General features: G+C 47.2%; 1 pseudogene; it reads right to left on the bottom strand.

Moving 5' to 3' along the window:
- Positions 1–56968: 56968 nt before the first annotated feature.
- LOC148508706 (5S ribosomal RNA) lies at positions 56969–57087 on the bottom strand (annotated as a pseudogene).
- Between the last annotated feature and the right edge of the window lie 15002 nt (positions 57088–72089).

Raw genomic sequence — 72089 nt, 5'->3', positions numbered from 1 at the left:
TCTGTTCTGTAAGTCACTCTGCTCCTGATAAGCCCCATTCCAAACAGCATGATAATACGCTGCCTGCACTGTCATCCATCTACTCCTAATGTGTATAGTTATCCAGGTTATAGGTGAGGACAATGTAGTCAGTCTGCTCCTGATATTCCCCATTATACACAGTATGAGACTATGCTGCCTGCACTGTCACTTACTCCTAATGTACATAGTTATCCAGGTTATAGGTGAGTACAATGTAGTCATTCTGCTCCTGATATTCCCCATTATACACTGTATGAGACTACGCTGCCTGCACTGTCACTTACTCCTAATGTACATAGATATCCAGGTTATAGGTGAGGACAATGTAATCAGTCTGCTCCTGATATTCCCCATTATACACGGTATGAGACTACGCTGCCTGCACTGTCACTTACTCCTAATGTGCATAGTTATCCAGGTTATAGGTGAGGACAATGTAATCAGTCTGCTCCTGATATTCCCCATTATACACTGTATGAGACTACGCTGCCTGCACTGTCACTTACTCCTAATGTACATAGTTATCCAGGTTATAGGTGAGGACAATGTAATCACTGCTCCTGATATTCCCCATTATACACTGTATGAGACTACGCTGCCTGCACTGTCACTTACTCCTAATGTACATAGTTATCCAGGTTATAGCTGAGGACAATGTACACAAATGAAGGCTGCAGGTGTATTTCAGGGTCCAGTCTTCAACCCGAGCAATGCTGTGTATCCCAGCTAGTTAATAATAATAATGGATCCTCTTTAATGTGGAAATGTTCAGTTCTGCGCACATTGAGCCCAGTGTTCCAGCAACAGGGGATGAAAGGGCTGAATAAATCAGGCTGGACCTATGCACTGTCACCCATGCAATTGGCAATATGGGGAATCTCGTCCTACACACGGTCACATCTGTCTTCAAAGGAAGACGGGAATTTCTTTGTAGCTAGGAAACACTTCATGTTTATGGTAACAGCTCTGTCCCCGTGGCCCCATATAATTGGGATTATCCAGTGACTTTGATTGTTACTAATGGGAGAACCAGAGAAGACATTACAGAAACACACAAACAAACTGGAGAAGCCTCATAATAACCCAATCAGTGTAAACGTCTGCAGACATGCGATGGATCTACAGACTGCCAGACATATTACCCATGATAGATGATGATGATAATGCGGATGATCATTCATTAAAATGCGTCTTCACGCTGCGTTCGATTAGGATCTGGGCGTAATATTATATTCTGTCTACTAAGCTCGTTCTGTCACTACCAGCCTAGGCTGCTGGTGGAGAAGTCAGGGGGTGCAAAGACTGTGGGGTTCCCATAGAGCCGGATTAAAGGTGCGTACACGGTACACGTTAACAACTTTTTTCCGACGGATCGGAACGACAAATCCTCAAAATCGTCTAGTGCTCCCGTGCTCCCGTGGAGTCGTCTCCCCCGCATCGCCAGGCCGGGCCCGACATGCAGGCCAACCTGACGATGCGGCTGACGACCCGAGGCAGCGAGATGCGGCAGGGGCCGACGTATCGGACGGTCGTTTAGTGTGTAGCCCATGGAGCCCTAAGCAAGGTATTGCCTCGGGCCCCCTCCCCTGTGTGTGTATATATAATGGAGAAGAAGCCATGGCACCCCAGAATATCAACCACAATGTCAGCAACATTTTGTGCGTTAAGCAAACCCTTATCAAGCATGTTGCTGATATATTGGCTGATATTCTGTATGCTTAATACACACTTTGGTGTTCAAATATATATACACAATACCCTTATCCTGCGCTCTTAACTATACAAATATCTAGGGCGGGATGTACTAAACGTAAAATCTGGTAAAAACCCCGCTTCCGGGGTTTTACTTCATTTTTCGTATGTATCATCAGCTGGCCACCGGGTCTCCGATGCGGAGTGTAACGCCAGTTTTTGTTGGCGTTACCCTATAGAAGCCTATGGGCCTCTACCGCATCGCGCTTCTATGAGGGATCCGATCGGATCCCCCCCAGCGTGCCCCACGGCCGCCGCGTCACTCTGCACATGCGCAGATGGACTCCCGGGGCATAAACCCCGAAGTCCACGGTGCAGGGCAGATCGCAAAGGACAGCTCTTATTGGAAGAACTGTCCTTTGCGCTATGGATCGCATATATTAGTACATATGCGATCAGTAGGAATGCGAGGCATGGCGGGATGTACTTCGCAAGGTTAGTACATCCCGCCCCTAATGTCTTAATTCGCAATACACATATAAAGGTCCCTTTCAGAGAACTTCTGCTCCAGATGATACAAACACCAAGATTCGTCAAATTGGACAACGTAAGTATGTATGTATTACGTTAGAAGTTCTTGGAATAGTGCTTGTCTAGATGATCTTAGAGCTTCCTCTGCTTCGGCCTTTCTTTGAAGACTGCCCAAATTCCAGACTTGAATTGTGTACACTTAGGGGGAGATTTATCAAAAGTGGAGAAGTTGCTCATAGCAACCAGTCAGCTCTAACTGTCATTTCTCTAGCACAGCCTGTACAATTACAGAAGCTCATTGGGGCCTTGGGGAAACTTCTCCACTTTATCTCTCTCCAAGAATTGATAAATCTCCACCAGTCTCCTCCAGTCGCCACTGTCTGACTGCTTGTTTAAAGTAAGTTACTGCCCCAGCAGTACAGACCTGTCCACACACATATATAATATATATATATATATATACATATGTATATATATATATGCATACATATATATATATATATATATATATATATATATATATACATATATTGTACACGCGTACTCCTATATGCACCTTTGCAGACCAAACTTGTGGGAAACATGCCATATACACAGTTAAAACCTGATAATCTGATAATCCATATGCATACTTGCCTACTCTTCAGGGACTGTCGTGAGTCTCCCGAAAACCCTGCAAGAGTAGGCAAGTTCCCCGGATTGTCCGCTGCCCCCCCACTACCCTCTCCGCCCGCACGTGCTTATTCTTGCGCTCCCGGCACCCCGCAAGTCCCCCGGATTGTCTGCCGCTCCTCCCCCCCCCGCCGCGGGACCCACCGCGCCTGCAATTTCATGTGCGTTTATATCGGCATTATAAAGCTGGAGGCGGGGCTGTGATTACGAGATAACGCTGGCACGCCCCCACTCCGCCCACTTAAGCCGCCCCCACCCTCCCTGCTGCACCGACCTGGCGGCCCCCTCCAGAATGTTGGTAAGTACGTCCATATGTAACTGTAATTATTAATCTAGGAGACACACAGGCCTGTCTGGGGCCTATCATAGAGGTGTTTATACAGCACTGTATATAAGATGTAAAAGTGATCAAATGGGAGAGATCTGGATGCAGGAAGGAGTAACCTCCCTCTAAAAGAGGCACAACTGGGAGGTACAGTATGTATGATGCTTAGCGTGTGCTGGCTGACACAGAATCATGGACGATATAACCCAGCAACAGCTGCCAAAGTTCTTCCTAACAATGGGCCTGATTCAGAGCCGGTCGCTATTTGCGCTCGCTCGTCAAGAAAATAGGGGTGGCTATTCAAATGAACCGTTCGCTGTTTGCGGTCTGTTCACGCCTCTAGGTCTGAACGAGTGAACAAAACTTGCGGTCGTTTTTTGGGAAACTACGCCCCGTGGCCGCTCGCATCCTACGTCATGTCCGCTATTTATTAGATTAATCGAGTACATCGACCAGGGTATGAACTGCTCGCTATTCTTGTGGTTGGTTTTTGCTACCACAATTTTGCAAGCAGTTCTGGCTTAAAAAAAACCCAGTGACGTTGTCAATGACGCTGCTGTATTAATTATGCACACCCATAAAACGCCCGTTTTGACCTTTAAGCACGCCTGCGATCGGATCTCCACTCCCCGTTTTCAAGCACCTTCCCCTGTTACCACCCACATACGCCTCATTCTGTCACTCAAAATAGCAGGCATTCGCTATTTTGCGAGCACACGATTTTCGGCCGCACTGACTGGTTCGCGCATGCGTATTACGATCCGTGCGCATGCGCAGTTGGGCAAACATCGCTCGGAGCGAACGAGCAGCCACTTGCGTCCGGCTCGGAATCAGGCCCAATGTGTGCAACTAAATGTATTTAAGCATTGTCATCTGTCACCCGTGATAAATCTTCCAGGAAAGCCGGAGGACAGACAGCGAGCTTCCAGATAATTGTTTGCTACCTTGTTGCTCCTCTGATCTTTTAATCACCATTATTATGTTGTCTCATTTCTTCCTATTTATCATAAAGAAATACTTCCAGTGATCATTTGTGCCGAGGATAAGTTGTGGGCAAGGCCAAGTAACTAAAAAACTGTGTATTATTTTCATATATATTGATACTATATTTGTAGTTTCCTTGTTGCTTTTATACACTTGCCCGGAGTTGTATTATTATAATTATTGTTATCCTTTATTTATATGGTGCCACAAGGGGTCCGCAGCGCCTGACAGAGTACATAAACAGGAACAGTATTAACAATACAAGAAAATTGTGACTTACAGTACAGAACAGTGCAGGACATGGGTAAGGTTTATAAGCAGCGGGGCGGCAGAACCCAAAGGTTTGGTGCCTTTGTAGTCAATGTGGTGATGGTGGTATAGGTGAGGGAAGGTAAAGCACATGAGGGAAGAGGGTCCTGCTCATAGGAGCTTACAGTCTAAAGGCTGACAGACGGGGGTGACACAGTGGGGAGTGACAGTGAGTAAGGAGCATGGGACAGTGGGTCATGGTTGCCGACACTCTGGCTGCCCCAGATCGGCATGGCAGGGGGCGTGGCCGGCATAAGCGAGCGGGGCCGGACAGCTTACGGTTATTTGTGGGGGGTGGGGCCATGCGAATGCATAGTTTTGGCCCCACCCCCGATATTACAGGCATTGTGAAGCAGGGGGCGGGGCCAAAATGATGCGATTCAGCATGAGGAGGGGGCAGAGGGGTCGGTAGCTGCCGGGAGGCTTGCCTGCCTACCCGGGGGACTGAGAGCGGTTTCTCAGGTTATCGGCGGGGGAGGAAGAGGGGGCGGCGGCTGCCGGGAGGCTTGCCTGCCATTCCGGGGGGCTTGAAGCCCCGATTTTCTTGAGTCTTCTGGCCGAATCAGGAGGTTAGATAAGTATGCGGTGGGTTAGGATGAGAGCTGGGAGACTTTGATAAGGAAATGAGTCTTGAGAGACTGTTAAAACTTTTGTAGAGAGGTGGAGAGTCTGATAGGGAGAGAGTTCCAGGGGAAAGGAGCAGCACAGGCAAAATTTTGGAGGCGGGAGTGGGAGGAAGTAATCAGTTGGGAGAAGAGGCGACATGCATTTGTGGAGCGAGGTGGGAGGGTGGGAGTGTGATGGAAGATGAGGTCAGAGATGTAAATACTAAAGAGAGGATTGGGTGAGGGCTTAGTAAGCGAGTGTGAGAAGCTTGAATTGGGTTGTGGAGGGGACGGGGAGCCAGTGTATGGCTTGTTGGCACGGTCATCTCCCGGCCTCTATGACGTCAGTGTGTGCGGTAATCCCTCTCAAGTAGTTTGCATTGGGATAAATAGACCCCATCAGACGGCCACATACAGGCTCAGGAGCTGATTCTAAAGAACCAATAAATTGCTCTTAGTATAGTTTCCATAGAAACAAACCCAGCAGCCAAGTTCATCCATGATCCTGCTCCACCAAGTTTCTAACCCTTAGAGGAGAGGCTGGGGCCATCCGGGCCGGCTGTACAGCCCACCATGTATTTCCCCTGTACACATGTGGGCCAGGCCAACCCTGCTCATAACCAATGTTATATCACTATCTTATTCTGCCATGTGAAACGTTCTGGATCTGAACCCACAAGCACCCTGGCACCTTACTCAGCTACTTCTTCCTCCTACTAGGTAAAAGTACATGAATTGCTTTAATACAGTATGTAACCATAGACTGTGCCAGTTATAAAACATATTGCGGGCGGTAACCATAGACTGTGACAGTTATAAAACCTATTGTGGGCGGTAACCACAGACTGTGCCAGTTATAAAATATATTGTGGGCGGTAACCATAGACTGTGCCAGTTATATAACATATTGTGGGTGGTAACCATAGACTGTGCCAGTTATAAAACATATTGTGGGCGGTAACCATAGACTGTGCCAGTTATAAAACATATCGTGGGCGGTAACCATAGACTGTGCCAGTTATAAAACCTATTGTGGGTGGTAACCATAGACTGTGACAGTTATAAAACATATTGTGGGTGGTAACCATAGACTGCCAGTTATAAAACGTATTGTGGGTGGTAACCATAGACTGTGCCAGTTATAAAATATATTGTGGGCGGTAACCATAGACTGTGCCAGTTATAAAACCTATTGTGGGTGGTAACCATAGACTGTGCCAGTTATAAAATATATTGTGGGCGGTAACCATAGACTGTGACAGTTATAAAACATATTGCGGGCGGTAACCATAGACTGTGCCAGTTGTAAAACATATCGTGGGCGGTAATCATAGACTGTGCCAGTTATAAAACCTATTGTGGGCGGTAACCATAGACTGTGACAGTTATAAAATATATTGTGAGCGGTAACCATAGACTGTGCCAGTTATAAAACCGATTGTGGGCGGTAACCATAGACTGTGCCAGTTATAAAATATATTGTGGGCGGTAACCATAGACTGTGCCAGTTATAAAACCTATTGTGGGCGGTAACCATAGACTGTGCCAGTTATAAAACATATCGTGGGCGGTAACCATAGACTGTGCCAGTTATAAAACATATCGTGGGCGGTAACCATAGACTGTGCCAGTTATAAAACATATCGTGGGCGGTAACCATAGACTGTGCCAGTTATAAAACCTATTGTGGGTGGTAACCACAGACTGTGCCAGTTAAATCACACATATTGTGGACGGTGACCGCAGAGGGTGCCAGTTAAATCACACATGTAGTGGGCAGAGGACGGGGATTCTCGACGAGTATAATAATCATCACAGACATTTGTAAAGTTATATTGCTTCGTGTTTACAGTCTGTCGTTTGATCTGTACTGGATACAAGTTCAAAGGAGGTCAGGGGCTTGAGGCCTGAGCCATTGTTCGGACACAACCCCTTCCCACTCCTCATCTTTCATCTCTCCGGCACCCTATAACTCAGGCCACAATACACCTTCTACAGAGAAACTACTTGCTGCTAACACAACACTCCCCCCCCCCCTCTCCGCAGCCTATGGAAAATAATTATACCGGCCAAAGTGAAACTCTACAAGACGCCTGATGCGGAGCTGATTCTAATGTACATTTTTGGCTGAGCCATAGAGACCACATTCTGGGATAAAATAGGTTAAGTTACTAAACATGGAATGTGTTCCATCTGTGCAAACTGTTGTTCTTGTTTCTAGGCCGGGAATTCAATCTTCTGCAGAAATGAGGTAATGGGCAGGAAACATAGATGACAAAATTATTTTATTTTTTTGTGTGAAAACTTAACGTTGGTTTTAAAGGGCAGAGCCCCTCTCTCTCTGCCTGTATAACCCTTTTACAGTAGAAATAGCGCTTTTCTATTATAAGATTAAAGACATAGGAATGTTTAGGAAAGAAATCACCTCTCAGAGATGCTGTGAAGAGAAGGGTCTTTAAGGCCTATTTATCAAAGGATGCCAAGCAGTTTTGCCATAAAAAAAGACATTTTCTCTTCTACGTATACGGTATAGGACAGGGGTGGGGAACCTTTTTCCTGCCGAGGGCCATTTTGATATATATAACATTATTCACAGGCCAGCTGCAGGTCACGCCCCCTCCGAGTGTCATCACACGGGGGCGGGGCCACAATCACTGGTGATTACAGCAATGCCCGGAGCATCCTGAGGATGCTCCGTGGAGATGTAAGGGCAGCGGTGTGACCATCTGAAGCGTCCTAAGGACCCTCCAGGTGGTGCTGCTGCATAGATTCTGGCTGCACGGTGCCAATCTAAGCAACCTGCTGGCCAGCTGAGACTAGCAGAAAAAATCTCCGAGGGCCACACCAAATGATTCCGCGGGCCTTATACGGCCCCCGGGCCTGAGGTTCCCCATCCCTAGTATAGGAGCTGCTGATGATAACCCCACTGACGCTAAATTCTCTTTATGCTTAAGCATGACATTACACACAAACATTTATCTATTGTTGTAATGTAAAACCGTTGACCTTATATGATTTTTTTTATCGAAATGAATACAAATGGGGGCAGTATATAATGTGGACATTGCAAATATAGACAATCATAATATAGGCTCCAGAATGTCAAAAGGTACATTGCGTAGACAACGAAAATGTTGAAATGGACTATATGTCGACAATCAATATGAAGACAGTCAAAATGTCGACAGGGACATAATGTAGACAATTAATATACTGTAGACAATTAATATATAGACAGGTTAAAATGTAGCCTGAATGTCAAAATGTTGACATATAAAAATATAGACATCTATGTGCAATATGTCGACATGCTTCTTAGTGGCACCTTCTAATTCCAATATAACTTGATATGCCCTCTCACACCGCTATTATAATAGCAGAGCGGTGGATGAATAGGTGCCGTGCACCTGGGGGTAGCCCAGCATATCTGAGAGTGCTGGCATCCTGGGCACGCCCCCAAAGTGTTGGAGATGGGGGTGGAGGGGTGCTGAGGCCACGCCCCTTCACATGAACCCACACTCCATTTGTAGATACATGGGGGCGTAGCATGTTGTGTGATTGGATGGTGATGTCATAGAGTGAGCGCAGTGCAATCACTTTGAGGGGGGGATATATCAAGAAGTTGCCCAAAGCAACCAATCAGCTTCTATCTATCATTCCATAGACTGCTAGATAAACGACAGTTATAAGCTGATTGGTTGCTATGGGCAACTTTGCCACCTTATCTCTCTCCGAGCTTGATACAACTCCCTCTGGGTTTTAAATGAGCTTTTAGCCCAGTTAATTTGCAAATCGGCTGTAATTATTTATTCATGCATGCTTTTGTTCTTTTTACATGTTAGAACTATGTTATATTATGTTGTTATTCTGTGTAAGTGAAGTAAGTGCCTGGGGGCTTGATGATGCAATTTGCATTGAACTGCATCATTGCGGGGCAATGTACGGCGGGATGCAGGGCAGTGATGTCACATGGTGACAAGTCCACCGCACACCACCCACCTGGGTCTCCCAAAGAGAGACATTTAAAAACTAGGTATGAGTTAAATAGCGCAAAATCAGCAACATAGTTTATTGAACGATTTATTAACTAAAACAATAATCTCAATTAGTCGACATGCCATCCATGTCAGTATTCCGAATGTCTTCATTTAACCATACTTGCCTACTCTCCTGGAAGTTGCAGGAGTCTCCCGATATTTTGGGTAGTTCCCCACACTGTCAGAAGCGTAGGAGGATCTCTCACATCCCGCCCCCCTAAGCCGTCAGCTGCATTTCCATTACAGGTTTCTCCCAGAAAGGAGACAATTAAAGTAGGAAAGTACAATTATAACTTGTTGACATTCTAATGCTGACATTCTGAATGACGACTTTCTGTACCACTCCCCTCCTCCCTCATAAACACTGGCGTAAGAAGACCCAGAGGACAGAAGTAAAGTAAAACATTCACAGCAATGTTATTGTTATTATTATCGTTTATTTATATGGCGAGACAAGTGTTCCGCAGCGCCTTACATAGTACATAACCAAAAAAGTGACTTTTACAGAACAATACAATACAATACAATGCAGGACAAGGACATGGATAATATACATTGATACATTGGTGGCCATAACACCCAAATAAGCAACAGAGCATAAGCAACCAGGTGTCGTAGTGGTGAGTAAGAAGTAGATTAAACTAAAGTAAGGAGAAGCACATGAGGGTAGAGGGCCCTGCTCACAAGAGCTTACATTCTCAAGGGGAGGGGCAGACAGACGGGCATGATACAGATGGGGAAGACAGGGAGGAGGGAGCATGTAGTAGCAAGTTAGGGTGAGAGCTGGAAGGCTATGATGAAGTAGTGAGTCTTGAGAGCCCGTTTGAAGGATTGTAGAGAGGTGGAGAGTCTGATGGGGAGAGGGAGAGAGTTCCAGAGGTGGGGAGCAGCAAGGTTATTGCATCTGAATGGTTGGTTGCCGCATAATGCCAACCATCTGAGGGTATTTAAGCAACTGTATAGTTCATCTTTCTACCACCTATGTTGCCATGTCTAGGGAGTAGAGCCATATCTGGATGGAGCTCTCCTGTAATGGTTCTCCTATTGCTCAAATACTTAAAAGAATAATTGTTTTATTTTTACTTCTAACATGGAAAATGAGGCGTCTGCAGCACCCGGGAACACAATCATCTGCAGCAGGAGATAAGTTCTGGAAAAGTGGACACGTGAAGCCGGGAGAGCTGTATCCTCGCATTCTTGTCTCTCAGCCAGATGTGCATGTAGCAGAATGTGGCTCTGGTTAGGAAAGTAAGAGCCTGTGAGAGGTCTCTGCTGGCTGGGTGGATCTCGCAGCTCTGCCGTACACATTGGCAGCCGATTGTGCTATTTACATCGCTGGCAGTAGCAGCCATCTGCTCGTCTGTTTTCAAGTTATTTGTTTGGCTACCGATTGCAATTTATAAAACATCTACCACGTTTACGGTGTTTACATTTTGCTAAACTTTTATTGCATTTTTGGGAAGTGCGCGATTTAATAGGAATTTAATTCTGAACAGCATTTAGTTTCCCCCTCCAAGTTCAACAGTTGTTACAGCCTAATAAAATATTCCCCTTTTGAATAAGTGATACTGACACGTCTCTATGTAAAGGAACAGCTTCCAAATTCTCCCTTTCCTTTCATATTGTCTCATTCCTTCTTACACATAACACTTTATTTTCTTTAACACTTTTTGAAAGGTCCCTGTGTTGCAATAACCATGGGATAAATGCTGGTATGCAGATGTTATTACTGTAGCTTTTCTCCCATGTCTTTCCACATGGCACAGGAATAAAGTAGGTAACTGTCTTGTTATTGAGGAACTGGTTTTGTGTCTAAAGCACACATGCTCTGAGGGGCTTATTCAGCTGTGCACGCCAGTGATCGGGAATCTGCGCAGGCGCCTGACCCGTTCTGTGCATGTGCAGAACAGGTCTGCGATTCCGCACGCAGACAGGCCCGCTGAGAGCCGCGGCGGGCCCGGGTAATAGGAGCCTGGCCTAATTGCGGGACGCGTGACCACGCCCCCTTCCCCAAGAAAAAAAGATTTGCAGTGCCGCGAGTACATCATATCTATAGCCTGCTTGCATACATCTTATCTGTAGCCTGCGTGCATACATATCTATAGCCTGTGTGCATACATCATATCTATAGCCTACGCGCATACATCATATCTATAGCCTGTGTGCATACATCATATATCTATAGCCTGCATGCATACATCATATCTATAGCCTGCGTGCATACATCATATCTATAGCCTGTGTGCTTACATCACATCTATAGCCTGCTTGCATACATCTTATCTGTAGCCTGCGTGCATACATATCTATAGCCTGTGTGCATACATCATATCTATAGCCTACGCGCATACATCATATCTATAGCCTGTGTGCATACATCATATATCTATAGCCTGCATGCATACATCATATCTATAGCCTGCGTGCATACATCATATCTATAGCCTGTGTGCTTACATCACATCTATAGCCTGCGTGCATACATCATATCTATAGCCTGCGTGTATACATCATATCTATAGCCTGCGTGCATACATCATATATCTATAGCCTGCGTGTATACATCATATCTACAGCCTGCGTGCATACATCATATCTATAGTCTGCATGTATACATCATATCTATAGCCTGTGTGCTTACATCCTTTCTATTGCCTGTGTGTATACATCATATCTACAGCCTGCGTGCATACATCATATCTATAGCCTGCGTGCAGCTTAGCAATTGCAGTCCTTGCAGAATCAGGCCCTGAGTGTAGAACAAGAGACATTGGGGCAGATGTATGAAGCTGTGGAAAGTGATAAAGTGCAGAGTGATAAATGACCAACCAATCCGCTCCCACCTCTCATTTTTCAAACACAGCCTGTAACATGACAGTTGTTAGCTGATTGGTTGGTTGTTTATCACTTTGCACTTTATCACTTTTCAGAGCTTCATACATCTGCCCCATTGCCAGGTAAGAACTGACTGCTGTGTTAAGCACTTGTGGAGAGGAGCGGTCCTGCACATTATAATCGTACAGAGAGGGTCTATTTGATCACTAGAACATCCCCCTCCCAAGCTATTAGTTGTACATAGTGCTGCAACACCTGCAAAAAAATGCAGCACCTACATCAGACCATACATCAACTGTGCATGTTCAGGTTCAACACTGAAGCAGGGGCGTAAGTCCCAGAGACAATGGAGGCGCCTGCCTCCGGGCGTCAAGCCCTGAAGGGGGGCCTCCATCTATAGTATGTACAGCAGCACTTGTGTGATTCAGAGAGGAAAACGAGTGTGCCGCTCTGCAGTGGTGCACTCGCTGCTGCTGCAGCACTGATCAGCTCTGCACTGGAAGCCACAATAACACCTGCAAAAGGAGTCAGGAAGGCTCCCACCTAATACCTCTCAGCCTGCGCTGCAGCCAGCGATGGTGCATCCGCCACTGCTGCTGGACAGTGAGCTGGGACCCGAGACACCTGCCCGATCTCCTATCCCAGGGACCACTGGTACAGAGAGCCACCCGTCGGTAACCGTTAATCCTCTATCACAACAAACGGAGGCTCAGGCTCACCAGCATATGCTACTGTAGAGTCTGCTGAAACTCTGAGTCTGTATGACTCTGACCCACCAGTATAACTGGGGCCCTGGAACAAAACGTACATATCACACACACATATATATATATATATGTAGTAGAGATGGGACTTCCAATGGATTAAATCAAGAGATGCTAAGACCTTTTATCTTTATATATATATATTCTCACGCAACAAAATTTTTTCCCTTTTTTTTTGGTTTGCACCGAACTGTAACTTGCCTCCGGCTGAAATAGCTGAAAATCTATGACAGTGGTGGACATTTCTCACCTGTCTCACCAGTGACTGCTTCTGTAGGACTGCACTCACTATTACATCCATTCACACACTAACCTGCTACATAGACCGTGTGACTGCACTAACTCTGTGACATCACCATCCAATCACACACTAACCTGCTACATAGACTGTGTGACTGCACCGCACTCACTCTATGACATCACCATCCAATAACACACTAACCTGCACAGAGGCGTTTTAAGAGAAGAGGGGGCCCGCTTGCAGACTCAGTGCGGGCCCCCTCATCTCTCCGGCGGTGCACTGTAGATTCTGTCTTAGTGCCAAAATCTACTGCGCATGTGTGGGTCTCCGGGAAAATGGCACCTGCTACGTTTTCCGGGGACAGTCTAGAGGGGATTGCGTTAGGTTTGGGGGGTGGAGATTAGGGTTAGGCACCCCTAGGGGGAAGGTTAGGCGCCACCGGGGGGAGGTTAGGTTTAGGCACCCCCCCTGGGAGGGTTAGGTTTAGGGTACGGGGAGGGGGTGTTTAGGTTTAGACTGTGTGACTGCACTGCACTCACTCTATGACATCACCATCCAATCTCACTAACCTGCTACATAGACTGTGTGACTGCACCACACTCACTCTATGACATCACCATCCAATCACACACTAACCTGCTACATAGACTGTGTGACTGCACCACACTCACTCTATGACATCACCATCCAATCACACACTAACCTGCTACATAGACTGTGTGACTGCACCGCACTCACTCTATGACATCACCATCCAATCACACACTAAACTCCTACATAGACTGTGTGACTGCACCACACTCACTCTATGACATCACCACATACCTACCTTTATAAACCTCTTCCCGGGAGAAGCCCGGGTAAGAGAAGCAGCAGGGGGCCGATGGGGGCGGGGCCTAACGATTCACGTAATTAAGCCCCGTCCCTCGCGGCAAAACTGCCACGATTGGGTCAAATTTACATAGGGGGCGGGGCCAAATGCTGTGATTCATGCAGAATCACATCTTAAGCCCCACCCCCTTCACGGAGACCCGCGATCGCCGTGGGTATTCTCATTCTGCCCACTTCACTAGGAAGTGGGCAGAATGCGGGAGAAATGCCTATCCTTCCAGGGGTGCGGGGGGTTACCCGAAAAATCGGGAGCCTCCCGCGAAAACCGGGAGGGTAGGCATGTATGCATCACCATCCAATCACACACTAACCTGCACAGAGGTGTTTTAAGAGAAGAGGGGGCCCGCTTGCAGACTCAGTGCGGGCCCCCTCATCTCTACGGCGGTGCACTGTAGATTCTGTCTTAGTGCCAAAATCTACTGCGCATGTGTGGGTCTCCAGGAAAATGGCGCCTGCTACGTTTTCCGTGGGCAGTCTAGCGGGGATTGCGTTAGGTTTGGGGGGTGGAGATTAGGGTTAGGCACCCCTAGGGGGAAGGTTAGGCGCCACCGGGGGGAGGTTAGGTTTAGGCACCACCCTGGGAGGGTTAGGTTTAGGGTGCGGTGAGGGGGTGTTAGGTTTAGGCACCCCTGAGGGGAAGGTTAGGGTTAGGCACTAAGGGGGGAGGTTAGGGTTAGGCACCACTAAGGGAGGGTTGGGGGGGGACAGAGGAGGGATAGTATACTTACCTACGCCAGTCGGGATCTCCACATGTCGGGCATCCGCTGTCGGGATTTCAATCCCATTCTGATATCACCATCAAATCACATCCTAAAAGCTCATTTAAAACCCTTTGATGACTATTATTGTTTAATATTTGACATTAAAAACAATTGTTTGTGTTCAACTTTTGACACTATATGCCCCACCTTCTATAATGCATTAATCTTCTCCTGTCATTCCAAGCTGGGCCCGTGGAAGGGTTAAAGATGAGTAAATAGGTCCCACGCCTACAGAATGCAGAAGAAATGCTCCTGGTAGCAAAAGGTAATCAATTAAATTTGCATTTAGGAAACTTGTGCTTTGGGTGTAGTTATTACTTTGTTATTTAGTGCAGCACTATGTGGGTGTTAAGTCATTGCATAGACTTGTGCTATCACGTATATACACACAAGCCTGAATGGAGCTGTCACTACAGCACAAGCACAAAGGCTTCATTCAAACCTACTATACTTGTCCGTCCTGACTCCTGGTGATTTCACCTACATCACAGTTTTCATTTACCAGTCAGATTGTATCATACATCTCATTAGACAACACGGACAGCAAAGCCTGTTTTCCTGCACAAATCATTAATGCAATTGCCAAGTTACTTTTTATAATCAATTATGCACTATTTTTATTGTTAAATTACCATATAGGGCTCTATTTATTAACATTATTTTGACTAAAATAAAGTGAAAAAGGCTGCTTTGTGTTTTCACACCCTTTTCACATTATTTTAGTATCACCTATAGTTATTACAGGGCAATTGGAGTAGAATTCGTAAAATTCTACTCCAACCCCTAATTATCACTTATTTTTAGTAATCAGATCGCATTTCCCATAATTGTAATGGGAAATGTGATCCGACCAAAGTTACTAAAAATAAATTGTGAAAAAAATACCTAGGGAGGCCCTGTCATAATAACGCCACCTGGAGGTGGCGTTATCTAGGGTCTCCCCCGCTTACCGGACTCCTGCTCCGCTATAACTGGCAGAGCAGAGCCCGGAGCCGGTCCCAGTGATCAGCTGTGTGGTCTAAACAGACCTCAAGCTGATCTCTGCTAAAACAAACAAAGAAAAAAAATAGTAAAAAAAAAAATTTACTTACCTGACTCCAGGGACCGGTGATCGGGCCTCCGGTGATGTCTCCCCTCCGGTCAGCTGGTCTCCCATAGTACACTGCTGCCCGGTCATCAGGTGATGGGGTCCCAGTGCACTATGGGAGATCACCTGACCGGAGGCATGGAGGACATCACCGGAGGCCCGGATCATGCAGGTAAGTGTAATTAAGGGAGGGGGGGGTCGCGGGAGTCCGAGATCGCGGGGGGCTGGGCTTAGCGCTGGGGGGGTAGCAGCTGCGGCCGGTCGGCGCATGCGCGGGCAATTTGTCACCGTATTTTTTGCGAAAATACCGTGACTAGCGTGCGGATGGGATTCGCAGGGACAGAGCTTTCTCGCAAGCTCTGTCCCTGCAAGGGATTTGTAGTAAATCCCTGGATATTGCCTAAATTCGCAATTCGAATTCAGTTGTTAATATCACACTACAATCTGCATTCAATATACGGATTGTAGTAAATAGAGCCCATAGTGTTTTACTTAATCTGTTTTCTTTTTAATTTTAATATGAAAGTAATTTTCATGTATCACAGATGATATTCTTTAGAATGTCAATAAGAAAACAGAACATTAGGCTTCATTAAGTTTCCCAAATGTAATAAACTGCAGTGTTATCTATAAGACACAGCAACCTAAAGCAATTGTATTTGCGTGCCAGTTGTCATCGTCACTGTACCCTCTAAGCTGGCACTTGTCAAACGATAGTGCTGATAAAGCTGAACTTACTATAAAGCTGGGTACACATGAGACGACTCCGACACATCGGAACGACAAATTGTTCATATCGTACAGTGGGCCTGATTCAGAGCCGCTCGTAAGCGGCCGCTCGTTCGCTCCGAGCGATGTTTGCCCAACTGCGCATGCTTACGGATTGTTATACGCATGCGCGAACCTGTCAGTGTGGTCGAAATTCATGTGCTCGCAAAATAGCGAATGCCTGATAATTTGAGTGACAGAAAGAGGCGTATGTGGGTGGTAACAGGGGAAGGTGCTTGAAAACGGGGAGTGGAGATCCGATCGCAGGCGTGCTTAAAGGTCAAAACGGGCGTTTTATGGGTGTGCATAATTAAAACAGCAGCATCATTGACCACGTCACTGGGTTATTTTATAGCCAGAACTGCTCGCAAAATTGTGGTAGGAAAAACCAATCCCAAGAATAGCGAGCAGCTCATACCCTGATCGATGTACTCGATTAATCTAATAAATAGCGGACATGACGTAGGATGCGAGCGGCCAGGGGGCGTAGTTTCCCAAAAAACGACCGCAAGTTTTGTTCGCTCGTTCAGACCTAGAGGCGTGAACAGACCGCAAAGAGCGAACGGTTCATTTGAATAGCCACCCCTATTTTCTGGACGAGCGAGCGCTAATTGCGTCCGGCTCTGAATCAGGCCCAGTGTGTGCCCGCTATGTCACTGACGATGTACGCTCCCGCCTGTCATCAGCGACATCGTCCGTCAGACCAGCATGCAGGTCTGATGGGGATATCATTAGCAGCGGCTATGCTGCCGAATGCAGCATGTCGCCCGCAGTTGTTCCTTTGCCGCCGATATCGGCAAGTGTGTATGCACTTGCCGATGCCGGCACTCCCGCCCGCTCCCGTCGCTAGCGATATCACGCTGGGTACATATCGTTTAGTGTGCACCCAGCATTATAGAGTATACTGCTAAAGCATTACAGGAAAGATAAACAAAATGAGTGTATAGGAATGGATTGGGTTAAACCTGGCAGGCTGGGGGCGAGCCTGTGCGGAGCTTCAGGTGGTTAGTTGGTCCTATGAGTTTTAGGGGGTGTTAAAAGTTATATTATGATTTGTTGGAGGCTGGGTCAGCCTCTTTTGTCCCGTCTTCCCACCCTCCCTTATTTTGTGTGTGTTTTTGGTGTTTTTTTCTTCATTAGCTATTATAGGCGGGAAAGAACAGCAGATTACCAGTTATTGTTTTTGATCTTGGTTTGCATTTGATTGGTTATATTAGTTTCTAGGTGCGCTCACTTTCGATGACTGTTTATGTCTGCTGGACCACGCTTTCGGGGGCAGCATCAAAATTCTGCTAGGTGGGTAGTCAGAGGGATTGAGTGGGTACATTTTGCGGTTTAGTCTTGTAGGATTGTTGGTTAATTAGATTGGTTGCAGTGTTTCGGGGTTTGGGCTGCTTTAGCCGTTCTTTCTTTGCCATCATACTTTATTTAATTTATTACAATAATTTAATGGTTAATATATCATTTAATGCCATTTAATTAAAATAGCTAACATTTTCTGCCAAATACATGTCTGTGTTTTTATTTCATTAAAGTATATGTTTATTATCACTGAGGCGGGCACAGGGCAATCCTCAGCCGTTAGGAGGTTTATGAGCATGCAAATTAAACAACAAGACTGGTCGACATCCTTGAAATAATGAATTTTAAAAGAACAAAAATTATGAGCGTACACTACTTTCAAGGTATGCTTGAACGTATGTAGCGGATATGCACCCCCCCCCAAACCATTCCGGTTTTGACGGGCAGTGCCGCTTTTCAAACATTGTCCCGCCCGTCGGCCGCATGTCCCGGGGAAGGGGGGGGCGGATGGGTGAGCACTTTCTCACTGTACTTTGCACAGTAGAGCAATGGGGAAATAGATGCACGGGAACTAACAGAGTGAGGGGTGAGCCTGGGGGCAACCCAGCGGCTCATGGGTGGGGTGTTCTCCCAAAGTGACGGAAACGTCTTTCAGTGTCACGCCCCTTTTATGGATGCGCACGTGCATGAAGTCCCGACTCACATATGTTGGGAGGTATGACATCGTCAACGTTAAGAATGTCGACACTGTAATGTTGCCAGGTTGAGATTTATGGGCGTCTTTATGGGAGCAAGGTGTGCCTGGGTCCAGGGGGGGCCCACACTGCACACCCTGCACCCATAATGAATAATACTCACCTTTCCACTGGTCCCGGGGTGCTGCTCCGCAGCGCCGAACGGGCAAAAAAATCACTGGGAAAATGGTGGCGGCCATTTTCCTGGGGACCTGTGCATGCGCAGAAAAGATGTCCCTAGAAAAAAGGTGTGGGTGACATTTTCCCGGAGACCCGCGTATGTGCAGTAGATTCTGGCATGAAGCCTGAATCTACTGCGCTTAGGGCCTGATTCAGACCCGGTCGCTATGAGCGTATGCTCGCTCGATGCGTATGCAAATATTTGAAAGTGACGCGGCGGGGAGCGATCGCCTGCCAAGGCATAAGCACGCCCATCTTACCTGTACGAGCGTTCGCTTTGTGTATGCAGACTCCCCTTAGCTATGCAGAGATGTCCATTGCCCCACGTCATCTCCTGGAAGTTTGTGAAAACATTGGTACATCGACCACTATCGGATGTGAACGCAGTGCTTGTGGTAGCTTTTTTCTACCGCAAGCATTGCGAGGAAAATAGAGTAAAAATATGGCTGGTGACGTGTACTATGACGCTGCCTGTTAATGATGCATGCCTCTAAGACGGCGTTGAAACACTCGGGCACGCCTGTGTTCGCATCTCCAACCCCCCGTTTTTACTGGACTGCCCCTGTTACCACCCACAAACGGCCTCTCCTGTCACTCTGCTGGGCTGGCTTTGCTGGGCGAGCGAGGGATCTGCGAACGCACTGTGTAGTATGCGCATGCGCAGTTTAGCAACCATCGGCAATTGCGAACGGACTGCGGATAGCGTCCGGGTCTGAATCAGGCCTTTAGTGCACTGACAGAGAGGAGGGGACCCAAACGGAGGCTGCACACAGGCTCCCTCCTCTCTTAAAACGCCCCTGTTCAGAATGTCAACATATTCATTCAGAATGTCGACATGTAACAACAAAATGACGGCACGTTCGAAATGTCGACATCATGCATGGCTACACTATGAACATATGAGGGTTAGTGTTAGACTGCGGCTGGGGATAGGGTTAGACTGCAGTTAGGGTTACGGAATATAGTACTGCCGACATTGTCAATATTGACATGTGTAATGTCAAATGCCGAAATTCAGAACATGTTGACATTCTACAGCAGTTTTGACATTCTCAGTGGCGACACAGTATACCACACCCATGCATGACTATTCCCCCTTGTTTTTATTTGATAATGTCCCTTGTATGGTTCCATTTCAATAAAGTTATACCATTCATTTGAATAGGCGCGGCGGCCACGGACGGTCAGGGGTTGCACTCTATAGCAATAGGCTGCACACCCCCTGCACCACACGGAGGAGGAGGTGTAAGGTGCAGTCTTTAAGTTAAAACACAGCACATTGGAGCAGGGCTGTGTTGCTTATTGCTATAAAGCGCAACCCCTGACCGTCCGCGGCCGCTACTACAGCCCCTTTGCGGTGTGCACGCCAAGCTAAGAGGGAGGAGGGGAGTGGAAAATGAGGGATGGGGGGGGCGGATTGATAATTTGTTGCCCCCCCCAAAAAAATATACTGAAAGATGGGTCAGCGTCAGGCCTCTCTCTCTTAGCAGGGCTGACTGGGGACTTATAATGGCCTTGGAAAAAAATTCTGACGTGGCCTCATGTAGGCGGGACTAAAAAACAAGTGGACGGGACTTAACTCAGTTAAGTGGGTTTAGCTTACATGATAGGTGCAGCACTGCTAGAACCTTCGGGAACCTAGACACAACGCTCTAACACAAGCCCTCAAATCAACCATTTTTAAAATAAGATTCACAATATAATTATCCTATTCAGAATACTTATGTGACACCAGGTCCAATTCAGAGGTACAGGCTGATCATGCTGCTGCGATTTCTCACAAATTCGCTAATGTGAAAATATACAATGGGAGTTTAAGCTTCCCCCATGTGCACTACCGGGAGATGGACTTGGCAACCCTTGCGACGCCCACTCTGCATATCTGAGCAACGCTCAAGTGCGCTGGCGGATCCAACCTCTCCACCATTGATGCACCATCAGTCTCATCAACCACTCCTTAATCAGCCCCTCCTGTAACTTACTCAAAATATGGCCTCTGGGGGTCATTCAGACCCGCTCGCGAGCAAAGGACGCTCGCAAGCGGGTCGATGTTGCCCCACTGCTCATGCGCACGACGGAGGGAGCTCTGTCGTGCGCATGCGGGAGACCCGGATAGCGACGGGCTCTCCGTCGCTCCGGGTCTCGCACCAAAGGGGGCGTGCTGTCGTTGTTGATTGACAGCACGCCCCCTTTGGTGGGCGTGCCGGGGGTGTGGCTGCCAGACGAAGGCGTTCCCATGGGAACGCCTACCGTCTGGGTCCGGCCCCACTGACATCACTAGTGATGTCAGTGGGAGTGATTTTGGCTCTGATAGAGCTCTGATAGAGCCAAAATCACTCCAGGGCTTGCGGCAGCGAGACCCTACCGCAGGGTCTCCGTCACAAGCCCGATGGTCGCAATGGTCTTGACCATCGTGACCATCATCATGGATGCTCGTATAAGCTGTGGGTGGTAACCCACAGCTATGCGAGCGTCCATGAGGACGCTCCAAAACCAGGTAGGAGGGCCCTGATTCAGAGCGAGCGCTCTGGTCAGAGCGTTCGGCTCTGAATCAGGCCCTCTGAGGCTGCAGTGCATGCCAAAAACACACCCATGACACTGCAGTCAATACGCCCGTGACGCCTCCTTTTTTTGCGAAGTCTTTAGGGCACCTCCCAGTCTCCACCCTGACCCTCCCATGGATCGCAGACAGTCTCAAGTGGAAGCGATGTCGGTCACAAATGCCTACGCCATCGCACACTTTGGTACGCGCGTGCGCAGTCAGGGTATCCTACACTTTTTGCGCAGTAGCAGAAAATCACTCCACTGCACAAACATTGGTACCTGCTGCGTACATCTCTCTGAACCAGTCCCACTATGATCCCGCCAGGCAGCTTCATCTCAGGGCATCTAAGCTTAGCTTTGTGTTACTGTCCTGATCTGTAAATGTTTGTGCTGCAGCAGCCTCAGATCTGGCTGGAAATAACGGAATTTCTTTTTGTCCGGCCTTTACTGTGAGACTTCAAAGAGCATCGCTGTCATCAGATGGCTGCATGTTATTATTACACACAGAGCCCAAACACGGTGCTCAGCTCCCCCGGCTAGTTCAGATGTGGGGCGCGCTGTCCTGATACATGTTGACTATAAAGCTATCAGGAAGGCTATGACACACATTCTTGCTAGAAGAATAGTCAGCTCTCCCTCGAAAGAGCTCATTAAGCGGCAGACATTAAAAACCTGGAAGATAAATAAAGTGGAGAGAGATAAAGTAAGAACCAATCAGCTCCTAAATGTCATTTTCTAGCACAGCCTATGGAGACCAAAATTCTTTTTTTTCTGAATTATTGTTTGTCTGTCTGTCTGTTCATTCCGGCATCACACAAAAACTATTGTAAAATGAAATTTTTGTATATATAAGGGTCATAGGGGGAGATGTATTAACGGCGACATCGCCGTTGCGGTACATCCCCCCCGACTTCGAGTACATACCGCGGTTCATTACCGCGGTATGTACCAAGGATTTCGCAAAGGACAGCCCTCTCGATGAGAGCTGTCCTTTGCGATGCGGCCGGGCAGAGGGACTTCCGGGTTGAACACCCAGAAGTCCTTCTGCGCATGCGCAGAAGGCCGCGGGCCGCGGGGGCTCATGGGAGGGATCCGATCGGATTCCTCCCGGCCCCGAGCGTCGCGCTAAGAAGCCCATAGGCTTCTATTGGGTAACGCCTCCTGAAGGTGGCGTTACCTAGTGACGCGAAGCTGCTGCTTAATACATACGGGGAATGCGGTAAAACCCCCGAAAACTGCATTTTCGGGGGTTTTACCGCATTTTGCCGTTAATACATCTCCCCCATACTATTTTATGTAAGGGTCATAATGGGCAGCACAAATTTTGATTTGATTTAGAGTTCTCGTCTGTTCATTCACTTTGCATTTTGTCAACTGGTAAAAATAAAAATAAACTATTAACACTTCTATTTTTTGAAGCATTCTTACTTTGCAACATTTTTTTCCACACCTGCCTAAAACTTTTGCACAGTACTGTATGTATATATATATTGTGGCAGTATCATCAGAGATGGCGCTGGTGAGCAGCAGATTCTGTGTGGGGCAGGAGAGATCCACCCACACAGAGAAGAAAAGGATTCTGGGAAGAAGTGTAAGGGCTGCCGAGTGAACTCAGTCCAGGGAGGACTGAGGCAGACCCGTCAGACAGAGCTCACTGTGCTAGCAAGCCAGTGAGGGCCAGGAGGCCTGAGCCTAGACCTGTGAGATACAGGGAAGGCTATCCAACTCTGGGACTGAGCTATGGTACCTGCAAGGAAGCAGGCCAGACTGTGAGAGGCGGCAGCCAACAAGCTAAGGAAGCTATACCAGGCCAGGAGGCCAGTGTCCAGTCCTGCATGTGGCAGGAAGGACCACTAATCTCAAGTATCACTATATATATATATATATATATATATATGCTATGTGTATATATATATATATATATATATATACTAGGGGTGTGCACCGGACACTTTTCGTGTTTTGTGTTTTGGTTTTGGATCTGGATCTTTCGTGTTTTGGATCTGGATTGGTTTTGCCAAAACCACCCTTCCCTGTTTTGGGTTCTGGGTTTTGTGTTTTGGATCTGTATTTTTTTGAAAAAAAGCATAAAAACAGCTAAAATCACAGAATTTGTAGGTTTTTCTGCTCCTATGCTATTATTAACCTCAATAACCTTAATTTCCATTCATTTCCAGTCTATTCTGAACACCTCACACCTCACAATAGTGTTTGTATGTCCAAAAGGTTGCACCGAGGTAGCTGGATGACTATGCTAAGCGACACGAGTGGGCGGCACAAACACGTGACCCATCTAGGCGTGATACTGCAGTGGCAGACAGGATGGCAGTTTGAAAAACTAGGCCCCAAACTGTACATAATGCAAAGAAAAAAAAGAGGTGCAAGATGGAATTGTCCTTGGGCCCTCCCACCCTCCCTTATGTTGTATAAACAGGACATGCACACTTTAACAAACCAATCATTTCAGCGCCAGGGTCTGCCACACAACTGTGGCTGAAATGATTGGTTCGTTTGGGCCCCCACAAAACAAGCTGGCAATTAATCTGTCCCTGCACAAACTGGCTCTACGGAGGCAAGATGTCATCCTCATCCTCCTTATCCACCGATTCCTCACCCTCTTCAGTGTGTACATCCTCATCCTCACAGAGTATTAATTCGTCCCTGCTGGAACCACAGGTCCCTCTGTATGTTCTGGAGGCTGGTCTCCCTGGAAGAGTTGATAATTCATTTTATGAACATCATCTCCACATTTTGTGGAAGCAACCTCCTACGCCTTTCGCTGACAAGGTTCCCGGCTGCACTAAACACTCTTTCGGAGTACACACTGGAGGGGGGTCAAGTCAGGTTAAATAGAGCCAGTTTGTACAGGGACCTCCAAATTGCTTCTTTTTCCTGCCAGTACAGGTACGGACTGTCTGACATGCCTACTTGGATGCTGTCACCGATGTAGTCCTTTAACAGACAGACGCACGCTTGTCGCTGCTGCTTTAAGGATGCAGGTGCGGCTACAGCCCACACAATTCACAAAGACAGAAAAAAGAAGAATATTTTTATTGTTTGTGTAGCACACTTTGAGGGTGTCACCACCCTTTAACAGACAGACGCACGCTTGTCGCTGCTGCTTTGAGGATGCAAGTGCGGCTACATCGCACACAAGTCGCAAACACATTAAAAAAAATTTTTTATTTTTTGGAGCACTTTGAGAGTTACAACACCCTTTAACAGACAGACGCACGCTTGTCGCTGCTGCTTTGAGGATGCAAGTGCGGCTACATCGCACACAAGTCACAAACACATTAAAAATTTTTTTTTATTTTTTGGAGCACTTTGAGAGTTACACCACCCTTTAACAGACAGACGCACGCTTGTCGCTGCTGCTTTAAGGATGCAGGTGCGGCTACAGCCCACACAATTCACAAAGACAGAAAAAAGAAGAATATTTTTATTGTTTGTGTAGCACACTTTGAGGGTGTCACCACCCTTTAACAGACAGACGCACGCTTGTCGCTGCTGCTTTGAGGATGCAAGTGCGGCTACATCGCACACAAGTCGCAAACACATACAAATTTTTTTTTTATTTTTTGGAGCACTTTGAGAGTTACAACAGCCTTTAACAGACAGACGCACGCTTGTCGCTGCTGCTTTGAGGATGCAAGTGCGGCTACATCGCACACAAGTCACAAACACATTAAAAAAATTTTTTTCTTTTTTGGAGCACTTTGAGAGTTACAACACCCTTTAACAGACAGACGCACGCTTGTCGCTGCTGCTTTGAGGATGCAAGTGCGGCTACAGCCCACACAATTCACAAAGACAGAAAAAAAATGAACAATATTTTAATTGTTTGTGTAGCACACTTTGAGGGTGTCACCACCCTTTAACAGACAGACGCACGCTTGTCGCTGCTGCTTTAAGGATGCAGGTGCGGCTACAGCCCACACAATTCACAAAGACAGAAAAAAGAAGAATATTTTTATTGTTTGTGTAGCACACTTTGAGGGTGTCACCACCCTTTAACAGACAGATGCACGCTTGTCGCTGCTGCTTTAAGGATGCAGGTGCGGCTACAGCCCACACATTTCACAAAGACAGAAAAAAAAAGAACAATATTTTAATTGTTTGTGTAGCACACTTTGAGGGTGTCACCACCCTTTAACAGACAGACGCACGCTTGTCGCTGCTGCTTTGAGGATGCTGGTGGAATCTAGACGGGATTTGGAACCGAGGACACACTACCTCCATCAATTGTCTAAATCCCACTGCACTAATGGCGGATACCGGACGCACGTCTAACACCAACATAGCAGTCAAGGCCTCAGTTATACGTTTTGCTTCAGGATGACTGCTGTCGTACTTCATCCTCATCGCTAGGGACTGTTGGAGGGTCAATTGTTTAGTAAAAGTAGTGATGTTCCTACTTCCTCTCTGGGATGTTGAACAACTCCCAGCAGCAGCAACAGCACTAGGAGGAAGTGGTTCTTGATCTTTCCCTATTTTATTTTTATCGGAGAAAGTTTGGTCCTCCATTTATGTTATATTGATATATACGTGCGGCTAAAGCGCACACAAACACAGAAAATATTTTTTTATTTTTGCTGGAGAGTAGTGCACTTTGTGGGTTACACCACCCTTTAAGAAATGAGCCAGCCGGCTCTTTACTTATGGGACACAGGCGCACGCTTGGCGCTGCTCCTTTGTTGATGCACGTGCAGCCACAGTGCACACAAGTCACAAACACAGAAAATATATATTTTTTTGTTTTGGAGTGTACTTTGGGGGGTTACAGAACCCTTTAACGGTCAAGCCAGCCGGCCCTTTACTTATGACACAGGCGCACGCTTGGCACTACTTTGTTGATGCACGTGCGGCTACTGCGCACACAATTCACAAACACAGAAAATAATTTTTTTTTTGGTTTGGACTGGAGTGTACTTTGGGGGTTACAGCACCCTTTAACGGTCAAGCCAACCGGCCCTTTACTTATGACACAGGCGCACGCTTGGCACTACTTTGTTGATGCACGTGCGGCTACTGCGCACACAATTCACAAACACAGTGTGGAGTTTGTATATTTTCCCTGTACTTGCATGGGTTTCCTCCGGGTGCTCCGGTTTCCTACCACACTCCAAAAATAGACCGGTGGGTTGATTGACTCCCAACAAAAAAATAACCCTAGTGTGTAATGTGTATGTGTGTGTGCACATGTGGTAGGAACATTGGGCCTGATTCAGACCCGGTCGCTCTGACATAGCGCTCGCTCTGAATCAGGGCCGGGTTTTTTTTTTTTTAGAACGGCCTCCTGGCTGAGCGGCCATGATGATGGTCGCGATGGTCAAGACCATCGCGACCATCGGGCTTGCGACAAGACCCTTGTGGTAGGGTCTCGGGGGCCGCAAGCCCCAGAGAGATTTCGGCTCTAACAAGTGATGTCAGTGGGGCCGGCCCCAAACGGTAGGCGTTCTCATGGGAACGCCTCTGTTTGGGCAGCCACCCCCCTGGCCCGCCCACCAAAGGGGGCGAGCTGTCACTCAACATCGACAGCACGCCTCCTTTGGTGCGAGACCCGGAGCGACGGATTGCCCGTCGCTATCCGGGTCTCGCGCATGCGCACGACGGAGCCGGCTCCGTCGTGCGCATGCGCTCTGGGCCACCATCGACCCGGTTGCGAGCGCACATCTCTTGCGACCGGGTCTGAGTCAGGCCCATAGATTGTAAGCTCCACTGGGGCAGGGACTGATGTGAATGGCCCAATATTCTCTTTACAGCGCTGCGGAATATGTGTGCGCTATATAAATAACTGATCATAAATAAATAATAACATAAATAAACAACCTCATCTGTTGCAGCTGCCATTCAGAATCTTCCAAGGCTGTTCATTATTATACTGGTGGATCCAGTGGACTTGGGTTTTTTTTGTTTCTGCAGAATTACAGAGCCCGTGCTGAATCCCCCACATCTACATCATCATTCCCATAATCACTAAACCGCTCACAGTGTAACTGCCACATAGACAACATGAAATTATCGCGAGCCCACTGCTGAATTCATCCTCCCTGTGGGTCCTAAGGGACATATTTTGGTCTGAAGTTTGAGTATTTTCATGAAGTTGCCAGGAGGAGCGAGAACATTTAGCTGTTTCATAATGAGAAATTGTCCCTTTTGTACAGAAACTGCCCAAGAATTTAAACAAGACATACAGCCAGGAAAAGCATCTGAAAAGCAATGATATGTACTAGCCGAGGCTCTCTGAATGTTAGGGAGTGGTGGTGTTCTCCCTGACTCCCTGGGGAGTCTAACAACTAGGGATTGTCGCCGACCATTGGCGGTTAACATCCATCGATGATTAATCACTGATCTCTGATGCTTTTCCCATCGATGGCGGAGATCCAATGGTTCTGTGCTATTGATGGCACAGAGCCCCGCAATGTATTTGTTTGTTTCTTTTTCACTGGCCTTTACGACATGCGAAGTCCCATTCCCACCTCTGATTGCCCAGCAGCCCGGTGAGTAATAGAACAGGGCTGACCATCAGTGGGTGAAACCATCAATGGTTCCCTGTAGATGGTTTTGTACCATTGATGGTGACCATTGATGTTTAACCCACCCATGGCCATCACTACTTACAACCTCTCTGAGACTGGAATGGGTGTACACACACAGTGATGACATCATCACTTTCCACCCATCACGGAAGAAACACTGGGGAGAAGAATAAGAATAATGTGTGCTACAAGAAAATGGCTGCAGGCTGCAGCTTTCCAGCACACTGATGACTAATATGAGCGGCTGTGTGGCCAATGAAGTGTGATGAATGACAGGGGCTGTGTACTCCATTGCACGGCATATATGCTTCATTATAGTAGGTGTGTGCTACATTGCAGGGGATGTGTGACAGATTGTATGAACCTGGTGGAGACAGTTAGAGGGGGACATTTAAGATGCTAGAAAATAGTAGAGTGCAGTATATTGTTAATGCACAGTCATGCCTATGTTAAAGCATCTAGGGCCCTATTTATTAACATTATTTTTCCTAAAATCATGCCCTTTTCACATTATTTTAGTTTCACATAAATTTACTAAAGGGCAATTGGAGGATAATTAGTAACATTCTACTCCAAGCCCTGATTATCACACATTTTTAGTAAGCAGATCACATTTCCCATAATTATAATGGGAAATGGATCTGGCCAAAGTTACTAAAAATAAAATGTGAACGAATATATAGGGAAGCCCAGCAATAATAACGCCACCTGGAGGTGGCGTTATCCAGGGTCTTCCTAACAGGCAGAGCAGAGCCAGGAGCCGGCCCCAGTGATCAGCTGTGTGGTCTAAACAGACTACAAGCTGAACTCTGCAAATATAATTTAAATTAAAAAAAAAAATCACTTACCTAAAGCCAGGGACCGGTGTTCGGTGTTCCGGTGATGTCCTCTGGGAGACCAGCTGACCAGAGCCCCAGAGGACAGCACCAGAGCACCGATCAGCGGAGGTAAGTGAAAATGAGGGGGAGGGAGCGGTGTCTTGGGGGGGTCACGGTCGCACAGGTCCCTTCTCACTGTATTTTAATGCGATAAATACAGTGAGAAGCCTGCAGAGGGGATTCGCAGGGACAGAGCTTTATCGCAAGCTCTGTCCCTATTAGGGATTTTTGATAAATCCCTGTGATATTTCCTTAATTCGCAATGTGATTTTGGTTGGAAATATCACACTACAACTGCATTTTAAATGCGGATTGTAGTAAATCGAGCCCCTTGTGTTAATGGGTTCATGGGCTAGAGAGCAGATTTATTGGCTATCTTTGCAGGCTTTTTCTGTGACCATGGCAGAATTTTTTTCACTATGACAACTGTGCATAGTTTACTTTGGGGCTCATATACAGTTGGACATAAGTACATTTAGGACACACCTCTCATAGGGCTCTATTTACTACAATCCGCATTTGTAATGCAGATTGTAGTGTGATATTACCGACTGAATTCGCATTGCGAATTCAGGCAATATCACAGGGATTTACTACAAATCCCTTGCAGGGACAGAGCTTGCGAGAAAGCTCTCTCCCTGCGAATCCCCTCCGCAGCCTTATCACGGTATTTTCGCCAAAAATACCGTGACAAGTGCTGACGCATGTGCCGACCAACCATCGCTAAGCCCCGCCCCCCACGATCCCAGCATAAGTATGGAGTTATTATACTAAATATATGTGTTTTTCTTTCCATGCAGTGAAATTCTTGCCTAGGAACCTTACAGCTTGGCGCAACAACTGAAATAACTAACACTATAACATTTATATTATTAGGGGGTAGACAATAAGAGAAACCGAAAGATTGCATAAGAAAAGAGGTGTTTTAAACCTCTAGGATGGGGGCAGGCATGTATGCAAATTACTTGTGGGAGTTAGCCTATGGCAAGTAGGGGCGGGTTTGTAACAGGAACATTATATAGTGGGATAAAAGTGTGGGCCAAAGCCTCTTTGTTCCAGATTCCTCCAGGACAGGGAAGTGCATTTTGTCAGTTGTCATTTTCCTTAATAAAACTCTCTTAGTGCTTCTCCTTCTTCTCTTCTTCTCTCCTCCTTTTCCTTATTGTATTTAGTCTCTTTTCATTTACTTCATATATCATTGCTTTTACTTTTCCTTTCTGTCCTCAATCAGTGTCTTTTCTGATTTCTTGTTCTGCTGGGGGTGGGTGTAGCTATGTCCTGCCTAGTAATGAGCCTCCCCAGACCCTGGTCCCTGGCTCCACAGTGTCCCCTTGTTATTAGGAGCTGCAGGTGTGGTTCCCCTATTGATAGTTCTATCCCCCCTCAGGCTGCAGCAGCTTTGTGGAAGGTGTGCCAGTGTGGGGGAGGGGTGCTTCCCTTTAGTCCTTAATGCCCCTGGTCAATATTATCTTTGTGGCTGCAATGGCCAGCACCATAGGCAAATGCAGGAGGGGTTTATGAGTGCCTTGCCTGAACCCCCCCTCAGCCCACACCATGATGACTACAATAGAAATAGCATATAATACTAAAGTTGCATGTTTTTTAGGATCCCCTCAGTGTCACAAATGAAATAACTAGCACTACAGTCCCTGTTGATCTTTTAAATGTGTCAGCCAGTAGAAAAAGTTAAAAAGCCAGTAATGAATATTGTTGTGCACCAACTAGATCTGGAAAACATGCACTGTACGGGGTGCACTGATATGGATCACCTATTGGATCAATTATTAATACTGGATAATACACCATCCAGTACATAAGGGGACCAATCTGTGCATCTGTTTCCAGGACAGTGCATGGTTTCTTTTTCTGCCCTCTCCCAGATTCCCCAACTTGCTCATATGATCTGTAAAGGAGCCGGCACATGAAATAAAAAGATTCAGCTCAGACAGGATGGCCCTACTTCTACATATAATTACTTACTGTGTTTGCTGGTCCTGTATATGCCAGAATTATATCATTCAGTACATTCGTATGATGTATTTTATAGATGGTCTAAGTGCTGATTATGCCCTCTTAATGGTAGAAAACAGTTGCAGCAAACAGTGTCAGTATTATGCTGGGCATTGAGGTATCATTGGGGGAATAGAATGCTTTAGTGATGCGTTATATGACAGTAAGGGGTAATGGCTTTGACACTGCTTTATTTATCTATAGCACCTAAGATCTAGCTTTTATCTCCTTTGAATCATTATTATCAGCCAATAGAGGAGATTGTATTATATACTGTATTCTGAGCATTTAACTTACAAAATAGACAGAATACATGTGCTACAGTGAATTTCTACAGGGTGCACAGCTTATTATTGCAATCACTGCCCCAAGTAGCTATCACCGGGAAGCTCCATTCTCAGCTATGCTCCTACTTCGACAAATATACATTGCTGGAGGTCACGCAGCCTTCGCGTCCTGCCTATGAGGGGTACAACGCGTGCAAAGCAGCTAGTTCAGTTCGTCAGGGCTAACAGCAGGCGTCTGGGGAAAATGCTTCGCCTTTAATAATTCCACATTAAAATGTCGTTTTCGTCACCTCTGCTTGCGATGTGGTGGCAATCACCCAGTTGCCAAGTGTTTCAAGGGGGGTGCCCAGCAGCAGCCTGCACAGCCAGCAAAAGGCACAAGTGCTAAGTAAAGTTCCATCCCCTGTCCGTGTCACAGCGATAGCAAAATGGTTGAGTTGGTACCCGGTTCTGCAGGACGCAGAATTTTCGTTAAAAGGCTTCAGTTTTGGTTTTCGTTTACCTATTTGCAGGGATGTCGACACATATTCGCCTAGAAATTTGAAGTCTGCCTTTGAATTGCCTCACATTCTTAGGGAAAAAGTGGCTGGCGAGGTTAGCGCAGGCGCATTGCTGGGCCTTTTGCAGAACCCCCATTAGGGATCTTGTGAATTCCCCGGTGGGAGTGGTTCCCAAGAAAATTCCAGGAAAATAAGGGCTCATGCAACATCTGTCTTATCCGCCAGGCTCGTCAGTAAATTATGCCATACCAGTTGAGGTTTCCTCGGTGGTGTACCAGTCTTTTGACGATGCTTTGGACGTCATTAGGTGTTATGGTCCGGGCGCACTGATGGCTAAGATAGATGTTGAGTCAGCTTTTCGTCTACTTCCTTTGCACCCAGAGTCATTCCAGTTTATGGGTTTTTAGCTTGGACAACGGATATTGCATAGACAAATGCTTGCCTATGGGGTGTTCTGTGTCCTGTGCGTTTTTCGAGCATTTTAGCACCTTCCTACACTGGTGCGTGGAATTTATTTATTTAATTTTTGCGGTAGTCATGGAATAGCCCACTATCTCGATGACTTTCTGTGTGTCGGCCCTTCCGGTTCAGGCAGATGCAGTTATCTTTTGTTTTCTTTACGAGCGCTGTTTTTTCATTTGGAGTTCCCGTTGCTGTGGACAAAACGGAGGGCCCTTCCCCTTGTCATTCCTGGGTATCGAGATCTGTACCTCGGTGGGTTCTTGTCGCATTCCTCTCGATAAGCCTGTCAAGTAATGCCATAGCGGAATGCACGGCTTCCAGTAGAATTACCCTGCGGCAGGCGCAATCCCTCCTGGGCCTGTAAAGTAATTCCAATGGGCAGAGCTTTTTCACGTAAATTGGAAAGGGCCACGGCTGGTGTCACTAACCGAGACATTTGCTACGTTTATCCTCAGAGATTAAGCAGGACCTCTCTGTCTGGGTCTCGTTTCTTCGGGATTTTAATGGCGTTCGGTTGTGGATGTCTCCAGCCGCTGACAATTTGCAGCTGCAGCTGTTCACCGACGCAGCAGGCACCACGGGGTTCGGATGTTACCTTGATGGCTCCTGGTGCGTTGGCCGTTGGCTGGAAGAATGGGTGGGAAAGGGTTTGACTAAGGACTTACTCCTTCTCAAACTCTTTCCCATAATGGTTTCCTTGGAAATCTGGGGGGAATGGTTACGCAATCGCAGCATCATTATCAGGTGTGACAACCTGGGCATGGTCCATGCGATACAATCAGCAAAATGCGGCTTCCCTGCTGGTTTTGCGCTTGCTAGCGCAGCTGTGCTCACATGTTTGCGCTGTAACATCATGTTTAAGGCAAGACACGTTCCTGGGGTGGAGAATGAGATAGACGATGCGTTATCACGTTTCCAGTGGGCTAGGTCCCGATCTGTGGCCCTGGTGCTGACGTTGTGCTTTGCCCCTCTTATGTTTGGCAGGTGATCGAGCCGGCATGGAGGGCTAAGCAGAACAGTCTTTAGCCCCCTCCACGTTGCGAGCATATCGGCAGGCATGGAATGAATGGGAAGATTATTCCCGTAGCAGCAAACAGGCAGGTAAGAGTCAGCATCGTTCGATGCTTTCTTTTATTTGGAGTCTCCGTTTGGCTGGCAGATCCAGGGCTTCTGTTGCGCGCTCTTTGGGGGGCATTGCATTTTATTGTAAATTGAAGGGCCAACCTGACTTTACTAAAAGTTTTCTGATAGTGAAGGCTTTAAAGGGTTGGGCACGGGTCTCCCGGCCAGTAGCTGACCGTAGGAGACCTGTGGACGCTCATCTGCTTCCGGCAGTATTAGGGGCGGTTCTCGGAGTGGCTCTTACTGCGTATGAGGCGGCCCTGATTCAAGTGGTGTTTTCGGAGGCTTTTCACGGCACCTTGAGGGTATCGGAGCTGGTGGCATCATCCAAATGGGTTGATGCCGCCATGCTCCTCTCGGATATCCTGGTCAGTGAGAGGTCTGTTCTCTGTAGGATTCGGCAGTCGAAGACCGACCAGACTGGTAGGGGTAGGTGGATCTCGTTGGGTCCATCTAGGGACGAACAGATCTGCCCCGTGGCACTAGCTATGCGGTATGAGTTATTGCGGCCGGATGTTCCTGGTTCATGACTCATGCATATGGACAGGACTCCGCTTACCAAATACCAGTTTGGTTGGTTTTTGAAGAGGTGTGTATCAGTTTTAGGCCTCCCGCCTCAAGATTTTGGTACACACTCGTTTCTGATCGGAGCCGCAACTTCGGCGGCAGCTGCGGGTTTCTCGGCATCAGAAATTAAGGCCCTAGGACATTGGAAATCGGATAGTTATAAAGGTTACATTCGACCTAGGCATGAAGGCCCTTTGTTTAAAGTCATTTCACAGTCTGTTCCGGTTACGTTTATATTTTATGCTTGCCTGGTTTTTGTCTTGTCTCATGTACTGTCCTGTCTTGTCTGTTACCCCTGTCCGTCCTACTCGGGATTAGCTACTCGCCATTGCTGGCAATGGGAGTCTTGAGGGATTTTACAATTTTTACCTGAACTGACGGATTCAATTCGGCTATTCTCAATCATTTAATTAGGCCATAGTCCATCCCTCAGCAGGTTTTTATTTTACCTCTTGCCGAGTTCACCTGTTTTTTCCCAATTCCCCCCCACCCATTCTTCCCCTTTGTGTCTTCTGTTTGTCTCAGCCACTTCAAATAGTAAAGTCGGCGACCAATAGAAAATTTTTCTTTTTGGCAGATACTCACTTATGTTCTATCAGATCCCACTAATACACCATAAAATTTTATTGTTTTATGACAATTACTAATTTTTTATTTACTGCTTTCCTCCACCTTTAGGATTGCTCTTTGACACGCAGGACATTTGGGTTATAGGCCACTCATATATTTTCTGGGCTGCTAGGTTTGAGTTCAGATCAAGCTCCAATTTTTGAATATTCAGCTAGGGTCCGTTGGATAGGTTCCAGAGGTATGAGATGGCATTCCTTTTGTCCTAAACTGTTAGAGTATGCAAGGCTTTTTGGTAGGCCACGTATTTTGGTGGCTTATTTAGGAGGCAACGACTTAGGGCAGAGGTCCACTGTAGAATTACGAGTTGATATTGTCAACGATTTGGCGAGGGTGCTATCGGCCTGGCCCTTGTGTAAATTAATTTGGTCTTGCATTGTACCTCGACAGGTCTGGCGTGGGGTTAGGAGTTTTCCTGCTAATGACGAAGCTAGGAAGAAACTTAATTTCGCAGTTGCCAAATTTGTGATGGCCAATTATGGCCGTTTCATTTACCATAATAACATTCAATTTCGATTTAGTTATATGTATAGACCTGATGGAGTTCATTTAACAGAGGAGGGTGTGTCATTGTTTATTGGGGATCTTTTTGAGGAGTTGGCGTTATTGGGGTAGTACTTGGTATGGTGGCGGTGCGGCGGTTCTATAAGCTGAACCTTGCTGTGGCGGGAAAGAACGGCAGGTCGCCAGTCCGGGTGCAATTATGATTTAAGGGCGCTCCCTTCGTTGACTGGTAGTTGGCTGTACCAACCTAACGGGGGGCAGTATCACCACCTAAACGGGTGGGAAGTCAAGATGGGGGTGAGCGTTACCTTTTGTTGATGATATGAGTTACATGGTTATGTGTATGCACTCTGGGCGATCTACGCCTGCTATGCCTTTTGTTGTTTGTGTGTGGGCATAGCAGATCTGGCTGATTTCTGCCCATCCTTTCTTTGCCACCATACATCCTTAAATAAATAATAATTATTATTGCTCCAATAAATCGCCATCAAGTTATCTGCCAAATCCACGTCTCAGTGTCTTTATTTTATGTTAGTATGATAAGTGGTTTGCACACATGACAACACCTCATCCGATAGAAGGTTTAGAGAAACCGAAAGATTGCATAAGAAAAGAGGTGTTTTAAACCTCTAGGATGGGGGCAGGCATGTATGCAAATTACTTGTGGGAGTTAGCCTATGGCAAGCAGGGGCGGGTTTGTAACAGGAACATTATATAGTGGGATAAAAGTGTGGGCCAAAGCCTCTTTGTTCCAGATTCCCCACCCTCCCTCCCCTATAAATTTTGGTATGTTGTGGGTTTGGTTTTGGGTGGCGGGAAAGAACGGCAGGTCGCCAGTCCGGGTGCAATTATGATTTAAGGGCGCTCCCTTCGTTGACTGGTAGTTGGCTGTACCAACCTAACGGGGGGCAGTATCACCACCTAAACGGGTGGGAAGTCAAGATGGGGGTGAGCGTTACCTTTTGTTGATGATATGAGTTACATGGTTATGTGTATGCACTCTGGGCAATCTACGCCTGCTATGCCTTTTGTTGTTTGTGTGTGGGCATAGCAGATCTGGCTGATTTCTGGCCGTCCTTTCTTTGCCACCATACATCCTTAAATAAATAATAATTATTATTGCTCCAATAAATCGCCATCAAGTTATCTGCCAAATCCACGTCTCAGTGTCTTTATTTTATGTTAGTATGATAAGTGGTTTGCACACATGACAACACCTCATCCGATAGAAGGTTTAAGACAAATAAAATCACTGTCATTATTATTACAGCAGTCAGATCGCCAATATGTGGCTCAGCGGAAGTGGGTGGGTCTAGGTGTGGCTAGGTGATTGCATCATCACAGCCCCACTATACAATCCGGGGATTACTGGCATTGCGTAGTGGGGGCGGAGCCACGATGACGCGATTTAATGCGAATTGTGTCATCCCCTGCCTGAACCGCCCACCTCACTCGGGAAGTGGGCGGGAATAGCCAGGTGGCACCAGCCTGCGGGAGACTTGCCTATCTTTCTGGGCGAACCACCTGATTTTCGGGAGCCTTTCGGACGTTCCGGGTGGGTAAGCAAATATGGCTTCACTTTTGTTGCACAAAGATTAACAGCCTAAAAGAATGTCCCTGTATTTTTTGTCCAACTTGATTCAAAATTTACCCCTCCCCCCATGTGTTTCCCCCTGCTGCCTAGGTACTACCGTATCGGTGATACTTGGCAGTGTACATGGTGGAGGTACTGGAGTCTGGATGTATTGGCCAGTTCGACATTCAAAATGTTCACAACAGAACCTGGGTGCCGACATGTTTTAACACTGTCGGCTTTACAGCTTCCAACATGTAGATTTACCATTGTTTGAAGTTGCAAAGAAAACACTGTTAACTTACTTTAAACTACAGTATTAACATCTCCACATGCTAAGATTGACCCCAATTACGAAGCGCAACTGAATAAGCTAGCACTAGATAAGTAACTGCGACTCTGACGCACTTGCAGTAGAAACAACATGTCAATTTGCGAAAACACCGGCAATGCTTCCATTCTGAATCAGGCCCTATGGCGAATTCCTGGTCAATTTAAACCACAGCTATACAGCCACGGAAGCTGCCTCGGACCCTTATTCATTTATTCTCCCCGGTTGCCAAGACCGTCAATTTTTGCGCGACATCCAAAGAGCAGCCACTTCCTTTCCATTAGGTGGTTTGATCTATTAGTATTCTTGCTGGTTCTTATTACCAGCAAAATGGTCGGGTTTAGGGGTTAAAAGTATTCCCTGAGATTGTCAGGGAAACTTCCTCCGTCCAGTATAAAAAGCAGATTAATACAGCGGACAAACGGAATTCTATGAAACCCTCGGCTACTGCTTCTAACTCCCACAGTCACTTAATAAAATAAAAAGCGGCCTGTTTATAAGCGGGACAAAAATAGCTGACAAACAGGAAATCCCATGTGAAATATTCTACTGGGAATTTATTAGATGCTTCAAATAAAATGTGGAAAATCCCAGCGATTTCTGATGCAGGAGAATTTTTCCTTCGGGGTAGAAATTTGAAGGGTAGTGGTCTCAAAACGAAGAAAGCAGCTGTCCAGAAGTTAGAGTTTAATTCCCCTTAAAGCAGAAGAATGAAACAAAAAAAAAAGAGAAGTTACCTTGATAATAATAATACTAGAGGTAGTGTAACGCAGATAGTATGGAATGAGGCATGCGCCAAATAAAAACCTGCTTTGACCTATTTTAGCTTGGCGACTATCGAGTATCGAGGAGGAGTATGTGGAGCTTAACTTGGGGTCACTCATGGAGCGATATTTACCTCAGCGTTGTGCCAGGGATTACGTTTTCAAGTTTGGTTTCACTGTTAGGAGGGAGCAGAGAAGAGGACGGTCACTGTGTTGTTGTTTTAAATGGCTACCATTTACTCTAGAGTTCTAGGAAAAGCCAAAAAGAAATAATTACTGTGAAGACTAGGCTAGGCCATGGGTGAAGGTCGGACATGTGCCAGTAGTTAAGTATGTTCTACCTGCTGCCTCATCCACCTAGATCCACAGTGTAGGGCACGGTCAGTGCAGACAATTACGCGTGAGGCCGCTTAGAGAAAGACTGTGCATGGCGGTCACCTGATATTAAAATATAACTTTTATTAAAATATTAAAGAAGTTTATCATAGTAGGTTATAAATATCAGCGATAAAACAGAGAGTTTATTAAAAATAAGGTAGAGGTGTACATACTAGTCAGGAGTAGTATGTGATTAATGATCCCAAGGCAGTTCCGCTGTGTGTCAGGACTCAATAAGTAAATCACTTATGTGAATGTTATTTATTCTTATTTTAGTTTGGAGAGCTGATTCTTTATAGTAGGACATTGTATCTTTACATATGCAGAGATATCATAATATTACACTCTTAGGTAGTCATATACTCCATGCATTAAGTGCACACGTTCCAACTCTCCCTCATTGTCAGGGAGACTCCCTGACATAGCAGCAATCTCCCTGACGAGTCTGGTGGGTAAATTTACTAAGATGGGAGTTCTATTAAGAAGTGATTCCAGGTATTATCTTCTAGAACAGTGTTGGCTAACCTTGACACTCCAGCTGTTATGGAACTATATATCCCAGCATGCCCTGCCACAGTTTTAGCATGCCCTAATAGCAAAACTGTAGCAGTGCATGCTGGGTTATGTAGTTCCATAACAGCTGGAGTGTCAAGGTTAGCCAACACTGTTCTAGTAGGTACTAGATACATGAGAAGTAGGATCTGATTGGTTGCTATGGGCAACATCACTTCTTAATAGAACTCCCAACTTTGTAAATTTACCCCTAGTAATCTCCCTGATTGCACCTTACCCACATTATGTAGGTGTTATATAACTAAAAAAATGAGATATATACATTCAATTGGATCATTGGTATAATTTCTCTGTGTTGGTTATAAATCAGAAGTTCACGCAAGTGAATCTGCGCGTCAGCAGAACCCATTCTGTGATTGTGCAGAATGGGTCCTGCTAACACGCACACTAGCTCTTGAATGCCTCTGCCTGATTGACAGGCAGATGCATTTAAGGGGCGGTGCGGGGGCGGGGAGGCTGGCGTTGCCAGAAACGGGGCGTGTCTGCCCCAATTTCCAGAAGAGGCCAGCCCAGGCACTGTGTGGATGTACGCAGTCTGCTGGGCTCGCAAGCCGGCCAGCCTGAGTAAGCTGAGGCTTACTCAGCTGGCCGGCCGCCCAGTGCCATCCACCGTCGCGATGGTGATCCCAACCTGCGACCTCCGTCGCAGTGCTGGTATCGCAAATGCAGCAGGGGGTGTCATACACCTCCTGCTGAATTTGCATTATTGCATTGAGTATAAGGCCCAATGATCCCTATGGCTACATGCATTTTCTGAAAAGTATCAGTGTGTTTTCATCAACAAGTAAATCCTATGAACTGCTTTGGGACTCAAATTTATGGCACGCCTCTCAGATGTAGCAGTACACGCCCACTTACCACCATAGATGCTGCTTTCACAATCTCCCTGAAATGCTTTTTCAAAAGTAGGCAAGTATGATTAAGTGCCTCTCTGATGTAGATGCCGTGAGTATACTACATCTGCATTATACTTAGAGGCACTAAACAAAATGAGTATTTCTGTGTTTATTTGCGGGAGATCAGTGTAGTGTTTATATGATATATTTCTGTCATGTTATTTCAGTTCCAGAACTGAACGGATATATAGGTCTTGACTGCGCAGGTGCCAGCCACTGCAAAACTTTCGTAGAGTGGAGCATACTTGCCGACAATCTGGTTGCCCCTTCCGGGAGGGAGCAGCCAGATCGGCATGACTGGGGGGCCACGCAATCACGTAATTTGCATGGCCCCCCCAGTCAAAATGACACGATTCCAAGTGAATCGCGTCACCACCGTCCCCCGCTGTGGGGGCTTTACATGTAAGTGCGGGGGGATAGGAGGGGCCGCCGACAGCCGGGAGGCTTGCCTGCCTTCCCGGGAGGTCGGGAGCGGCACCCGATTTTCGGGAGGCTCCCGACCAAATCGGGAGGGTAGGCAAGTATGGAGTGGAGGTCACCCCCACCTACATTACCCTTGCTGCATTTGCCCACCAGTACACCCCCACCCCCATTACCCTTGCTGCATTTGCACTGCTTGGATACCCAAGGTGAATGACTAAAGCTGGGTACACACCTTTTCGATCCGGGCTAATCAGGTTAAACACTCCCGTCTGCTTCCTGCAGCCCTGTACACACACTGTGCTTTAATAGCTCAAAGTGTACAGGCTTCTATGGGATCGGGAGGTCAGGCCGAGAAATATTGAACAGCACATAAGATGCAACCTCCCGATCCCGGCTGTTGCAACGGTCCTGCATACACAGCTATACATCGTTTGGCCGATCACCCTTGGTGTCTAACAAATGCTGCTATTGCACTGGGAGTACTTACCTTGTAAAACTGGGCCTGATTCAGACCCGCTAACGAGCACTATGCGCTCACAAGCGGGTCGATGTTGGCCCAGTGCGCATGCCCACGACGGAGCCGGCTCCGTCGTGCACATGCGCGGACCTGGATAGCGACGGGCAAGCTGACGCTCCTGGTCTCGCTACAAAGGGGGTGTGCTGTCGATGTTGAGTGACAGCACGCCCCCTTTGGTGGGCGGGCCGGGGGCGTGGCTGCCCAGACGGAGGCGTTCCCATGGGAACGCCTACCGTCTAGGGCCGGCCCCACTGACATCACAAGTGATGTCAGTGGGAGTGCTCTCAGCTCTGTTAGAGCCGAAAGCACTCCAGGGCTTGCGGCAACGAGACCCTACCACAAGGGTCTCGTCGCAAGCCCGATGGTCGCGATGGTCTTGACCATCGCGACCATCTTCCTGGCCGCTCGCTATAGCTGTGGGTGGTCACCCACAGCTATGCGAGCGACCAGGAGGCCGCTCTAAAAAAAGAGAAGGACGGCCCTGATTCAGAGTGAGCGCTCTGTCAGAACGTCCGGCTCTGAATCAGGGCCACTGTGTGCACGTAAGGCAACCCAGTTGTAAACCAAACAGGAATAATTATGCTGAAACTCTATGGGCCTGATTCAGAGCCGGTCGCTATTTGCGCTCGCTCATCCAGAAAATAGGGGTGGCTATTCAAATGAACCGTTCGCTGTTTGCGGTCTGTTCACGCCTCTAGGTCTGAACGAGCGAACAAAACTTGCGGTCGTTTTTTGGGAAACTACGCCCCCTGTCCGCTCGCATCCTACGTCATGTCCGCTATTTATTAGATTAATCGAGTACATCGAACAGGGTATGAACTGCTTGCTATTCTTGTGGTTGGTTTTTGCTACCACAATTTTGCGAGCAGTTCTGGCTATAAAATAACCCAGTGACGTGGTCAATGACGCTGCTGTTTTAAATATGCACACCCATAAAACGCCCGTTTTGACCTTTAAGCACGCCTGCGTTCGGATCTCCACTCCCCGTTTTCAAGCACCTTCCCCTGTTACCACCCACATACGCCTCATCCTGTCACTCAAATTAGCAGGCATTCGCTATTTTGCGAGCACATGAATTTTGGCCGCACTGACTGGTTCGCGCATGCGTATAACGATCCGTACGCATGCGCAGTTGGGCAAACATCGCTCGGAGCGAACGAGCTGTCACTTACGAGTGGCTCTGAATCAGGCCCTATATGAATTGTTTAGTCGGATCCAGTACTGGTCAGCTGGGGTAGACTTTGATGTGAGTTGGTCAGCTTAGGATGTATCACAACAATATATATAACTAATTTATATACAAAGTGTACATTCAGTTAGCTATATACCGTAGCATTTATATGGCATTGTGAGTTATATTTTGGCAATGGAATATCCAGAGCGTGGGCCCCGCCAATCAGCAAGAATTTACAGGGATGAAGAAACGGCAGGAGCCGGGTGAGCAATATGCCGATAGATTGCTTGCTGGCTTCGAAATATAGTTAGATCATTTTCCATGAGCCCAGGTGAGTTGGGGTCTGCAGAAATTCTGCACACTGCACATAGACTGCTCTGTCTCAGCAAAAATGTTTAGTGCGGAGCAGCTCTCTGGAGAGGTCTGGACCTGAACTCTAAGCAGATCTGCAAACACGACGTTGTTCTACAGCATCTATACTTAGGCAATGCTGTGTATGACGCTTATTAGACCCTATCTTGCTTGTACGCTCTGAGCTCGTCTCTCTCTTAGATAACTGACAGCATGAAGGAAAGCGTCAGCAACGTGCTACGGTACTTTCCATAAAGATTCTTTTCACATGTTTATTGGAAGAAAAGATTATTATGTGACATTAACCAGAATAGAAACACTCATGTGGGCAGGCAGCCTGTGACGGTGCCACAAATGTCAGGCCCTGCTGTATTTAGCACAACTGCAATATACGTCTAACTCAACACTTTTAATAAAGGTCCCAACATCTCAAAATATTCATCCGTGTGACCAATGCTGTCACATTAGCAAGAGATAACGGGAATATTTAAAGTACCAACCAAACAGCTCCAAATAGTCATGTCACAGGCTGTGTTTGAAAAATGACTGTTAGGAGCTAATTGGTTGGTACTTTATCTCTCTCCCTTCTAAAAAAGTTATATCAGTATGCTAAAGCTGACTCACTATAGCACTGACTACAGGCGTGACCTGTAACATCACAGCCACCAGACTATAGCACTGACTACATATGTGACCTGTGACATCACAGCCACCAGACTATAGCACTGACTACAGATGTGACCTGTGACATCACGGCCGCCACACTATAGCACTGACTACATATGTGACCTGTGACATCACAGCCACCAGACTATAGCACTGACTACAGATGTGACCTGTGACATCACAGCCGCCACACTATAGCACTGACTACAGAAGTGACCTGTGACATCACAGCCGCCGCACTATAGCACTGACTACAGACAAGACCTGTGACATCACAGCCGCCACACTATAGCACTGACTACAGGCGTGATCTATGACATTACAGCCACCAGACTATAGCACTGACTACAGACAAGACCTGTGACATCACAGCCATCAGACCATAGCACTGACTACAGGCGTGACCTGTTACATCATGGCCGCCACACTATAGCAATGACTACAGAGGTGACCTGTGACATCACAGCCGCCACACTATAACACTGACTACAGAGGTGACCTGTTACATCATGGCCGCCACACTATAACACTGACTACAGAAGTGACCTGTTACATCACGGCCGCCACACTATAACACTGACTACAGACGTGACCTGTGACATCACGGCTGACCCACTATAGCACTGACTACAGACGTGACCTGTGACATCACAGCCGCCACACTATAACACTGACTACAGACGTGACCTGTGACATCACGGCCGCCACACTATAACACTGACTACAGATGTGACCTGTGACATCACTTCCGCCACACTATAGCACTGACTACAGACGTGATCTGTGACATCACGGCCGCTACAGTATAGCACTGACTACAGACGTGACCTGTGACATCACGGCCGCCACACTATAGCACTGACTACAGACGTGACCTGTGACACCACGGCCGCCACACTATAACACTGACTACAGATGTGACCTGTGACATCACGGCCGCCACACTATAGCACTGACTACAGACGTGACCTGTGACATCACGACTGACCCACTATAGCACTGACTACAGAAGTGATCTGTGACATCACGGCTGCCACAATATAACATTGTCTGCAGACGTGACCTGTGACATCACATCCGCCACACTATAGCACTGACTACAGAAGTGACCTGTGACATCACGGAGCCGCCACACTATAGCACTGACTACAGATGTGACCTGTGACATCACAGCCGCCAGACTATAGCACTGACTACAGACGTGACCTGTGACACCACGGCCGCCACATTATAGCACTGACTACAGACGTGACTTGTGACATCACGGCCGCCACACTATAACACTGACTACAGACGTGACCTGTGACATCACGGCCGCCACACTATAACATTGTCTGCAGACGTGACCTGTGACATCACGGCCGCCATACTATAGCACTGACTACAGAAGTGACCTGTGACATCACGGCCGCCACACTAAAACATTGTCTGCAGACGTGACCTGTGACATCACATCCGCCACACTATAGCACTGACTACAGACGTGACCTGTGACATCACTGCCGCTACACTATAGCACTGACTACAGACGCAACCTGTGATATCACTGCCGCCACACTATAGCACTGACTACAGACGTGACCTGTGACATCACGGCCGCCACACTATAGCACTGACTACAGACGTGACCTGTGACATCACGGCCGCCACATTATAGCACTGACTACAAACAAGACCTGTGACATCACAGCCGCCAAACTATAGCACTGACTACAGACGTGATCTGTGACATCACAGCCACCACACTATAGCACTGACTACAGATGTGACCTGTGACATCACATCCGCCACACTATAGCACTGACTACAGAAGTGACCTGTGACATCACAGAGCCGCCACACTATAGCACTGACTACAGATGTGACCCGTGACATCACGGCCGCCACACTATAGTACTGACTACAGACGTGAACTGTGACATCACATCCGCCACACTATAGCACTGACTACAGAAGTGACCTGTGACATCACAGAGCCGCCACACTATAGCACTTACTACAGATGTGACCCGTGACATCACGGCCGCCACACTATAGCACTGACTACAGACATGACCTGTGACATCATGCCGCCACATTATAGCACTGACTACAGACGTGACCTGTGACATCACGGCCGCCACACTATAGCACTGACTACAGGCGTGCTCTGTGACATCACAGCCGCCACACTATAACATTGTCTGCAGACGTGACCTGTGACATCACAGAGCCGCCACACTATAACACTGACTACAGACATGACCTGTGACATCACAACCACCAGACTATAGCACTAACTACAGACGTAATCTATGACATCACGGCCGCCACACTATAGCACTGACTACAGACGTGACCTGTGACATCACAGCCGCCACACTATAGCACTGACTACAGACGTGACCTGTGACATCACAGCCGCCACACTATAGCACTGACTACAGACGTGACCTGTGACATCACAGCCGCCACACTATAGCACTGACTACAGACGTGATCTGTGACATCACACCAAAGCCGCCACACTATACCACTGACTACAGACGTGACCTGTGACATCACAGCCGCCACACTATAGTACTGACTACAGATGTGACCTGTGACATCACGGCCGCCACACTATAGCACTGACTACAGATGTGACCTGTGACATCACGGCCGCCACACTATAGCACTGACTACAGACGTGACCTGTGACATCATGCCGCCACATTATAGCACTGACTACAGACGTGACCTGTGACATCACGGCCGCCACACTATAGCACTGACAACAGACGTGACCTGTGACATCACAGCCGCCACACTATAGCACTGACTACAGACGTGACCTGTGACATCATGCCGCCACATTATAGCACTGACTACAGATGTGACCTGTGACATCACAGCCGCTACACTATAGCACTGACTACAGACGTGACCTGTGACATCACGCCGCCACACAATAGCACTGACTATAGATGTGATCTGTGACATCACACCACAGCCGCCACACTATAGCACTGACTACAGATGTGACCTGTGACATCACAGCCGCCACACTATAGCACTGACTACAGGCGTGCTCTGTGACATCACAGCCGCCACACTATAACATTGTCTGCAGACGTGACCTGTGACATCACAGCCGCCACATTATAGCACTAACTACAGGCGTGCTCTGTGACATCACAGCCGCCACACTATAACATTGTCTGCAGACGTGACCTGTGACATCACAGAGCCGCCACACTATAACACTGACTACAGAGGTGACCTGTGACATCACAGAGCCGCCACACTATAGCACTGACTACAGACGTGACCTGTGACATCACAGCCGCCACACTATAGCATTGACTACAGAAGTGACCTGTGACATCACAGCCGCCACACTATAGCACTGACTACAGACGTGGCCTGTAACATCACGGCTGCCACATTATAACATTGTCTGCAGACGTGACCTGTGACATCACGGCTGCCATACTATAGCACTGACTATAGATGTGACCTGTGACATCACATCCGCCACACTATACCACTGACTACAGAAGTGACCTGTGACATCACAGAGCCGCCACACTATAGCACTGACTACAGACGTGACCTGTGACATCACAGCCGCCACACTATAGCACTGACTACAGAAGTGACCTGTGACATCACGGCCGCTACACTATAGCACTGACTACAGACGTGACCTGTGACATCAGGTCCGCCACACTATAGCACTGACTACAGACGTGACCTGTGACATCACAGCCACCAGACTATAGCACTGACTACAGACGTGACCTCTGACATCACAGCTGCCACACTATAGCACTGACTACAGACGTGACCTGTGACATCACGGCAGCCAAACTATAGCACTGACTACAGACGTGACCTGTGACATCACGGCCGCCACACTATAGCACTGACTACAGACGTGACCTGTGACATCACGGCAGCCAAACTATAACACTGACTACAGACGTGACCTGTGACATCACGGCTGCCACACTATAGCACTGACTACAGATGTGACCTGTGACATCACGGCTGCCACACTATAGCAGTGACTACAGATGTGACCTGTGACACCACAGCCGCCACACTATAGCACTGACTACAGATGTGACCTGTGACATCACAGCCGCCACACTATAGTACTGACTACAGATGTGACCTGTGACATCACGGCCGCCACACTATAGCACTGACTACAGATGTGACCTGTGACATCACGGCCGCCACACTATAGCACTGACTACAGACGTGACCTGTGACATCATCCCGCCACATTATAGCACTGACTACAGACGTGACCTGTGACATCACGGCCGCCACACTATAGCACTGACTACAGACGTGACCTGTGACATCACAGCCGCCACACTATAGCACTGACTACAGACGTGACCTGTGACATCATGCCGCCACATTATAGCACTGACTACAGATGTGACCTGTGACATCACAGCCGCCACACTATAGCACTAACTACAGACGTGACCTGTGACATCACGCCGCCACACTATAGCACTGACTACAGATGTGATCTGTGACATCACACCACAGCCGCCACACTATAGCACTAACTACAGACGTGACCTGTGACATCACAGCCGCCACACTATAGCACTGACTACAGACGTGACCTGTGACATCATGCCGCCACATTATAGCACTGACTACAGGCGTGCTCTGTGACATCACTGCCGCCACACTATAGCACTGACTACAGACGTGACCTGTGACATCACGGCCGCCACACTATAGCACTGACTACAGACGTGACCTGTGACATCACAGCCGCCACACTATAGCACTGACTACAGACGTGTCCTGTGACATCATGCCGCCACATTATAGCACTGACTACAGATGTGACCGGTGACATCACAGCCGCCACACTATAGCACTGACTACAGACGTGACCTGTGACATCACGCCGCCACACTATAGCACTGACTACAGATGTGATCTGTGACATCACACCACAGCCGCCACACTATAGCACTTACTACAGATGTGACTTGTGACATCACAGCCGCCACACTATAGCACTGACTACAGGCGTGCTCTGTGACATCACAGCCGCCACACTATAACACTGTCTGCAGACGTGACCTGTGACATCACAGCCGCCACATTACAGCACTGACTACAGGCGTGCTCTGTGACATCACAGCCGCCACACTATAACATTGTCTGCAGACGTGACCTGTGACATCACAGAGCCGCCACACTATAACACTGACTACAGACATGACCTGTGACATCACAACCACCAGACTATAGCACTAACTACAGACGTGATCTATGACATCACGGCCGCCACACTATAGCACTGACTACAGATGTGACCTGTGATATCACGGCCGCCACATTATGGCACTGACTACAGACGTGGCCTGTAACATCACGGCCGCCACATTATAACATTGTCTGCAGACGTGACCTGTGACATCACGGCTGCCATACTATAGCACTGACTATAGATGTGACCTGTGACATCACATCCGCCACACTATACCACTGACTACAGAAGTGACCTGTGATATCACAGAGCCGCCACACTATAGCACTGACTACAGACGTGACCTGTGACATCACGGCCGCCACACTATAGCACTGACTACAGATGTGACCTGTGACATCACGGCCGCCACACTATAGCACTGACTACAGGCGTGACCTGTGACATCACGGCCGCCACACTATAGCACTGACTACAGACGTGACCTGTGACATCACAGCCGCCACACTATAGCACTGACTACAGACGTGACCTGTGACATCATGCCGCCACATTATAGCACTGACTACAGATGTGACCTGTGACATCACAGCCGCCACACTATAGCACTGACTACAGACGTGACCTGTGACATCACGCCGCCACACTATAGCACTGACTACAGATGTGATCTGTGACATCACACCACAGCCGCCACACTATAGCACTGACTACAGATGTGATCTGTGACATCACAGCCGCCTCACTATAGCACTGACTACAGGCGTGCTCTGTGACATCACAGCCGCCACACTATAACATTGTCTGCAGACGTGACCTGTGACATCACAGCCGCCAGATTATAGCACTGACTACAGGCGTGCTCTGTGACATCACAGCCGCCACACTATAACATTGTCTGCAGACGTGACCTGTGACATCACAGAGCCGCCACACTATAACACTGACTACAGACATGACCTGTGACATCACAACCACCAGACTATAGCACTAACTACAGACGTGATCTATGACATCACGGCCGCCACACTATAGCACTGACTACAGATGTGACCTGTGATATCACGGCCGCCACATTATGGCACTGACTAAAGACGTGGCCTGTAACATCACGGCCGCCACATTATAACATTGTCTGCAGACGTGACCTGTGACATCACGGCTGCCATACTATAGCACTGACTATAGATGTGACCTGTGACATCACATCCGCCACACTATACCACTGACTACAGAAGTGACCTGTGACATCACAGAGCCGCCACACTATAGCACTGACTACAGACGTGACCTGTGACATCACAGCCACCACACTATAGCATTGACTACAGAAGTGACCTGTGACATCACAGCCGCCACACTATAGCATTGACTACAGACGTGGCCTGTAACATCACGGCCGCCACATTATAACGTCTGCAGACGTGACCTGTGACATCACGGCTGCCATACTATAGCACTGACTATAGATGTGACCTGTGACATCACAAATGCTACACTATACCACTGACTACAGAAGTGACCTGTGACATCACAGAGCCGCCACACTATAGCACTGACTACAGACGTGACCTGTGACATCACAGCCGCCACACTATAGCACTGACTACAGAAGTGACCTATGACATCACGGCCGCTACACTATAGCACTGACTACAGACGTGACCTGTGACATCAGGGCCGCCACACTATAGCACTGACTACAGACGTGACCTGTGACATCACAGCCACCAGACTATAGCACTGACTACAGACGTGACCTGTGACATCACAACCGCCACACTATAGCACTGACTACAGACGTGACCTGTGACATCACGGCAGCCAAACTATAGCACTGACTACAGATGTGACCTGTGACATCACGGCCACCACACTATAGCACTGACTACAGACGTGACCTGTGACATCACGGCAGCCAAACTATAACACTGACTACAGACGTGACCTGTGACATCACGGTTGCCACACTATAGCACTGACTACAGATGTGACCTGTGACATCACGGCTGCCACACTATAGCAGTGACTACAGATGTGACCTGTGACACCACAGCCCCCACACTATAGCACTGACTACAGACGTGACCTGTGACATCACAGCCGCCACACTATAGCACTGACTACAGATGTGACCTGTGACATCACGGCCGCCACACTATAGCACTGACTACAGATGTGACCTGTGACATCACGGCCGCCACACTATAGCACTGACTACAGACGTGACCTGTGACATCATGCCGCCACATTATAGCACTGACTACAGACGTGACCTGTGACATCACGGCCGCCACACTATAGCACTGACTACAGACGTGACCTGTGACATCACATCCGCCACACTATAGCACTGACTACAGACGTGACCTGTGACATCATGCCGCCACATTATAGCACTGACTACAGATGTGACCTGTGACATCACAGCCGCCACACTATAGCACTGACTACAGACGTGACCTGTGGCATCACGCCGCCACACTATAGCACTGACTACAGATGTGATCTGTGACATCACACCACAGCCGCCACACTATAGCACTGACTACAGATGTGACCTGTGACATCACAGCCGCCACATTATAGCACTGACTACAGGCGTGCTCTGTGACATCACAGCCGCCACACTATAGCACTGACTACAGGCGTGCTCTGTGACATCACAGCCGCCACACTATAACATTGTCTGCAGACGTGACCTGTGACATCACAGCCGCCACATTATAGCACTGACTACAGGCGTGCTCTGTGACATCACAGCCGCCACACTATAACATTGTCTGCAGACGTGACCTGTGACATCACAGAGCCGCCACACTATAACACTGACTACAGACATGACCTGTGACATCACAACCACCAGACTATAGCACTAACTACAGACGTGATCTATGACATCACGGCCGCCACACTATAGCACTGACTACAGATGTGACCTGTGATATCACGGCCGCCACATTATGGCACTGACTACAGACGTGGCCTGTAACATCACTGCCGCCACATTATAACATTGTCTGCAGACGTGACCTGTGACATCACGGCTGCCATACTATAGCACTGACTATAGATGTGACCTGTGACATCACATCCGCCACACTATACCACTGACTACAGAAGTGACCTGTGACATCACAGAGCCGCCACACTATAGCACTGACTACAGACGTGACCTGTGACATCACAGCCGCCACACTATAGCATTGACTACAGAAGTGACCTGTGACATCACAGCCGCCACACTATAGCACTGACTACAGACGTGGCCTGTAACATCACGGCCGCCTCATTATAACATTGTCTGCAGACGTGACCTGTGACATCACGGCTGCCATACTATAGCACTGACTATAGATGTGACCTGTGACATCACATCCGCCACACTATACCACTGACTACAGAAGTGACCTGTGACATCACAGAGCCGCCACACTATAGCACTGACTACAGACGTGACCTGTGACATCACGGCCGCTACACTATAGCACTGACTACAGACGTGACCTGTGACATCAGGGCCGCCACACTATAGCACTGACTACAGACGTGACCTGTGACATCACAGCCACCAGACTATAGCACTGACTACAGACGTGACCTGTGACATCACAGCCGCCACACTATAGCACTGACTACAGACGTGACCTGTGACATCACGGCAGCCAAACTATAGCACTGACTACAGACGTGACCTGTGACATCACGGCCGCCACACTATAGCACTGACTACAGACGTGACCTGTGACATCACGGCAGCCAAACTATAACACTGACTACAGACGTGACCTGTGACATCACGGCTGCCACAGTATAGCACTGACTACAGATGTGACCTGTGACATCACGGCTGCCACACTATAGCAGTGACTACAGATGTGACCTGTGACATCACAGCCGCCACACTATAGCACTGACTACAGACGTGACCTGTGACATCACGGCCGCCACACTATAGCACTGACTACAGATGTGACCTGTGACATCACGGCCACCACACTATAACACTGACTACAGAAGTGACCTATGACATCACGGTCGCCACACTATAACACTGACTACAGACGTTGACCTATGACATCACGGCCGCCAGACTATAGCACTAACTACAGATGTGACCTGTGACATCACTTCCACCAGACTATAGCACTGACTACAGACGTGACCTGTGACATCACTTCCGCCACACTATAGCACTGACTACAGATGTGACCTGTGACATCACGGCCACCACACTATAACACTGACTACAGAAGTGACCTGTGACATCACGGCCACCACACTATAACACTGACTACATACGTTGACCTATGACATCACGGCCGCCGGACTATAGCACTAACTACAGATGTGACCTGTGACACCACGGCCGCCACTCTGTAGCACTGACTACAGATGTGAACTGTGACATCACGGCCGCCACACTATAACACTGACTACAGACGTGACCTGTGACATCACGGCCGCCACACTATAGCACTGACTACAGACGTGACCTGTGACATCACTTCCGCCACACTATAGCACTGACTACAGACGTGACCTGTGACATCACTTCCGCCACACTATAACACTGACTACAGATGTGACCTGTGACACCACGGCCGCCACACTTTAACACTGACTACAGACGTGACCTGTGACACCACGGCCGCCACACTATAACACTGACTACAGACGTGACCTGTGACACCACGGCCGCCACACTATATCACTGACTACAGACGTGACCTGTGACATCACGGCCGCCACACTATAGCACTGACTACAGACGTGACCTGTGACATCACGGCCGCCACACTATAGCACTGACTACAGAGGTGACCTGTGACATCACGGGCGCCACACTATAGCACTGACTACAGACGTGACCTGTGACACCACGGCCGCCACACTATAACACTGACTACAGACATGACCTGAGACATCACGGCCGCCACACTATAGCACTGACTACAGACGTGACCGTGTGACATCACGGCCGCCACACTATAGCACTGACTACAGATGTGACCTGTGACACCACGGCCGCCACACTATAACACTGACTACAGATGTGACCTGTGACACCACGGCCGCCACACTATAGCACTGACTACAGACGTGACCTGTGACATCACAGCCGCCACACTATAACACTGACTACAGACGTGACCTGTGACACCACGGCCTCCACACTATAGCACTGACTAAAGACGTGACCTGTGACATCACTTCCGCCACACTATAGCACTGACTACAGACGTGACCTGTGACATCACTTCCGCCACACTATAGCACTGACTACAGATGTGACCTGTAACATCACGGCCACCACACTATAACACTGACTACAGAAGTGACCTATGACATCACGGCCGCCACACCAGAACACTGACTACAGACATTGACCTATGACATCACGGCCGCCAGACTATAGCACTAACTACAGATGTGACCTGTGACACCACGGCCGCCACACTATAGCACTGACTACAGACGTGACCTGTGACATCACTTCCGCCACACTATAGCACTGACTACAGACGTGACCTGTGACATCACTTCCGCCACACTATAGCACTGACTACAGATGTGATCTGTGACATCACGGCCGCCACACTATAACACTGACTACAGACGTGACCTGTGACACCACGGCCGCCACACTATAACACTGACTACAGACGTGACCTGTGACACCACGGCCGCCACACTATAACACTGACTACAGACGTGACCTGTGACATCCCGGCCGCCACACTATAGCACTGACTACAGACGTGACCTGTGACATCACAGCCGCCACACTATAACACTGACTACAGACGTGACCTGTGACACCACGGCCTCCACACTATAGCACTGACTACAGACGTGACCTGTCACACCACGGCCGCCACACTATAGCACTGACTACAGACGTGACGTGTGACATCATGGCCGCTACACTACAGCACTGAATACAGACGTGACCTGTGACATCATGCCGCCACACTATAGCACTGACTACAAACGTGACGTGTGACATCACGGCCGCTACACTACAGCACTGAATACAGACGTGACCTGTGACATCACGGCCGCCACACTATAGCACTGACTAAAGACTAGAGATGAGCAGTTCGGATTCTGTGGAATCCGAACCGCTCAGAACAGTCGGGATCCGAGTCCACCCGAGCCGACTCGGATCCCCACTGCGAGCCCGACGTCAGCGTCCTGACGTCGGATCTTGAGAGATTGTCGAATCCTCGCGAGAGGCGTGAGTTCGCCTCTACATAAGGCGCCAAGTTCCGCGACTCGGCTCCATTTCTCCTGCATGCTCCAAACTGCGCACAACTCTGCATGTGGGCGATCTGGCTGAGGGGGCACACTGAGTTGCTATATAGGGGGCACACTGCACGCTGATGCTGCGCTATACTCTACTAATTAAGTGCTGTGTCCAGAGACTCACAAGTGGCTGTGCTGGTAATGTGACTGTGTATAGGGGACACACTGCACACTGATGTATGCTGCACTACACTCTGCTGATTAAGGCCCTCATTCAGAGCCGCTCGCTAGCGGCAGTACGCTCGTTCCGAGCGATGTTCGCACATCTGCGCATGCGTACGGTTTTTAGTTCGCATGCGCGAACCAGTCAGTGCGGCCGAAAATCGTTTGTATACGCTATATAGCGAGTGCCTGCTTTTTTGAGTGACAGAATGAGGCGTATGTTGGTGGTAACAGGGGAAGGTGCTTGAAAACGGGGAGTGGAGATCAGAACGCAGGCGTGCTTAAAGGTCAAAACGGGCGTTTTAAGGGAGTGCATAATTAATACAGCAGCGTCATTGACCACGTCACTTGTTTTTTTTTAACTCAGAACTGCTCGCAAAATAGCGGTTGAAAACACCAACCACAAGAATAGCGAGCAGTTCATACGCTGTACGATGTACTCGATTAATCTAATAGTGGACATGACGTATGGTGCGTGCGGCCAGGGGGCGTTTTTATCAAATAAACGAGCGTATGTTTTGCTCGCTCGTTCAGACTTAGAGGTGTGAACAGACTGCAATTTGCGAACGGATCATTTGAATAGCCACCCCTTGTTTTTGAACGAACGACCGCAAATAGTGAACGGCTCTGAATCAGGCCCTAAGTGCTGTGTCCAGAGACTCACAAGTGGCTGTGATTGTGTAAGGGGGTACACTGACTGCAAGTTGCTGTGTATAAAAACAAAGAAAAAAGTTTAAAGTTTAAAAAGAAAACCAAAATAAAACTTTTTTGGTGCTGTACCCCGCTGTGTATACAATCACCGAGACTCTGAGGGCCTTAGCCCTCTCTGTATAAAAATAAAATGCACCAGGACTGTGTGGGCCATAGCCCTCTATATAAAAAATACAAGCACCGTGACTGTACTGTAACCACAGGATTCTAACATTGGCCCTCGTTCAGAGCCACTCGCTAGCGGCAGTACGCTCGTTCCGAGCGATGTTCGCACATCTGCGCATGCGTACGGTTTTTAGTACGCATGCGCGAACCAGTCAGTGTGGGCGAAAATCGTTTGTACGCAATATAGCGAGGGCCTGCTATTTTGAGTGACAGGAGGAGGCGTATGTGGGTGGTAACAGGGGAAGGTGCTTGAAAATGGGGAGTGGAGATCCGATCGCAGGCGTGCTTAAAGGTCAAAACGGGCGTTTTATGGGTGTGCATAATTAATACAGCAGCGTCATTGACCACGTCACTTGTTTTTTTTTAACTCAGAACTGCTCGCAAAATAGCGGTTGAAAAAACCAACCACAAGAATAGCGAGCAGTTCATATCCTGTTCGATGTACTCGATTAATCTAATAAATAGCGGACATGACGTATGGTGCGTGCGGCCAGGGGGCGTTTGTAACAAATAAACGAGCGTATGTTTTGCTCACTCGTTCAGACTTAGAGGTGTGAACAGACTGCAATGTGCGAACGGATCATTTGAATAGCCACCCCTTGTTTTTGAACGAAGGAACGCAAATAGCGAACGGCTCTGAATGAGGGCCATTGTTTCATATACTGTAGTCTTGCCAATGATTTTATGTGACAAGCTTATGTTTTACATTCTACTAGTTAAGTTACTCTGCTCTGTGTAGATCTGCATTAGTTTGCCTATGTCTGGCTACAATTACCATGTGACTGATGAAATGAATCCTCCATTTTAGCACTGCGGTATCTGTGCCTTACATGCTGGCAGGCCGTTAGTCTTCTGATCCCAAACAGACAAAAAAAGAGAAGATTCCGCACAGAACCAAAAAATGTGACCCATAACATTAATGATAATCGATTGTAAATGAACCTTTCATATTATATTCTGAAATAACTTTTCGTAATTAGTGATATTGGCCCTGATTCAGAGCCACTCGCTAGCGGCAGTACGCTCGTTCCAAGCGATGTTCGCACATCTGCGCATGCGTACGGTTTTTAGTACGCATGCGCGGACCAGTCAGTGCGGGCGAAAATCGTTTGTACGCAATATAGCGAGTGCCTGCTATTTTGAGTGACAGAATGAGGCGTATGTGGGTGGTAACAGGGGAAGGTGCTTGAAAACGGGGAGTGGAGATCAGAATGCAGGCGTGCTTAAAGGTCAAAACGGGCGTATTATGGGTGTGCATAATTAAAACAGCAGCGTCATTGACCACGTCACTTGTTTTTTTTTAACTCAGAACTGCTTGCAAAATAGCGGTTGAAAAAACCAACCCCAAGAATAGCGAGCAGTTCATATCCTGTTCGATGTACTCGATTAATCTAATAAATAGCGGACATGACGTATGGTGCGAGCGGCCAGGGGGCGTTTTTAACAAATAAACGAGCGTATGTTTTGCTCGCTCGTTCAGACTTAGAGGTGTGAACAGACTGCAATGTGCGAACGGATCATTTGAATAGCCACCCCTTGATTTTGAACGAACGAACGCAAATAGCGAACGGCTCTGAATGAGGGCCATTGATGGTGCTCCCAAAGCCCAGTATGCACATGTACTAACACGGAAAGAGAAAAGAAAGGCTCTTTGCTGGGGCACACTTAAATGAAATCTCATATAACATGCATATAAAACATAACTTTTATTATACTCGCATGAAATTAAGAGGTAATCTTATATAGACATAAGTGTGGTCAGGAACCTATGTCCACACAATTATATTTCCAAAGCTCGGATATGGATCATAATCCACCGAGCTGAACGGCAAAAATAAGTAAATCAAATCTGCATGTCACAGCAGGCATCTAAAATACATATCATAATATCTCCAGTCCATATGTTGGTGATGTATAAACATACACAATTGTTTCATGTAATATCTGTGCCACGTGTTATCCTAATGTTCCAATATGGATTGACCTACGGCACCTGGTATTCCTAGGAGGTCTCCCATCCAAGTACTAGCCAGGCCTGTTGCTGTATCGCTTCCAAGATCAGATGAGATTGGGCAGGTTCAGAACAGTATGGCTGTAGGTATAATTCATTCGACAAAGGTAGATGTCTGCTTACACATGGTTTCCACAGATTTGCATGAAAATGTAGGACTGTCGCTCAATGGAAAGTCCAGTTAGTAACACAAAAAGCATATTGAGAAAAGTTATGCATAAGCATACTTTAATCACAGAGTATATGTCTATACTGGGAACAATTGTAGTGTATGTTTTATAATTAAGAATGAATATTAGCAATATTCCATACACAATATTGATCCTTGCACTAAAGAGAACCAAGTCAACACAAAATACGGTATTTTAGTATATATCATCAAGTAGCAATCCAGGTGCCGTAGGTCAATCCATATTGGAACATTAGGATAACATGTGGCACAGATATTACATGAAATAATTGTGTATGTTTATACATCACAAACATATGGACTGGAGATATTATGATATGTATTTTAGATGACTGCTGTGACATGCAGATTTGATTTACTTGTTTTCGCCGTTCAGCTCGGTGGATAATGATCCATATCCGAGCTTTGGAAATATAATTGTGTGGACATAGGTTCCTGACAACACTTATGTCTATATAAGATTACCTCTTAATTTGATGCGAGTATAATAAAAGTTATGTTTTATATGCATGTTATATGAGATTTCACTTAAGTGTGCCCCAGCAAAGAGCCTTTCTTTTATCTTTACGTGTTAGTCTTCTGTACCCACAAGGCTAATATCTTCTTACCGCTCGCACACACGCATATGCAGTTTATTCTCTTATTTTGTTATCACAAGTACAGTGACCTACTCTGCAGAACCACAGTTGTATTACATGGACAATCATTCTGGTCTATGTTAATAAATGTAAAAGGTTCCTGAAAACTTATTGTCTGTCGATTAAGAGATGAACTTGGTTTAGCTATCTGAATAGTTACACACTGCTTACGTGTAATGAGGGTCAGAATAGTGACTGTGTGGGCCATAGTCCTCTGTATAAAAACACAAGCACCGTGACTGTGTGGGCCATAGCCCTCTATATAAAAACACAAGCACCATGACTGTGTGGGCCATAGCCCTCTATATAAAAACACAAGCACCGTAACTGTGTGGGCCATAGCCCTCTATATAAAAACACAAGCACCGTGACTGTGTGGGCCATAGCCCTGTCTATAAAAATACAAGCACCGTTACTTTGTGGGCCATAGTCCTCTGTATAAAAACACAAGCACCGTGACTGTGGGGGCCATAGCCCTCTGTATAAAAACACAAGCACCGTGACTGTGTGGGCCATAGCCCTGTCTATAAAAATACAAGCACCGTGACTGTATGGGCCATAGTCCTCTGTATAAAAACACAAGCACCGTGACTGTGGGGGCCATAGCCCTCTGTATAAAAACACAAGCACCGTGACTGTGTGGGCCATAGCCCTGTCTATAAAAAACACAAGCACCATGACTGTGTGGGCCATAGCCCTCTATATAAAAATACAAGCACCGTGACTGTGTGGGCCATAGCCCTGTCTATAAAAAACACAAGCACCGTGACTGTGTGGGCCATAGCCCTCTATATAAAAAACACAAGCACCATGACTGTGTGGGTCATAGCCCTCTATATAAAAATACAAGCACCGTGACTGTGTGGGTCATAGCCCTCTATATAAAAATACAAGCACCGTGACTGTGTGGGCCATAGCCCTGTCTATAAAAAACACAAGCACCATGACTGTGTGGGCCATAGCCCTCTATATAAAAATACAAGCACCGTGACTGTGTGGGCCATAGCCCTGTCTATAAAAAACACAAGCACCGTGACTGTGTGGGCCATAGCCCTCTATATAAAAAACACAAGCACCATGACTGTGTGGGTCATAGCCCTCTATATAAAAATACAAGCACCGTGACTGTGTGGGTCATAGCCCTCTATATAAAAATACAAGCACCGTGACTGTGTGGGCCAGAGCCCTCTATATAAAAAACACAAGCACCGTGACTGTGTGGGTCATAGCCCTCTATATAAAACATAGAAGCACCGTGACTGTGTGGTGTCTGTGCCGCTGCTCTGACGCTTGGTAACCAGTCAGCTCACTGCAACCTTTGGCCAATAATGGTGAAAACAATATTATAAGCTGTGAGGTGGTATAAATTGACTGTAAATGACTGGAAATTAATGTTATTGAGGTTAATAACACTCTAGGAAGAAAAAAAAGCCCAATTATTGTGAGTTTAGCTTCTTTGTAAATTTTTGAAAAAAAAACAAATCCAAAGCCAGTCACCGCAGTTTGGCAAATCCAAATCCAAACGACGAATTAGAACCAAATCCAAATTCAGCAAAAATGGTCCAGCGCACATCCCTACTAAAGACGTGTTGTGACCTGTGACATCACGCCGCCACACTTAGCCATGGGAATGACGAATGAGCGGGTGTATTTTGAAAATGTCATCTTGGATGCTAAAACACTTTGGGGCTTTACGGGCGGAAAAAAAATTCTGTGTGTTTGCTGAATCGGATGCATATTAAGAAGCTTCCAGCTCTGTAACAGAAGTATATGCACAAGGCGCATGCCAGGAGAATGCAGAAGTATATGCACAAGGCGCATGCCAGGAGAATGCAGAAGTATATGCACAAGGCGCATGCCAGGAGAATGCAGAAGTATATGCACAAGGCGCATGCCAGGAGAATGCAGAAGTATATGCACAAGGCGCATGCCAGGAGAATGCAGAAGTATATGCACAAGGCGCATGCCAGGAGAATGCAGAAGTATATGCACAAGGCGCATGCCAGGAGAATGCAGAAGTATATGCACAAGGCGCATGCCAGGAGAATGCAGAAGTATATGCACAAGGCGCATGCCAGGAGAATGCAGAAGTATATGCACAAGGCGCATGCCAGGAGAATGCAGAAGTATATGCACAAGGCGCATGCCAGGAGAATGCAGAAGTATATGCACAAGGCGCATGCCAGGAGAATGCAGAAGTATATGCACAAGGCGCATGCCAGGAGAATGCAGAAGTATATGCACAAGGCGCATGCCAGGAGAATGCAGAAGTATATGCACAAGGCGCATGCCAGGAGAATGCAGAAGTATATGCACAAGGCGCATGCCAGGAGAATGCAGAAGTATATGCACAAGGCGCATGGCAGGAGAATGCAGAAGTATATGCACAAGGCGCATGGCAGGAGAATGCAGAAGTATATGCACAAGGCGCATGGCAGGAGAATGCAGAAGTATATGCACAAGGCGCATGCCAGGAGAATGCAGAAGTATATGCACAAGGCGCATGCCAGGAGAATGCAGAAGTATATGCACAAGGCGCATGCCAGGAGAATGCAGAAGTATATGCACAAGGCGCATGCCAGGAGAATGCAGAAGTATATGCACAAGGCGCATGCCAGGAGAATGCAGAAGTATATGCACAAGGCGCATGCCAGGAGAATGCAGAAGTATATGCACAAGGCGCATGGCAGGAGAATGCAGAAGTATATGCACAAGGCGCATGCCAGGAGAATGCAGAAGTATATGCACAAGGCGCATGCCAGGAGAATGCAGAAGTATATGCACAAGGCGCATGCCAGGAGAATGCAGAAGTATATGCACAAGGCGCATGCCAGGAGAATGCAGAAGTATATGCACAAGGCGCATGCCAGGAGAATGCAGAAGTGCTGGTTTGGTGCATTTGATAACATAAGCGGAGATGCAGCTTGACAGTGATGACTAATGATTTATTTTCAGCAGGGGTGTTTCAAGAGAGGACGGGGCCCGTGTGCAGTCTCTGTCCAGGGCCCCCTCCTTTCTCTCCAGCGGCCTGATTCAGAGCCGCTCGCTAATATGCATACTCTCGCTGCTGTCAATGGTATGCATTGTGCGCATGCGTATGCATCGCAATGGGCATGTGCATTCCTTAGCGAATGTTCACAATGCATTCGCTCGCTGAGCACAGGGGAAGCCGTTTGTAGGTGGTAACAGGGGCTGGCCATTAAAAATGGGGGAATGGAGGTGCAAACGCAGGCATGTCTGAGCGTCTCAACGGCGTGTTAGAGGTGTGCATAATTATAAGACAGCATCATAGTACACGTCACCTGGCTTGTTGTTACACTGACGTGCTCGCAGTGCTTGCGGCAGGGTATGGTCAACCTCAAGCGCTGCGATAGCATCCGATGTTACCCAATGTACCGATGGTTGCTTACACTTCCTGGATATGACGTGCACAAGTGGGCATTTTAAAACAGGCTGGTGGGTGTCTGCATACACTCTGTGATCGCTCTCTAAGAGATACTGGGCGTGCTAATGCATTGCTGTGCGGTAACACTGCCTATGCAATTTGCATACACATCGTGCGAGCGGCTCTGAATCAGGCCCAGAGCGCAGCAACGCACCAGTAGACTCTGGGCACTGGAGTGTACCCTAACTCTACAGCGCATGCACAGGTCACCAGGAAAATGGCGCTGTGGCCATTTTCCTGGTGTTTTCCCAATTGTGCATGCGCAAAATTCCAGGAAAATGGCCGCGTCAGCCATTTTCCAGGTGATTTTGACAGCGCTGATACCGGCGCTGACGTGGGACTCTGGCGGCGGAGTGGAAAGTATAAAAAATATGGGTGCAGACAGAGTGTGCGGTGTGGGCCCCCCCTGGACCCAGGGGCCCGTATGCCCTGCACCCATTATAGAAACGCCCCTGATATACTGTACAGTGGGAGAGGTTCAAATGCAATCAGCCAATCAGGAGAGTCCAGGGAGTAATAAAGGTAAGATGTGACTGAATCTGTTTTTCCTCTGAAAATATCAGAGGTTTTCAACATGCGCCCTCCAGCTGCTGTGGAACTACACATCCCAGCATGCTCTGCCACATTTTTGCAGTTATGGTATGCTAAAACTGTGGCAGGGCACACTAGGATGTGTAGTTCCACAGCAGCTGGTGGGCCACATGTTGTATACCACCGGTGTACATTAATGCATATTTTACACACAAAACACGCATAGTTTCAACTTCACACGAGCCGTTATGTTTTTCCACTGCGTGATGCTGTTTAACAAGACTCTACTGCTGGGTACACACTGACAGATACATTGGCCGATCAATTGATCGCCCAATATATCTGGTGCCCGTCGGCCAGTGTGTACCCGCTATATGTCGGTGAACGTCGTCGTTCACCAACATATAGCATTGGCCGTGCTGCACAGCCGATGGACAGATATGTCTGCGGAAATATCTGTCCATCAGCAAGTGTGTACGGGCGGTCTGCAGACAGCCCGTACACACACAGCAGCAGCCGCGAGGAAGGGGGCGGGACACCCCCCCGACACACCCACCGGCCGCCGGGTCCCGCCCTCCAGCCGCCGGGACCCGAGGGCACAAGCAGATGAAGACCGTTCGGTGTGTATGAACGACCATCATCTGCAGATATATCTGTCAGGCGTGTATGTGCCCACCTTTACGTGTACTTACCCTCAGGACAAATGTTACCTGCCCTCCCCAGTATCTCGCACACACAATAGATTACATACAAGATCACAGAAATGAGCCACATAGCTCCAATGCCAGTAGTTCTAATGGGGAAGCGCAGTATTTGTGATGTAAGTGCGAGTGCTGACTATGCTGTGAGTGGGAATGTGTCACCCTGCCTGGAATCACGCTGCTATAGGCCCTCGTTGTTTGCTGTGCTTGGGTTTATACAGACAGATTTAGCTGTGTATCCCCAAACTGTGGCATATGCTCAGCATAATCTTTCCACTGAATCCAGGTCAGTGCGATGTAGTGATGGAATCCTGATTCTTAAAATCCAGTTTACAGGGGACTTTTGTTGGGAAAATACCGACCTCTGACCCAATGTTCCCAAGTTCTCTAAGACCGTACTCTTAACTGCGCAATTTGTTATGTGTTTAGTTTGAATATCTAAACATACATATTCAATCGGGGGCGAGAATAGCAAAATTCCTACTCCCGCAGGTGCTGCATTTTTGCTTTAGGAATAATGGTTGGGAAATGCTCTGGGACCCCGGCGGCACCCCTCCTAATGACTAATTAAGCAATCGGAAGTTTCCAATTAGTTTAATTAGTAATTACTCACCCTCCGAAGTGCTGCTTTCTCCCTCCAGTGTTGGGACCTGGTCTCCTGCAGCAGTGGTGAGTATGTCAGTGTGTGTGAGTGTTTATGAGTGAGTGTGTGTGACCCCCGGTGTGTGTGTGTGGTATGCCCCATCGTAATGGGCGCTGGGAGAACTTCATCTCCCTGCAGCCCTTGTGTCTCCCTGCAGCCCTCTCCCCAGTGAGAAGATGGAGGGAGAACACCGGGAGCCGTAGAGACCCCCGGGTAGGTAAGTGTTGTCTTTTTTTACGCGGCGCAGTGTTTTCAGGAAGGTTCGTTATACAGGAAGGACGCCTACTCTACCTTGCACACATCCGTAATACTTAGCAAGTCTGTGAAACCATCGGTAACATGGAGTACCATCGCAGCCTCACGCACACTTGCACAGTGGCAAATTTATGTACGTCCCTGTAATGGCATCCACACCCACTGGCACGCCTGCGTTTCGCCGACCACTCCCCGGTCACCCCCCCAAACGCTCACTTCCTGTCAATCACTCTGCGATGGGTCTGCATAGTCATTGCGTTCGCAGTCCTGATCGCTGTGGAGTGCTCGCGCACTGCGATGCATATGCATAAGCAGAACTCAACAATTGGGCGACTCCGTGCATATTCGCAGTTGCGATCGCTGATGAATCAGCCTTTTCGTACCTAACAATTCCGAGCCTTCCCCAGAATGCAGCTTCCACTGATCCATGTGTATAAATACGCCGAGAAGACGTTTTATGACCAAATAAAAATCAACTTTATGTTTTTTTACTGAACAATAATTTTATTAGTCATGTTACAGTATAGATCAAAATCTTCTGTTCACTTACTATGTAAGCCAGGACAAACCCAACATTCCAATGTCCTGCACACAACAACGGCAAGATAAAGTACAGATGTTATATAATAATAATAATAATGATAATAATAATAATAATAATAATTTATTTTCACCTAAAGTATATAAGTGGGCCTGAATCATTGTACTGTATAAAAAAGATTGGGTTGGGATTCTGCCCACACTTTGAAGTTTTGCAAGTCCAACATCTTTATTGTACTGTATAAGGACAGGACAGATGTTCCCCAGCATTTTAAAGGCGTTATTATATAATACAGAGCAAAGCTCTCTGGTGCTGTACAGAATTGTGCGCCAACATCAATTGACATGACATATGGTGAAGCTTAAGCAACTCAGTAATGTTCCCTGCCCCACATACTTCAGTGTTTCTATTAAAAGTTATTATTTTATGTTACTACAGTGAAATGTTGTCAATTTGTGACTGTACTGTTTTGTGGTGTCACTATAGTGTGAAGTTACTCTACTGTAGTGTTACTATAGCGTGAAGTTACTTTACTGTAGTGTTACTATAGCGTGAAGTTACTGTACGGTGGTGTTACTATAGCGTGAAGTTACTTTACTGTAGTGTTACTATAGCGTGAAGTTACTCTACGGTGGTGTTACTATAGCATGAAGTTACTCTACTATAGTGTTACTTTACTATAGTGTGAAGTTACTTTACTGTAGTGTTACTATAGCGTGAAGTTACTTTACTGTAGTGTTACTATAGCGTGAAGTTACTTTACTGTAGTGTTACTATAGCATGAAGTTACTCTAATGTAGTGTTACTATAGCGTGAAGTTACTCTACGGTGGTGTTACTATAGCATGAAGTTACTCTACTGTAGTGTTACTATAGCGTGAAGTTACTCTAATGTAGTGTTACTATAGTGTGAAGTTACTCTACGGTGGTGTTACTATAGCATGAAGTTACTCTAATGTAGTGTTACTATAGCGTGAAGTTACTCTACTGTAGTGTTACTATAGCGTGAAGTTACTCTACTGTAGTGTTACTATAGAGTAAAGTTACTCTACTGTAGTGTTACTATAGCGTGAAGTTACTCTACGGTGGTGTTACTATAGTGTGAAGTTACTTTACTGTGGTGTTACTATAGCATGAAGTTACTCTACTGTAGTGTTACTATAGTGTGAAGTTACTTTACTGTGGTGTTACTATAGCATGAAGTTACTTTAATGTGGTGTTACTACAGCGTGAAGTTACGGTGGTGTTACTGTAGCGTGAAGTTACTCTACGGTGGTGTTACTATAGCGTGAAGTTACTCTACGGTGGTTTTACTATAGTGTGAAGTTACTCTACGGTGGTGTTACTATAGTGTGAAGTTACTCAATGTTGGTGTTACTATAGTGTGAAGTTACTCTACGGTGGTGTTACTATAGTGTGAAGTTACTCTACGGTGGTGTTACTATAGTGTGAAGTTACTCTACGGTGGTGTTACTATAGCGTGAAGTTACTCTACGGTGGTGTTACTATAGTGTGAAGTTACTTTACTGTGGTGTTACTATAGCATGAAGTTACTCTACTGTAGTGTTACTATAGCGTGAATTTACTCTACAGTGGTGTTACTATAGTGTGAAGTTACTTTACTGTGGTGTTACTATAGCATGAAGTTACTCTACTGTAGTGTTACTATAGTGTGAAGTTACTTTACTGTGGTGTTACTATAGCATGAAGTTACTTTAATGTGGTGTTACTACAGCGTGAAGTTACGGTGGTGTTACTGTAGCGTGAAGTTACTCTACGGTGGTGTTACTATAGCGTGAAGTTACTCTACGGTGGTTTTACTATAGCATAAAGTTACTCTATTGTGGTGTTACTATAGCATGAAGTTACTCTACTGTAGTGTTACTATAGCGTGAAGTTACTGTACGGTGGTGTTACTATAGTGTGAAGTTACTCTACGGTGGTGTTACTATAGTGTGAAGTTACTCTACGGTGGTGTTACTATAGTGTGAAGTTACTCAATGTTGGTGTTACTATAGTGTGAAGTTACACAATGTTGGTGTTACTATAGTGTGAAGTTACTCAATGTTGGTGTTACTATAGTGTGAAGTTACTCAATGTTGGTGTTACTATAGTGTGATGTTACTCTATACTTCGGTGTTGCTATAGTGTGAACTTACTTTACGGTAGTGTTACCATTTCATGATATTATATGTTACTACTCTGTAATGTTATGATAGTGCAATGATACTATTCTGGGGATGTAATTACATTACCGCCGCCTGGAAGGTCGACCCGGGACTATAGATTAATTATTTTAATTATTTGTAAATGATCTACGAGTCAGGATCGACTCGATTATTATTGCAGCTTGTCATTATCAACTACATAAGTGAGCGTGGATTCTTCTATTTATAATAAGTATAAGATTATAGGGCCTATTCATCAACACTAAAATAACATTTTTTAAAGACATTTTCCTTAATTACCGTTATTTTAGTATTCATTAACACACGTAACATAGGAGATATCACTGATTTACCGCAGCTGTAGGCAGTGCTGCGCATGCGCTGCTTTTGTGGATGTAACGGTGCATGCGCAGCACTGATTACAGCTGCGGTAAGGTAGTGTAGGCAGGAAAAGTATCTATTTCCTGAAAAGCTGTCATCGCAAAAATGACAGCATTTTGGAATAGATACTGATGGAGAAGAGGAATGATGAATTCCTCCGGTAATTAGGTAGGACTCCATGTGAGTTCTAAACCTAATTACCTCCAGAGAAAGTTTAGTTATGATGAATAGGCCCCTATATGGGTGCATGGTGTGCGTTGTCATTATAGACATGCCCCTGGTTTGTGGGTGGTGAACTAGAGGCTGTTAGACTTCTTGAGACCATTCTAATTAGAAGATGCAAGGCATAGTGGCCCTGATTCAGAGCCGGACGCTCTGACAGAGCGCTCAATCTGAATCAGGGCCGGCCTTCTTGTTTTGCAGAGCGGCCTCCCGGCCGCTCGTATAGCTGTGGGTGACCACCCACAGCTATAGCGAGCAGCCAGGAAGATGGTCGTGATAGTCAAGACCATCGCGACCATCGGGCTTGCGATGAGACCCTTGTGGTAGGGTCTCGTTGCCATAAGCCCCAGAGAGATTTCGGCTCTGTCACAGAGCCGAAATCTCTCCCACTGACATCACTCATGATGTTAGTGGGGCCGCCCCCAAACTGAGGCATTCACATGGGAACGCCTCCGTTTGGGCAGCCACTCCCCCGGCCCGCCCACCAAAGGGGGTGTGCTGTCACTCAACATCAACAGCACGCCCCCTTTGGTACGAGACCCGGAGCGACGGTTTGCCCGTCGCTATCCGGGTCTTGCGCATGCGCACGACGGAGCCGGCTCCATCATGCGCATGCGAACTGGGCCATCATCGACCTGCTTGCGAGCGCATAGCGCTCACGAGCGGGTCTGAATCAGGCCCAGACTTCACCATCATGGACTGATTCAGACCCACTCGCAAGCGGGTCGATGGTGGGGCATTGCGCAAGCCCCGGAGCGAGAGAGAAATTCTCTCGCTCCGGGGCTCGCTACAAACGGGGTGGCTGTCGATGTTGATCGGGGAAGGAACAAATGTAGCTTCCGAGGCAGCTTTTATTTCTTGCACTTTATATTCAGCCATCTTTGGTTGGTCTATTTCTCACAGTCTTGGACAGCAGCCCAAACTGTACTAATGAGATGTATGGGGTACACACTGATTTGCATATATTTACTTCAGGGAAATGCTTGAACTCAGATGGTTAAATCAAACTGACCGAGGTATTACTGAAATCACCTGTGCTTAAGCATGGTTATCCTTAAAATGTGGACTGTTTGGGTGCCTTGTGGTCTGAGTTTAGGAAACTCTGACTGAGTTTTGGTTTAAACTGTGCTTTATTCTTGTAGTTCGACTTGTGAGTGGCAGAGAAAAGCAATACATCATTTATCTCATTGCCCTGGACACTAATTGCTCATGTCTAGCACATGGTTCATCCAGAGTCTGCAATTGGTCGCGGCTGTAAAGTGGGATCTGGACAGGGTTGAATGTGACAGGTCACCAAAAGGATTTATGGAAGGAGAGCCAGGGGGGCCTATAGCTGCTGGACAGGAGAACACAGAGCAGAGGTGGGGATCTCAGTCCCCTTATCTGATTTGAGGAGCAGATGTGCCTGGTAATGTGCATTTGTCCTGTAATGACAAGAGAGCCCTGCATACAGTAATGTACCTACACAAATAAGGGACAGTTTCTCCTGTCCGCTGCTAAACAAAGGGGAATTACAAGTTTACTGGAAAGTCTTAAAATGTCACTTGTACAACTGAAAGATAATCTGGTTCTCACCAATCCAATTAAAGGCCCCCATACATCAGCGACGGATTGTCGCTGTTCCCTGAGACCCAGGTGCCAAGGTCGGGGCAGCAAATTTCACTGATTCCCTGACGGATCGGCGTTTCCGACCGGCAAAATGGCGGTCCTGATCAGATTGGGGAATCAAGGAAAATGCCACTTGATGTATGAGTCCCTTCAGATCAGGCATAGATTTAACTTTACCCAGAGGGCTAAAGGGGCACCATGGAGGTGAAATGGCGTTAGTCATCTGACCGGAGGCTGGTTACTGGTTACTGACTGTGTGCCACCATGGATGCCATGTTGGGGATGCCCTAAGAGGATTAGTGAGGGTATCACCGTGCTTTGCATTAAAATGCTGCATAAACGCAGGACTCTTTGATGGGACAATTTTTAAAATGTTGAAGTTCGGGCAGATATTATTTGTTTTTGTAAATATTAGGTCTAAATGGTTTAATATGGACCTTATGGGATTCTAGTCCGCATGCTTGTGTGTGTGTGTTTCTGGGAGGTCACATGGGGTGACTAAACAAATGTGGGGGCGTGGCCTGTTGCTGTGAGCTGCTGCGTCCAATGACGTACAGCCGCTTAAACACGAGGCCATACTCAGAAGCAGAAACTGCACCGGTACAAGCTGGTGATGCGCCAATACGGAAATGCATCGGCGCAGGACGCTGCTAGTGGGTGTCTCAGTTTAGATGAAATCGCCTGTGGCTTTAGCATAAGACACAGATGCATGCAACTAAGTATCAGTCCAGTCTCTTAGACCACTGGGTCTTTGGGTTGCATACGCAGCTACCCCCCTCTTCGTTCACCACTGTATAAGGCTATGGAAGGGGTGAGTAAGCGGGAGAACCAATCACAAGCCATAGAGTGGAATTCAATTAGGCGCAGGATTTGCCACGCAGGGGAAAGATCCAGGTTTCACGTCCGGAGCGATTCAATTAATAGACATTTTCCCTGAGTGGTAAAACATTGGTTAATGAGTGCTAACCCATAGATTCCGCACAAAAGTCTAAATTTGAATGCAGATTTTTCCTCACAGCTTCTGAGGCTGCGAGGAAAAAAAAAATCCATGCTCAGGGCTTAGCGCGCGGCGATCCCACAGCTAATTGAATAGGGCAGCTTGTTCAATTAGCTGCGGGGTAAACCACACGCCTAATTGGATTCCTCCCAAAATGTCTGTTATTGCTGCTTCTGATGGGACCTCTCGCTCGCACCTCCCCCTCTAACAGTCCCAACTTTTCATCTGGAGTTATAAAACAAATCACAGATTTGGGGAAATGGGGCTGCCCAGGGCGACTGCTGAGGGAGGAGGGGCAATGTTCCCAAAAAAAGGTGTGTTTGGTTTTTTCTTTGATTTTTTTTCCCCCTCAATACATTATTAATTCATGAATACAAGAAAAGTAGGGACTAGACACCTAGGGGTTAAATAGCAGATGTAATAAACTGCCCTTTTATAGATAATAATTTATTCACACAGATATAATCACTCCGACTTAGAATATTTAGCAGCACCAATAGGTGCCCTACTTTCACTTTCTGTGTTATGTTCACCTTAAAGTAACCCCTGCCCCCCTCGCCCACACCTCTGTACATTTCTGTAAGACTGAAAAGGTATCGGCATGTCCCTAAGGGATGTGTGGACATTATACAAGTTACCTCCATCTCCCCCTCCCCTCTGCAGAACTGTTCCAATTGTTTTCTTTGGGAAGGTTTAATTGTACAGACACGGTTATTGTCCCAAGTGTTTAATTAGAGGTTTATGTTTTTACAACCCCAAATGGCTCAATTATGCTAAAGTCTGTTTATTGCTACATTAGCACATTGATGGTTTTATGGTGGATAATAAGGATGGTGCTGTATTATAATGAAGCATAGTTTTTTTTTTTTTGCTGTTCATTTGTTTTTAAAGTGCGTGAATCTAGGAACATAACAATAACTAGTAACTGCAACAATGGGAAGTATTATCCAAGATGCATGGGACCTAAGGTTGTCCCCATAAGGGTTGTGCGTGCAGTAAAAACGAAAATGCATCAGCAAAAGAACACGTTTATAGCGCATCACAATACGTATCAAGTGTATCATCATGTGGCAGCGTGCAAGAGACGCCATTCATTATCAATTTAAATACTGTCTTTCTGTTCACAACAAATAAAAAATAGTTAGAGAAAAGACCCAGACGTGGCTTCTCCCCAAAGTGCTTCTAGCACTAGTGCCAAAGGTAGTGGCAATTCCAAGGAGTCAACCAGCTTGATGTCATGATGTGAGGAGGGGAATGGAGGTAGCAGGAAGCCACAGACTGAGAGTTATATAGTGGGAGGAGCAGGGTTTCGCAGCAGCACAGAGTATATCAGGAGATGAGTGATGTGTTAGTGAGGACAAGGCTGCATGTGACAGGGGCAGTGACAAGATGTGAGGAGTGGAATGGAGGCAGCAGGAAGCCACAGACTGACAGTTATATAGTAGGAGGAGCTTGGACCTCAGCAGCACAGAGTATATCAGGAGATGAGTGTTGTGTTAGTGAGGTCAGGGCTGCATGTGACAGGGACAGTGACATGATGTGAGGAGAGGAATGGAGGCAGCAGGAAGCCACAAACTGAGAGTTATATAGGGGAAGCAGCAGGGTCCCCCAGCAGCACAGACTATATCAGGAGCAGTGCCTGTTATTCACATTACACCACACAGTAGTGCCCCTTATGCACATTACACCACACAGTAGAGCCAGTTATACATGTTACACTGCACAATAGTACCCCTTATACATGTTACATGACACAGTAGTGTCCTTTATACACATTACACCACACAGTAGTGTCCCTTATACATGTTACACTGCACAATAGTACCCAAAAACATGTTACATTAAACAGTAGTGTCCCTTATACATGTTACACTGCACAATAGTACCCCTTACATAGCATTCCCGCTAAGCTGTTTCAGGGCGCCGCTCCCTGCCCTATTTCTGAAAGGCAGAAAGTACCCAGCCCTCCAGCGCGGCGCCCCGCTGAACCAGCCTGTGGGTTCGTTCTGTCCTCCACCCGCAGGCCGCAGTGTCCCATGGGTGGGGAAACGGCAGAGCAGCAGTAACTGTCGGTGAATAGATGCAGGGTGCATGCGCCCGGCATCCATTCACAGTGACCACGGCGCTTGGGGACTGCCCAGCATGTCCATAAGTGCCAGGCACGCCCCCAAGAGTGACGAAAAGAGGACGCATCATAGAGACATGCCCCCTCTCTCTAGGTCCAGTGCCCAGCCTGCCGCTGCACATAGAGTGAACACTACTTATACGTGTTACACTGCACAGTAGTGCTCTTTATACATGTTACACCACACAGTAGTGTCCCTTATACACATTACACCACACAGTAGTGCCCCTTATACATGTTACACCATACTGTGCCACTTACACATGTTACACCACACAGTAGTGCCCCTTATACATGTTACACCATACTGTGCCACTTACACATGTTACACCACACAGTAGTGCCCCTTATACATGTTACACCATACTGTAGTGCCCCTTATACATGTTACACCATACTGTAGTGCCCCTTACACATGTTACACCACACAGTAGTGCCCCTTATACATGTTACACCATACTGTAGTGCCCCTTATACATGTTACACCATACTGTAGTGCCCTTTATACATGTTACACCACACAGTAGTGCCCCTTATACATGGTACACCATACTGTAGTGCCCCTTATACATGTTACACCATACTGTAGTGCCCCTTACACATGTTACACTGCACAGTAGTGCCCCTTATATATACGTTACGCCACA

Source organism: Taudactylus pleione, unplaced genomic scaffold, assembly GCF_031769625.1.
Source record: "Taudactylus pleione unplaced genomic scaffold, aTauple2 ptg000350l, whole genome shotgun sequence".
NCBI classification, from domain to species: domain Eukaryota; kingdom Metazoa; phylum Chordata; class Amphibia; order Anura; family Myobatrachidae; genus Taudactylus; species Taudactylus pleione.
Note: the sequence above shows the minus strand (reverse complement) of the source record. Positions and strands in the feature narration are given on the sequence as shown.